Here is a 72089-nt window from a genome sequence, read left to right on the forward strand (position 1 = left end):
GCCGGAGAGATGTTCTGGATAGATATCTCAAGGTGGATGATTAGTAAGTAGATGCTGATGAATAAACGGTCTACTTGTCTTGGCATACTACCCATTTCTATTGAACCTCTAACTATCAAGTAGCATAATTAGCATTGCGGTGCGTTCAAAATTCTGTCAATTGCCCAACTGTGATTTGTTTACTTAAGCATAGTTGTGTATTGTCTTTTGGGATGGAGGCATCACTAGTGAACATCATGTGACTCCGGTCCATATCACCATCATTGTTTACACCTCCATCATTTATAGTTTAATTTACTTTTCCCTTGCAATCACTATTACCTTCCCGCTTGTGTTTTGATCCTTTGCAAACTACAAGGCCGGAGAGATTGACAACCTATCTGTAATCGTTGGGAGCAAAGTTATTTTTTGTGTGTGCAGGTCCATGTCTTCTGCTAACCAGGACAGGAGTCACCTACTTGTTGAGCCTAGGAGTCCTCCTGGTTCGATAAACCTCACAGTTCTCATGTGAGGGAAAACTTGTTGCTCACAACATCTCAACCTTCCACTTGGGGTAACCAACATGGTGCGAGAAGTATATACATCATCTCATCATCAAGCAAAGTTTTCTGGCACCGTTGCCGGGGACTCCAGTCTTCAAGATAGGGGAGTTGCACACTATCTTTTACCTTTGTTTTTAGTCTTGTTAGTTTCCTTTCTAGTTTTTTCTTTAGAGTCTTATACCAAAAACCACAAAAAAATTAGTTGCTTTGTTCTTGCTTGTTGCTATGAGTTCCACTAAGAACACCAAGTTGTGTGACTTCACTTGTTAGGCTTATGGAAAACTGCACTCTTAGTTCGCTGCTTGGGGAAGACCGCTTTACCACACCCGTGGCAGAGAAGTCTCCTCCACCTACTGAATGTATCCCATTCAAAATAACACTTGGGATAATTGAAATAATTAGGAATGGTTGTTATACAGGAGATGGAACAGTCAATCCTAGTATTCATTTGTTGAAACTTATAGAACTTTGTGAGCTGTTTAAGATTTCAGGTTTGACAAGAGATGGAGTCATGAGGAAATTATTTTCCTTGTCACTGAAAGGAAAATCATTGGAATGGTATAGGCTACTTGATAATTCTCACCTACGGGATTGGGAAGAGATTGAGTCTCTCTTTTACTCCAAGTTTTATCCTCTTCATGAAGTCCATGTGGATCATGGTAACAATGCTTTATGTGATACTTATATTGTTGAGTTTATTAATGATCCCACTTAAAATTATTATGAGAAGGGAACATATGCTTATAGATATTTCATTAATATCAAGTTCCCTCTCTTTATGTTGAAGGTTTTGAAGCTGTACTTGTTTTGCCTTCCTATGCTTATTGCTTTGTGCTTCAATGAATTATTCTATTGGAATATTCCTATGCATAGGAAGCATGTTAGACTTAAATGTGTTTGGTATTTTCTTCTTGATGCTCTCTTTTGTTCTACAACTCTTATTCCTACGAGAGCATCATTAAAATCTTAGGCCTATATTTATCGCTATAAAGAAAGAGCTCTAGCGAGACAACCCTTGTTATCTTTACGTTGAGTTTTTACTTTCAGTTTTAGTGGTCTTGATGCTTGTTACTACTGTAGCAACATCATTGTATCTTTATTTTCAAGCTTTGTGCCAGGTTTTAGCCTCCGATTGCAAGAAAGTTCAAAAGTTGTGACATGATGTCCAGAAACAAATTATGTCTGCTTGACGGAAAAATTCACCAACCATCAGCAGATCATCTTTTGATCTGAATATTTTGGAAGCATGCTATATATAATTATCTTTCTGTCATATGTTCTGAGGTTTTTGATTTGAGTTGCACAAGTGCCCTGAATAAATTATTTACTACCTGTTGTTCTGTTTTTCACACATTCTCCCATGTTTTGAGTTTTCATGGTTTTCCAAATCCTAAGCTTACTTTTTATTTGTAAAAACCTTTTCGCAATCATGAGAAACAGTATATTTTCACGAAAATCTTTATTTAGAGAAGGTAATTAATTATTTTATTAAGGGTACTAACCACTCTAATCAGCTTATGATGAGTTTCGTATGAAGGGAGTTTTCAAGTATGCGATGGGAGATGATGAAATAAGATATAGGAGTGTCAAGCGCTCAAGCTTGGGGATGCCCCCATGCACCCCAAGAAATATTCAAGGAGACTCAAGCGTCTAATCTTGGGGATGCCCCCGTGCATCCCCTTCTCTATCAACAATCATCAGTTTGTCCATCCCCATGCTATATTTTTTATCACTTCATATGTTATGTGATATGCTTGGATCGTCCCGCTCTTTACTTTGTAGTTTGTTTTAGTTTTGCTTGGTGTTCATAGCAAGTCGGAACCTATACTACTTTGTTTGGGAGACACACACGCTCCATTCCACTCTAGAACACAACATAGGTTTTCATGCTTATCTTTTTGGTGTGTTCTTCATCTTTCCATATCCACGGTCATGCTTAGCTCTTAGTTTTCATGCTTATATTTTAAGAGCTTTTATTTAGGTTGATTTTGGAACTCTCTTGAGTTATCATGCTTATCTTGTTTAGAGAGTTGGCTCGTTGCACTGAATTGTGTGTCTTGCATGAGTAGGTAATTGAGGTTGCTATTTAAGTATACTAGTAACTTGCAATAGTTTTGAGATATTGATTTGAGTAATGTTTGGACTATTGGTGCCAAGAGCTTGAGCCTATTATTGATAGGTGTCATATTATGGGAAATCCGTGTGTTCTTCAAAAACTAAAAATTAGTTGAGAACTCTAGCTACTAAATTGATCGCTAACCTCTGGAGGGGTTGGAATATATAGAGTACCCTCACGTTACCATGAGTTGAGGATGCGCAAGGATAACCAAACCCCCAAAAACTCCTCCTCGGGGTACTTCTCTCTTTGTGAATTTCCTAACTAGATAGAGAGTTACCGGTAATAAGTGTATGAGTTGTTCGGACTAATGTGAGTATTCCATTGTTGGCACTTCCACCATCCATATTTTGCTAGCCTCTTCAGTACCGTGCACTGCCCTTTCTCACACTGAGAGTTGGTGCAAATTCCGCCGGTGCATCCAAAACCATGACATGATACGCTCTGTCATACATAAGCCTCATTATATCTTTCCTCAAAACAGCCACCATACCTACCTATTAAGGCATTTCCATAGCCTTTCTGAGATACATTGCCATGCAACATCCACCATCTCATGACTTGATCTTCATGTCATACATGCTTTTGCTTGATTGTAGAGTCGCATAATAGTTGGGCCTTCCCCAATTATTGCTACATGACGCGCTAGTATCGTTGCATATCCTGCTACACTGGCAGAGGCATAGATTTGCATACATCATGATAGTTTTCACTTGTCTTTATGTTGAGTACTTCTTATAAAGTGTGATGATCTTCTTTTTATTCATGTAAAACATAGAGTGTTGCCCTTAAGTGAGGAAAAGATCCCAAAGAGGACAAAAAAAAGATCCCAAAGAGGACAAACGAGAGATAAAAAGAAAGAGCCAATAGTCCACAATAAAAGAGAAAAAGAAATAAAAAAGAAATAAAAAGAGACAAGGGGGCAACACTACTATTCCTTTTGAAGATCCACACTCGTATTCCATTGCTATATTGGTACTACATAGAGATTATCATTCATGCATAACTATGTGGGGACCCTTACACTATAGAACTTGGTTTGGATATTCCAATGATGAGCCTCCTCAAATGAGATCTAGGTCTTCATGACCAAACAAGTTGGATGCACCCCCACTAGTTCCATTGGAGAGCTTACCTTAGCTCATATGTGCATCCGTTACATGGCAATCCCTACTCCTCACATCATATCTATCATTTGGCTTTCTCTCGCCTATGGTTGTCCTCATTGACATGAGCGTTTCACACCTTTTTGTCTTCCTTCACCATCATTATTCTATTTGCCATCCCAACTGCCAACATATCTTGCTTACGCTCATCCATTGCAGGTGTGATCAAAATCAAAAGGGAGAGGATCATTTTGACTTGTGCCTGACTAGTGGTGTGGGGATGAGTCAAAATAAGATTCCGAAGGAGACCAAGTGTGAAATTTTAGTAGATTGAGTTCTCAATTAAAAATATATATTTTATAATCTCAACCATCTCCCACTTCTTGCACGCAAACACCATTTGGAGACATTCGAGTCACAGACAGCGAGAGCTCTTGCACCTTTATGTTCTTACTTTGCTAAACTCAATACTTGATATAGACTCTTGCTTGTTATTGTCTTGACTTGAATTGCATATCTCACTTGCTTCAGTTTGAAGTTCTTATATGTGTGTTAGCATGTCACCACAAAAATTATTGTGTTATCATTTATCTACTCGAGGACGAGCAGAAATTAAGCTTGGGGATGTTGACACGTCCCAAACGTATCTATAATTTTTGCTTGTTTCGTGATCTTTTGTGTGACATTGTTATATGTTTTGCTACACTTTTATATCATTTTACACATATTTGGACTACCCTACTAACTCAGTGCACCCAGTGTCAGTTTGTGTCTGTTAATGTCTATTTTGCAGGGGCTTTTACCCAATTTTCCAAAGCCTCGAAAAATTCCAGGAAAAATATATAAAAAATCAGCGAAACAGAAGCTTCCGGATCACCGAAGATGGGCAACAGGGGGGCCAGGGGCTGCCCAGGCGACCCGCTGGCGCGGCCAGGCCCTAGGCCATGCCAGGAGGCCACTTGGGTCGGCCCCACCTCCTCCGGTGCCCTCCTTTCGCCTATATTTAGAGTCCCGAGAGGAAAACCTTCCACATCTTCTAGAATGGCAAATTGATCCATCGTTCCGCCGCCGCAGCGCTTCCGAGATCGGGAGCGTCAGGAGACCTCTTCCCAGCACCCTGCCGGAGGGAGGATTGACCTCCGGGAGTTTCTCCACCGCCATGGATGCTTCTCGGACGTGCCGTGAGTAGTCCTCCTTGGACCATGGTCCATGACCAGTAGCTATGTGATGTCTTCTCTCCAATCTTGTGCTTCAATGGTTAGTCCTAGTGAGCTGCCCTACATGATCAAGGCATCTATGTAATTCTCTTGCTATTGCTATGCTTGGTTTGTTGGGATCCTTTGGATTATGATATTATGTTCAGATTGTTATGAGTTATATATTTGATTATCATTTTATATTATGTTCCTTAGTGATTCATGCATGTTCTCCGTTGCTATTTATTGCTTTGGCCGAGTAGTAGATTGTAACTCCAAGAGGGAGCGTTATGCATGATTGTGGGTTCATGACCCTCGATGTCTAGCTTGAGTGACAGAAACATGAGACTAGGGGATGTGTTATTGGCACCAGGGAGAAAACAACGGTGCTTGTGACCACGGTTCCGAGGATTGTTTACCTTACGCATAGTTCGCTAATGCAGTTGTCCGTTGCTTTGAGGTTACACTTTGGGTGGGGCTCAAAACTTAATACCGGAGAGATGTTCTGGATAGATATCTCTAGGTGGATTATTAGTAAGTAGATGCTGATGAATAAACGATCTACTTGTCTTGGCGTACTTCGCATTACTATTAAACCTCTAACTATCAAGTAGAATAATTTGCATTGCGGTGCGTTCAAAATTCTGTCAATTACCCAACTATGATTTGTTTACCCAAGCATAGTTGTTTATCATCTTTTGGGAGAGATACATCACTATTGAACATCATGTGACTCCGGTCCATATCACCGTGATTGTTGACACCTCCATCATTTACCGTTTTCATTTACTTTTCCGTTGCAATCACTATTACCTTCCCCCTTGTGTTTTGATCCTTTACAAACTATAAGGCGAGAGAGATTGACAATCTCTCTGTACTCATTGGGAGCAAAGTTATTTGTTGTGTGTGAAGGTCCACGTCTTCTGCTGACCAGGACAGGAGACACCTACTTGTTGAGCCTAGGAGTCCTCCTGGTTCGATAAACCTTACAGTTCCCATGTGAGGGAAAACATGCTGCTGACTACATTTCAACCTTCCACTTGGGGTAAGCAATGGGGTACGAAAAGTATATACATCATCTCGTCATCAAGGAACTAGTCGAATTGTATAAAATAAAAATTACATGTTGAAGCAAAAAACAGAAGTCATGCATGCTTAATTACGAAAAAACACTTGTCATCGTTGCGTACCATACAAACTTTGAAGGTCTCGTTAAGCTTCATGCTGAAGAACGTGTCGTCGGCAGGTGAGGCGTGTCGCACATACCTCGATAGTCAATGCAATATTCACACTCCCAATATTCATCATCAGACATTTCCTGTTGTAATGTGGTAATTTAACTAATAATCCATGGAACATGTTTGTAAATGCGTAAACAACAACCGTGACACTATATCAAAAGAATTGAACATCTATATATAAATAGAATTATGAATAATAAAAAGGAACTATATTTGGTCGGAATGTTGATTCATTCCCATTTCCGGCAATTCCAGGGCACTCCATATGTCCTAGTTTCTAGCACTAGCCATGCCGAAATTCACGAAAAATTTCGTCATGACCTTTGCTAAAAAGTGGACATATGGAGCGCCTGAAATTTGTCGGAACGGAAATGAATCAAAATTCCAGCAAAACATAGGCCACTCGGATATAGCAACAATGAACAAGTACAACATATGGGCTAAATTCTTCTCATGAAGATGCATAAATGTCCATACAAAAATATTCTGGTTTCTACTTTCAATATTCAAAGATTGCATATAAAATGAGTAAGATTGCATATATTCAAAGATTGCATATAATATTCTGGTTTCTACTTTCAATATTCAAAATTGCATATAAAAAAATTCTGGTTTCAATATTCAAAGATTGCATATAAATCATATCACTAGCATTTAAAATACACGTGATGGTTTTCCCTGAATATACAAAATACAAAGATTGCATATAAAATGAGTAAGAACTTGAAATTGAAATGTTTTATTATATTTTGTTGAATCCATGCCCTTTTTATTCACCCATAGTTGATTTACAAGTGACGAACATCATCATCATCAACACTAAAACCAAAACTTTCCCTAGACATATTAAAACCAAAACTTTCCCTAGACATACATATTGTAGATTTTGCTACAAATTTTCCCTAGAAATACACATTATAGGTTTTTTTTCTAAAACAAATTGATGACTCTGGTGGGGAGGGCTCCGATGGGGAGGGCTCCGCGGGAGGTGGGGAGGGCTCTGGGGGAGGTGGGGAGGCTCCCATGGCGGGGCAAGGGAGGGCTCTAGCGGCGGCGGGGGGAGGGCTCCGGGTGAGGTGGGGACGGCTCCAGTGGGGGTGGGAAGGGCTCCGGTGGGGGATGTCTCCGGGAGAGGTGGAGATGGCCCAAGTAGGGGCGACGGGGGAGGAGTGCGGCGGCGGCGGGGAGCGGGGGGGTCTTACTAGGGTGGGGAGGGCTCCGACGGCGGCGGCGGTGACAGGGTGAGGTGATCACGTGTGGGAGAGGGGGGAGAGGGAAGGAGTGGAGGGACAGGGGGAGTTAGCGGATTTTGGGTAGGGTTAACCGTAGGTAGCAGTAGTGATGGGTTAGCTCCAGCGCTACTGCTAAGTTAGCTGTAGCGCTGGAGCTAACCCAGCGCTAGGACTAAATGACCTAGGTTGCCGTATCATCATCTTCCATCATCGGGTTGCCGTATTGGTCTTTCACGTATGCTTCATCGTCATCGTGATTCTTCTTTTCACGTATGCTTCATCATCATCGTCATCTTCCCTCATCGGGTTGCCATATTGGTCGTAGTCTTCCTCGTTGGTGACTCCATGCATTTCGACGATGTTCCTTTTGCCTCTCCTCACAACAACACAGTTGGGATTGGTTGGGTCAGTTATGAAGAAGCATTGTGTCACGTGCTTAGCGTGTATCCATGGCTCAGTTTTGGTGATCACGTTAACATTGATGGTAGCGCTCTTTGCGTCGGGTATAGACATGGTAGTGAAATACTTGTTTTCTCTTACGACAGCCTTAGCCCACCTGACAAGGAACATCGTTGCATCGTTCTTTCCATCATAGTTAAGCTCCCAGATCTCTTCGACCCTTCCGTAGAATCTTTCAGTTGTGCTGTTGGAGTCGATCACACATTCAGTCGTCACCCGTGAGTTCTGTTAATCACTTTCCATGTCTTTGGCCTCCATGTAGAACGTGTACCCGTTGATATCGTATGCCTCATAGGACAAGAGTTTGGGCGCGGGGCCCTGTGCTAAGACGTGTATGAAAAACCTATCCGCACTGCCTTCTTCGGGGGGATTAGCACGAACCTAGTTTTTGAACCAACGCAAGAAAGTGGCGTTGTCCTCTATAGTAACTTCGTCGTCCGTCTTGCGCATCCCATGATCATGGTACTTCTTTGCGATGATTTCTTTCTGAAGTGTTACACAATCATCTACCAAATTTAGGTGTTGTAGCACTACTAAGTTTGCCCTGTCAAAGTCGGCCCATCGATCCGAGTAGTCCACGTGCAATTCCCTCTGGCCTTTGTTTTACCTTCTCCTCCGAGCCTCCCATGGTGCTTGTTGACGGGCAAACCAACAACAGGGTCTTCTTTGCCCATGTAATTCTCGCAAAAGGAGATGCACTCTTGGGTCAGATACCCCTAGACGATGCTCCCCTTGGACGAGCCATGTTACGAACGAATCCTTTGATTACCCCATTCATCGTCTCCAACGACATCATGCTGTGAAGGAATGTCGGCCCGAGGTCGATGATGTCGTCCACGATGCGGACACACAAATGCACTATGATGTCGAAGAATGCAGGAGGGAAGTACATCTCAAGCTCACATAGTATAACAACGATCTCTTCCTGTAGCCTTCGCAGCTGCTTCACATTGATGGACTTTTGAGAGATAACGTCGTAGAAGTTTCAGACACCAATAAGTGTCTCGAGGACGTGCTTGTCCATTATCCCTCTAATGGCAACCGGGAGTATCTACGTCATCATCACATGACAGTCATGAGACTTCATCCCGTTGAACCTTTTTTTATTGGTGTCTAGAAATTTGCTTATCTTCCTGCAGTAACCGGAACTAATTTTGATTCCCGTAAGGCACTTGACGAATTGATCGATCTCCTTCGCACTTAAGGTGAAGAAAGAAGGGGGGCAACAATTCTTCTCCTTCTTGTTGACTTTTCTTCCCCTTGGCCCCGTCGCCGTCTCCGTCAACTTTTTACGGGGCATGTGGATGTCCCCCTGGTCCTATCTGGCATGTTCATTAGTGTGCCAAGCAAGCTCTCGAGGACATTCTTCGTTATATGCATTTGATCAAGGCAATGAGGGGTGTCGTGATTGGGCCAGTACTCCATGTCCTAGAAAACAGACCTCGTTTTCCATACCTTGAGCAGCGGATCCGGTGACTTTTCCATCTTTCCCGGCGCGGGGCACTGTTGCTAGTTATTCAACAACTCGTTGATTTCGGCGATGCTCCTCTTACGTGGAGGTCCTCGATGCTCATCCAAACCATTGAATAGATCTCCATGTTTTCTCCATGGGTCATCCTTTTCGAGCCATCTACGATGCCCCATGTACACGATTTTCCCAGACCCGCCATCTTTCATCGACGTAAGCTATTGAGACGTTGTATAATCCATTCACCTCGTGCATCTGCTGTATCCATGGCACACCTGGCCTGAGGTGTACCGGTAACCGAGATAGTCGTGCACCGTCATCATCAGCGCAACTCCCATATAGAAATAATCTCTGGTGCTGGCGTCCCATGTCTTGACCGGCCATTTCCATAATGTGTCTAGCTCCTCTTTCAGAAGCCCCATATATAGGTTAATATTATTTCCCGGTTGTTTTGGCCCTGGAATCAACATGCTCATGTGTATGTACTTTGTCTTCATGCACTTCCATGGGGGGAGGTTGTATATCCATTCAAAGACGGGCCATATGCTTTGGTTGGTGCTTTGGTTTCCAAACGGATTCATGCCATCGGTACACACACCAAGCACGATGTTCCTTACATCTTCTCCAATATTCAGCGTTGAATGCTCTCCACTGGCTACCATCTGCGAGGTGTCTCAGCTTTGGATCATCTCTATCATCAGGCTTCTTCCTCTCCGCGTGCCTGCGCATGAGCTTTGCTTCCTTAGGATCTACGAAATACTGCTGCAGACAAGGAGTGATCGGAAAGTACCATACAACTTTCCGAGGAGTTTTCTTTCTTGCCTTCTTGTATCGAGAAGAATTGCACACTGGACACCTAGTTTTTTCCGCATGCTCACCCTGATAAATGATGTAATTGTTGGTGCATGCATGGTATCTAATGTGCGGCAGATCTAGAGGGAAAACGATTTTCTTGGCCTCATCGACACTAGTAGGACAGAGGATCCCTACGGGAAGAACTTCACTTTGTTGATACTTCAAATGCTCATCGAGGCTTTTGTTTGTCCATTTGTTCTTGGCGTTCGTCTTTAGAAGTTCGAGCGTGAAACTCAGGCGGGTAACCTCGGGATCGCAACCGCCATATAATGGAGTCTCTGAGTCTACTTCAAGTAGCGCTAGCTTGGCCTCCTCTCTATCATCAACTGTGTTGCTATTCGTAGTCTTGCGAAGGAGGTCTCGAACATGAGGGTCCTCCATGACTGAACTTAGTAGTGTCGAAGTCTGCAGCGTGTGCATCGACTCTTCTCCACCATGTCCGGACTCTTCTACTTCGCCGTGTCCAGAATCTTCTCCGACGCCATGTCCAGACTCTTCGCCGCCACCATCTTCGGACTCTTCAGAGCCGTCGTGTTGGGCGCCATCATCTTATTGTCAATCGATCATCTCTTCGTCTAGACCCATGTCGTTATTCCCTACCATGTGAACGCCCTCATCATCATCTTCACTTATCCACTAAGTACAACCATCCATGAAACCATTGATGAGCAAGTGGGCCTTCAAACTGCCACAATCAAAAGGGTCCAAAATTACTCCTTCTTTGCATCTTGTACACGAACAGCTAATCCCAGTCTGTTTATTTTCATACATGTCCATAATCGCGGATTGCAAGTATCGCTCCAGTTTCCTACGACTCACCTTCTTGACTGCAAGGTATAACAAGCAAAAGGATCATAAACAAAATGCATGCATATAAAAATATGGCTTCACCTTGCCTAAAAATAGGACATATCGAGTTTGCTTGTAATTTGCCGAAACAGAAATAAATCGACATTTCGGCAAAACATAAGCGCCTCACGGGTCATGTCAGTCACACTATAACCCTTCATATCGCAAACACACATATTCCCATTATTGAAATGCACAACTTTTCACTCACATATATATATCCCAATGGGGTGTGTGTGGGTGAAATGAGGGCAACAATGGTGGAGGAAAGGAGAAAGGAGGGGATAGGGCAAAGGGGGGAGGGGGACACGGGGTGTGTGTGGATGGAAGGGCAACAATGGTGGGGGAAAGGAGATAGGAGGGGATAGGGCAAATGGGGGAGGAAGGGGAGAGGGTGTGTGTGTGGGTGATAGGTAGAAGAAAGAGAGAAGAAGGGCAATAATGGTGGAGAAGTAACAATGGAGGAGGAAAGGAGAAAGGAGGGAAAATGGGGAGGAAGGGGGAGAGTGTGTGTGGGTGTAAATGAAGCTGCCCACGTGTAGCAATAGCGCTGGTTCCAAGGAAGCACTACTGCTACGAAAATTAGCAGTAGCGCTTTTTATAGTCCAACGCTACTGCTACAGGTACTGTCGGTGGCCTCGTTGGGCCCCGTTTAGCAGTAGCTCTTGTTCCTGTCCAGTGCTACTGCTATGGAAATTAGCAGTAACGCTGGCTCCATGGAAGCACTACTACTATAGATACGGCGGATGGTCTAGTTGGGCTCCGTTTAGTAGTAGCGCTGCAAGTACAGCTAGCGTTACTACTACGGTAGTTATCAGTAGCGCTTACTATTTCCAGTGCTCCTGCTAAGTAGCACCAGCGCATGGTATTTTCCAGCGCTACTACTAGGCTCCTACCTATAAGGTTTTCCCTACTAGTGTTCATCCCCTCGATAGTTGGCGCCCACCGTGGGGCTGCGCGTCTAGAAAATTTCGACGCAGTTGGAGTTTCGATCGTTTTTGTCATCATGCTGACACTCGACGACACGATACTTTTTGATTCCCTCAGCTTCACCACCGCCGATTCGGCATGGCTGCAGGACCCACCATTGGATGCCGATGTGTTTCCCTCATGTAGTTCATCACACCTTAGAACGTTGGCACATGGGGTCCTCATTCGATAGCAGTCGGTGTTGTACCTGTTGGCAAGCTCATGTCCTACTGCGGTTCGTCGCAAGCGCTCCGGGAGCTCAAGGATGCAGTATTGCACCAAGCATGCGGTGGCTCTACAGGCCACATCAAGGCAAGTGGTCATGCTGGGGAACGTCGCATGGGAAACAAAATTTTCCTACGCACACGAAGACCTATCATGATGATGATAATCTACGAGAGGGACATCGGAACCACATACCCATGTAGATCGCTAAGCGGCAGGCGCTAATAAACACGACTGATGTAGTGGAACGTCTTCGCGATCCAAATCGCCGCCGTCCCAGGATCCGTCCTGATCTAGCGCCGAACGAACGACACCTCCACGTTGAACACATGTACAACTCGATGACGATCTCCGCCTTGTTGATACAACAAGAGAGACGAAGAGGTAGCTGAATTCTCCGGTAGCACAACGGTGTGGCGGTGATGATGGTGGAGCTACTCCGGTAGCGCTTCACCGTGCCATACCGAACTAGCTATTGGGTGTCATGAAGTAGTGGAGGGAGAGAGGGTTACACAAAGGCTTGGGTGCAAAAACTCTCTCTAACCACCACTATATATTGGAGGAAAAAGAGGGAGGGTGGATTTCCTCGTACTCCAAGGAGGAGGAGCTGGCCGATCCAAGAGGGAGGAGTCCTCCTCCAATTTGGTTTGGTGGAGGACTCCTTCCCATCTTGTCCACCTCGTTCCTTTTTTTCTTTTTTCCTTCTTATTTTTGCTTTGACCGAAATAGGGTTATTGGGATGGCCTCACCTGCCCACTAAGGGCTCGTGCGCCGACCATGGGACTATTAGGTCCTCTCCCGGGTGGGTGGCCCCTCCCGATAAAACCTCGGAACCCATTCGTCACTCTCGGTACTTTACCCGTAATGCCCGATATCCTTCCGGAAGCCAAATGCAACAATCCCATATATAAATCTTCGTTTCCAGACCATTCCGGAGATACCCGTGACATCCTGGATCTCATCTCGGACTCCGAAGAACATTCAGTTACGAACATCAATAATTCAACTATATCGAAAACGTCACCAAAACCTTAAGTGTGAAGACCCAGCGGGTTCGAGAACTATGTAGAAATGACGGAGACACTCTCCGATCAATATCCAATAGCGGGACCTAGATGTCCATATTGGATCCTACATATTCTATGAATATCTTACCAGTTGAACCTCTACATCAAGGATTCACACAATCCCGTATATCATTCCCTTTGTCCTTCGGTATGTTACTTGCCCGAGATTCGATCATTGGTATCGACATACCTATTTCAATCTCGTTACCGGCAAGTCTCTTTACTCGTTCCGTAATACCAGATCTTGTGGCTAACTCTTTAGTCACATTGCTTGCAAGGCTTATTTGTGATGTTGTATTACCGAGTGGGCCCCGAGATATCTCCGTCACACCGAGTGAAAAATGCCAGTCTTGATCCATGCTAACTCAAAGGACACCTTCGGAGATACCTGTAGAGGACCTTTATAGTCACCCAGTAACATTGCGATGTTTGATACACACAAGGCATTCTTCCGGTGTCAGTGAGTTACATGATCTTATGGTCATAGGAATGTATACTTGACATGCGGAAAACAATAGCAACAAAATGACATGATCATATGCTACGTTTGTAGTTTGGGTCTTGTCCGAAACATCATTCTCCCAATGATGTGATCCCGTCAAGTGACAACACTTGTCTTTGGCTAGGAAACCTTAACCATCCTTGATCAACGAGCTAGTCAACTATAGGCTCACTAGGGATATTGTTTTGTCTATATATCGACACATGCATTTATGTTTCCATTCAATACAATTATAGCATGGATAACAAACAATTATCTTGGAACATGGTATATAATAATAACTATTTTATTATTGCCTGTAGGGCATATTTCCAATAGTCTCCCACTTCCACTAGAGTCAATAATCTAGCTTCACATCTCTATGTGATATACAGTGTAATGAATCTAACACCCATACAGTTCTTGTGTTGATCATGCTTTGCTCGTGGAAGAGGCTTACTCAGCGAATCTGCAACATTCTGATCTGTGTGCACTTTGCAAATATTTATGTCCTCCTCCTTGATATAATCGCGGATGGCATTGAAGCGTCGCTTTCTGTGTCTGGTCCTCTTGTGAAACCTTGGTTCCCTGGCTAGAGCAATGGCAACAGTGTTGTCACAGAACAAATTGATTAGGTCCAGTGCACTTGGCACTACTCCAATATCTGACATGAACTGCTTCATCCAGAAACCCTCGTTAGTCGCCTCTGAGGCAACTATGTACTCCGCTTGGCATGTAGAATCAGCTACGACGCTTTGCTTGGAACTGCACCAGCTTACCGCACCCCCGTTAAGAATAAATATGTATCCGGTTTGTGACTTAGAGTCATCTGGATCAGTGTCGAAGCTTGCATCAACGTAACCCTTTACGACGAGATCTTTGTCACCTCCGTAAACGAGAAACATTTCCTTAGTCCTTTTCAGGTATTTCAGAATATTCTTGACTGTCGCCCAGTGCCCCACTCCTGGATCACTCTGAAACTTGCCTGCCATACTTATGGCCTGCTGACATCCGGTCTTGTGCACAACATTGCATACATGATACACCATATGCCTGAAGCATAGGGGACGATACTCATCTTTTCTATACCTTCTGTAGTTACTGGACATTGAGTCTTACTCAACTTTATACCTTATAACACAGGAAAGAACCCCTTCTTGGATTGTTCCATTTTGAACTTCTTCAAAACTTTATCAAGGTATGTGCTTTGTGAAAGAGCTATCACGCGCCTTGACCTATCTCTATAGATCTTTATGCCCAATATGTAAGCAGGTTCTCCTAGGTCCTTCATTGAATTTTTTTTATTCAAGTAATCCTTTATGCTTTCCAAAAAATCTACATTGTTTCCAATCAATAATATGTCATCCACATATAATATTAGAAACATTATAGAGCTCCCACTCACTTTATTGTAAATACAAGCTTCTCCAAAAACTTGTATAAACCCATCCGCTTTGATCAACTCATCAAAGCGTTGATTCCAACTCTGAGATGCTTGGACCAGTTCACAAATGGATCGCTGGAGCTTGCACACTTTGTCAGCATTCTCTGGATCGACAAAACCTTCGTGTTGCATCATATACAACTCTTCCTTAAGAAACCCGTTAAGGAACGCTATTTTGGCATCCATCTGCCAGATTTCAAAAATTGAAAAATGCAGCTATTGCTAACATGATTCGGATAGACTTAAGCATCCCTACGGGCGAGAATATCTCATCGTAGTCAACACCTTGAACTTCTGAAAAACCTCTTGCCACAAGTAGAGATTTATAAACGCTCATATTACAGTCTGCTCCGTCTTCTTCTTAAAGATCCATTTGTTCTGAATAGCCTTTTGACCTTCAGGTAATAATTCCAAAGTCCATACTTTGTTTTCATAAATAGATCCTATCTCGGATTTCATGGCTGCTAATCATTTGCTGGAATCTGGGCCCACCATTGCTTCTCCATAATTCACATGCTCATTGTTGTCCAACAACATGATTTACAAGGCAGGATACCCATACCACTCAGGAGCAGTACGTGCTCTTGTGGACCTGCGAGTTCCGACAACAACTTGATCTGAAGTTTCATGATCACCATCATTAGCTTCCTCTTCAACTAGTCTTGCCTCGATAGAAATTTCTTTCTGCCCTGCGCGACCGTCTTGTTGAAGTAGAGGTTCCACAACCTCATCAAGTTCTATCTTCCTCCTACTCAATTCTTTTGAGAGAAACTCTTTCTCAAGAAAAGCTCCGTTCTTAGAGACAAACACTTTGCCCTCGGATTTGAGATAGAAGGTATGCCCAACTGTCTCTTTTGGGTAACCTATGAAGATGCACTTTTCCGCTTTGGGTTCCAGCTTTTCAGGCTTAAGTTTTTTGACATAAGCATCACACCCCCAGACTTCAAGAAACGATAGCTTTGGCTTCTTGCCATACCATAGCTCATAAGGTGTCATCTCAACAGATTTTGATTGTGCCCTATTTAAAGTGAATGCAGCTATCTCCAATCCATAGCCCCAAAATGATAATGGAAATTGGTAAGAGACATCATAGAACACACCATATCTAATAAAGTACGATTACGACATTCGGACACACCATTGCGCTGTGGTGTTCCAAGCGGTGTCAACTGTTAAACAATTCCACATTGTCTCAAGTGAGCACCAAACTCATAACTCAGATATTCTCCTCCTTGATCAGATCGTAGGAACTTGACCTTCTTGTTACGATGATTTTCAAGTTCACTCTGAAATTGCTTGAACTTTTCAAACGTTTCAGACTTGTGCTTCATCAACTAGATATAACCATACCTACTTAAATCATCAGTGAAGGTGAGAAAATAACGATATCCGGCGTGCGCCTCTATGCTTGTCGGTCCGCACACATGAGTATGTATGATCTCCAACAAGTCACGTGCATGCTCCATTGTTCCGGAGAACAGAGTCTTAGTCATATTTCCCATGAGACATGGTTCGCATGTGTCAAGTAATTCAAAATCAAGTGACTCCAAAAGTCCATCAACATGGAGTTTCTTCATGCGCTTTACACCAATATGACCTAAGCGGTAGTGCCACCAGAAAGTGGCGCTATTATTGTTAACTCTACATCTTTTGGTGTCAATGTTATGGACATGAGTGTCATCATAATCGAGATTAAATATGAACAAACCCCTCACATTGGGTGCATGACCATAAAAGATATTACTCGTATAAGTAGAACAATCATTATTCTCTGACTTAAATGAGTAACCATCTCGCAATAAACAAGATCCAAATATTATTTTCATGTTCAACGCAAGCACTAAATAACAATTATTTAATTTCATCACTAATCCCGATGGTAACTGAAGTGAGAGCGTGCCGATGGCGATCTCATCAACCGTGGAACCATTTCCCACACACATCGTCACTTCATCCTTCGCCAGCCTTCGTTTATTCCGCGGTTGGTGTTTCGAGTTGCAAATGTGAGCAACAGAACCGGTATCAAATACCCAGGCACTACTACGAGAGCTGGTGAGGTACACATTAATATCATGTATATCAAATATACCTTGTTTGGCGTTGGCCTCCTTCTTATTGTCAAGATACTTGGGGACGTTTCGCTTCCAGTGACCATTTCGCATGTAATAATAACACCCAGTTTTTGGCATAGGTCCAGCCTTGGGTTTCTTCATTGGAGGGGCAATAGACTTTCCACTCTTCTTGGAGTTACCCTTCTTGCCTTTGTCGTTTTTCTTGAAACTGGTGGACTTATTGACCATCAACACTTGATGCTCTTTCTGGATTTTGACTCTACGACTTTCAGCATCGCAAACAGCTCGACGAGTGACTTATTCATCCCTTGCATGTTATAGTTCAACACGAAGCTCTTACAGCTAGGTGGCAGCACTTGAAGAACTCTGTCAGTGATAGCCTCTTGCAGGAGTTCAATCCCCAGCTCAGCTAGACGGTGAGAGTACCGAGACATTCTGAGTATGTGTTCACTGATAGACCCATTCTCCTCCATTTTGCAAGCATATAACTTATCAGAGGTCTCAAACCTCTTGATCCAGGAACATCTCAGATGCTCCATGACATTCAAAACATCTTCGAAGTCCCAGTTCTAAGCCATACAAAATCGCACATTGAACCAATGAGTAGTCATCTTTCCGGGACTGCCAAGCATTCAAACCATAGCGGGTGGTGCATCACCTAGCGCAGCATCAAGAACATATTCCTTTTTTCTAGCCGTGAGGATAAGTCACAGACTATGATCCCAGTCAACAAAGTTGCTTCCATCATCTTTCAAGTTAGCTTTCTCTATGAACATATTAAAATTCAGGGTTGCTACTACGCGAGCCATTGATCTACAACATAAATTTTTGCAAAGATTACTTAGACTATGTTCAAGACAATTGAGTTTAGATAATCATATTACTAATAAACTCCCACTCAAATAGACATCTCTCTAGTGATTTGAGTGTCGAATGATCCAAATCCACTATCTCAAGTCGGATCATCATGTGAGTTGAGATAAGTTTTAATGGTGAACATCTCTATGTTGATCATATCAACTATATGATTCATGCTCAACCTTTTGGTCTCTTGTGTTTGGAGACCATGTATGTAGATGCTAGGCTCGTCAAGTTTAACCCGAGTGTTCTGTGTGTACAACTGTTTTGCACCCCTTGTATGTGAACGTTGAGTCTATCACACCCGATCATCACGTGGTGTCTCGAAATGACGAACTGTCGGAACGGTGCACAATTGGGGAGAACACAATTTTATCTTGAAATTTTAGTGAGGGATAACCTTATAATGCTACCGTCATCCTAAGAAAAGTAATATACATGAAAGGATTAACATCACATGCAAATCAAAAGTGACATGATATGTCCATCAACTTGTGCTTCTTGATCTCCATCACCAAAGTGCCGGCATAACCTCCATCGTCACCGGCGCCACACCATGATCTCCATCATTGTGCTGCCATCGAGGTTTTTTCGTGCTAACTATGTTGTTACTACTAATGCTACTTGTTAGAGCATATTTCTCCATATGTGGTTTTGGTAATTAATGACAATCCTTATGGACTAATGGTTGCCTTAAGTTATATTTGAAGGATTTGTCCAAAGACACTTCCTGAAGTCCATCTGTTGGTTTCAAGGAGTTTATATGATGACCAAGGTGGTATTCAATGTATTATCCAAAGATTGGTCATAAAGACACAAGGTTGATCAAGACTAAGTAGAGAGTAAATCAAGATGATCAACACACAAAGCGTACAAGACGTACCGAGAAGGATCAAGTGATCCCATGGTATGGCAAGCATTGTCCATAATGCTTTTGTGTACTAACCCATGTCTCCGTGTGAGTTCTATGTGGGGTTAGGTGTGTTTCCATGGGTTTGCGTCAAGAGGAAGACATCATTCAACCTATGAAGGATGACATCAAGTGGTGATCGTCATCAAGATTGCGGTGCGCAAGTTCAAGTGGAGCATCACAAAGATATCATGCTTGCAGGTTGCCGTCCATTTGGTGGCAATGGACTTGTGAAGAATGTACTTAAGAGTGGCTCACCCATAGTGAGTATGGGGGAGGAATCAAGAAAGGTGGTCCATCTTGAGGAATCCAAGATCATCATCATCTAGCTCAAGAGGACTAGGTGCAAGGTATTGGTTTGCCCTTGATAGATTTCTGTATTGTAGGATAGTTTGTTGTACTGTCAAGGGGGGCTCTCAAGTGAGTAGCTTGATCGTATCGTTCATTGAGAGCTCAAACGATGTCCATCCTTGCATCATATATTGGTTCTTCTTTTGTTTTTCTCCTTGTGTGTTTTAGAGCTTATGGTCATCTTCTTGACAAGCTCGAGTTCATCGAAAACGGAGTCCATAGGCATCTTCTATGTTGTTTTCGATGTTGGAAGTTTTTGCCGGTTCTTCATTCATAGAGGTCTCACATCTCCATATCATTGGCATTATCATAAATGCATGTTCTTAAGATTCGCTTGTTGTCGTGAATTCAAAAAGGTTGAGTTTGCTCGATTCGGAGTTCGTATGCGAAAGTTATGGCAGTTTGAGTATCCACCGGTTGTAACGCTCCTGGTGCGAGCGGTAGGACCGCTTCTGGAGCGGTAGTACCGCTCCTAGAGCAGTAGTAATATTTTACTACCGCTCCTGGGAAGTAGTACCGCTCCCTCGGACATTCTGGGAGCGGTAGTACCGCTCCTGGCAGCGGTAGTACCGCTCTGGTCAGGCTGTGAGTGGGGGTAACGGTTGGATTCTTTCCCCCACAATTTAAAGGAGGTATTCTTCCCTATTGGACCTGATCCATCCGTTGAGCTCATGTTCTTCCACCATTGTTGACCTTCTTGGAGCTTGCTAACTCTCAATCCCTCCAATGATTCTTGCTACTTGTTGAGGGAAAAGAGAGCGGAGATCTAGATCCACATCTCCACCAATCACTTTCTCCTCTATGTGAGGGGAACCCCTTGGATCTTGATCTTTGAGTTCTTTGTGAGCTCCTTGTTCTTCCTCTCATATTTCTCCATAGCTTTGGTTGTTGAGGAGGGATTTGAGTGTGATGGACTTGACCACTTCGTGTGTTCTTGCCATTGCATTAGTTGCATCGATTTGAGTTCTCCACGATGATACGTGGAAGTGAGAAGTTGAGAAGGTTATTACCCTTGGGTACTTGGTACGCCTAGAAGCTTGGTGGTGCCTCGGAGCTCAGTCATTGTGGGGTAAAGCTCCGGACAAGCGTCCGGGCCTCCAATTAAGTTGTGGAGATTGCTCTGAGCATTTGTGGTCACCTCGAAGCCATATGCCATTGTGGTGAATCTTCGTGGTGTTGTTGGGAGCCTCCAATTAATTTGTGGAGATTGCCCCAACCTTGCTTGTACGGGTTCGGCGGACTCCCTCAAGAGTCCCTAAGTGGAATCATGACATCTTTCATTGTGCGAGGGCGTGAGGATATTTCGGTGGCCTTAGTGGCTTCTTGGGGAGCATTGTGCCTCCACACCGCTCCAAATGGAGATTAGCAGCCGCAAGGGTGTGAACTTCGGGATACATCGTCGTCTCCACGTGCCTCGGGTATCTCTTATCTGAACACTTTACTTATGCACTTTACTTTGTGATAGCCATATTGTTTCTTGTCATATATCTTGCTATCACTTATTTGTTTATCTTGCTTAGCATAAGTTCTTGGTGCACATTGGTGAGCCTAGTTGTTTTAGGTATTGATCTTGACAAATTAAACGTTAGTTTTATTCCGCATTTGTTCAAGCCTAAACCCTAATTATTTTAAAGTGCCTATTCACCCCCTCTAGGTGACATCCACGTCCTTTCAATTGGTATTAGAGCTAGGTCTCTCTTTATTAGGTTTAACCACCTAGATAGTAAGGATGTTGACTAGGGGATTAGGATTCTCTCACACACTTAGTTTCGATGGCACAAATTTTGATGTTTGGGTAATTCGCATGCTTAACCACTTTAGGGTCATGGACCCAAATTTAGAGCGAATTGTAGATATGGGTTTTTCTCCTCCAAAGGATTCTCAAAATATATCTTTAGAGGATGAGAAAAACTCTTATCTCAATGCTGAAGCTTCTAATGTGCTTTTTGATGTTTCGAGCAACGTAGTTATATTTCAACTGATGCCATTCCGGGATGCTCATGAGCCATGGACGAAGCTTAAAGATAAATAAGGTGCGTCCAAGATTTGTGGGAATGATTGTTCTCCCTCCACCTCCAGTCGTGTGGTCTTCTCAACTTCATCTACTTCACCTACATATTGATTCCCACAAGGTAATGATATGATGACTAGTGGTGATCATTCCAATGATGATAGTGGGCTTATTGTTGATGATCCTTCATCAGTGTATTATTGCAATGCTTCATCTTCGACCGTTAAAACTTTCAGCACTCTAAATGTTTTACATGCTTGTGTTGATAGTCCTTGCATATCATGTAAAAAATTCTTGACAAAATCTATTGATGATATGCTTTCTATATCTTGTTGCCATGATAAAAATGTATCTATTTCCTTGAGTTGTGATGCTAAAAATGTAGAGGAAATCCATCACTCCATGGAACAAAATATGGCCTTGAATGATGCTTCAAGGGATCCTACATCATCATCTATTGTTTCTCACTTTTTCTTTATGGCTAAGGCTACAAAGGTATCTCCTACCTTGAATCCCAATATATCTCGTGATGATGATGATGATGATAATCAGGATGATGATAATGATGAAGAGAGTGATAATATTGAATCCTTCAAATTTAAGGTGAAATGATTTTTAAATATCTTTATAAGAACAAACTTGCTTTTTCCAACTTCATGGAAATCATGACTATTGCCACTAAGGGCAAGAAATACATTGAGGAGTTGGAAGCTTATCTCGAGGAGCATGAGGCCACCATAGTGACAATGGAAGGCCATGAGCGTGATTACATTGATGAGGTAGCGGAGCTACCACAACCTCTTGAAAATGAATAAACCAGCAAGGAATCTCTTGAGTAGACCTTTGCTCTAGAATTATCTAGATTAACGGAATCCCATGATAGAGCCCTCGAAGTGGCTAAAGATTTTAGAACTAAAAATGATAAGCTTAAAGTTGCTCGTGCTAAATTCCTTGAGGACTATGAGCACCTCGAAAATGGCTAAAGGGCTACTAAGAGTTCGCTCATCGAGCTCACCAAGTCTCATGCCCAACTTAAAGCTTCTTATGCTAAAGATCTTGCCAAGTTGCCTTCTACTCTTGTTGTTAATGATGATGCTTGTGCTACTAATGCTCTATCTTGTGAAGCATCCATATTAAAGGAGAATGTTGAGCTAAGGGCTCAACTTGAGTTGCTATCTAGCAATTATGGGAAACTTCAAGAAAGTCATTTAATGATCACAAGCTCTCATGAGAATCTTCTAGTATCCCGTAATGTGCTAAAATTAGCTCATGAGGCTATTACTACCCAGGTAACATCAAGTGAGCCTCATGTGGACATTAGCACTACTTCTAGTCAAAATATTATATTGCCATGTGCTAGTCCTCGTAATTCTTCTATTCATAATGTTTCTACATCTTGTGATTAATTACTTTCCTTGCCTTGTTTCCCTAATAATGATGCTTATACTTCCTCTAGTACTTGTGTTGATAGCAACCATGTAGAGGAAATCGAAGAGCTCAAGGCCCAAGTCACTTCCTTAAAGAAAGACTTGGAAATGAGTCATGAAGGGATGTACACACTCAACAATACCTTGTGTGGGAAAAAAAATCTCCAAATGACAAAGGTTGACTTGGATTCAATTCCAAGAAGAAGAAGAAGTCCGAAAGCTGAAAGAAGAAGGGCCAAGAACAAGTTAAGAATCCGGCCAAGATTGTTTGCTTCAAGTGCAAAATTCAAGGGCATCATGTTATGTATTTCCCATTAAAGAAGAAGCCCCAAAGTCACAAGCAACAAGGGAAGCAGCCACAGGTTCAAACCCATACTCAACCACAAGTTTAAAAAAGGCCTCTCCCCAAGAAGACTCAAACCAAGACTCCTCAAGTTGAGAAATCAATTGGGAAGAAAGTAATGGGTAGATGTTTCTACTTATTTCGTGAGAAGGGTCACTTCGCTTCTTCTTGCATGAGAGGTAATATATCCAACTCAATCATTATTGATGATATCTATTCTCTTGGGAAGGATACGGTTGGCAATGTGTTTGCCAAGTTTGTTGGTACTAAAACTGGTGTCAAGAAAAGAACCATTTGGGTAGCCAAGCCTATTGTGACTAACCTCTTAGGACCCAACATGGTTGGGGACCAACAAGCTCAAACTTGATTAATTGGTGATATTGGGGGACATTGAAGACTTGGATACATAATTAAGAGTTAAGGGGTCTTCATCATTGATATTATCTCAAGAAAAGTCATTTATATTATCGAGTTTCTATCTTATATCTAATGTGCCTCCTTACGGTAACTTGTACTTAAACTATTTACATTGTTAGTTACTTGCCCCTTTGCATGTTGGGGTTTTGTACCGTGCATGTGTTTGTATATGTTGTGCTTCCAACTTGCTTATCTTGAGTAATCAAGTATGTGTATATTGGTTTCCACATCATGTATATGTGAGTCTTGTGTTGAGCCTTTTTGCATCCTCTTTGTATCTATGTTGGCTCTTATGAGAGATTAATGGATTATCCCATTGTGGGGGAGTGATGTTCTTTGCGGACCTCACAATCCTGTAAAGGTGTATACATGAGGACTACCACTTAGTATTGATATTTGAAGATTATCTAGTCTCTATGTGGTATGACTTACTCATGAGAAATTCAAATTCTAAATGGTCCATTAATTATGTCTTGTTGGTTTTCATTTGCCACTTGTTAATAATGTTGGGCTATCACATTATGGGGGAGTAATATGCTATGTGGATATTACAAGCCTAGAAAATGTGTATGTTTGAGATATTTCCACTTAGTGTTGATATTGTAAATTCTCTTGTTCTTATGTTGCATGGTAGCTCTACAAGTGTCATTTGCTTGCCTTTTAGGAGTAAGGATGATGTTGGATATTTTTTCAATCTAACAATGGGAATTGTTTTCAAATACTTCTTGTCCTTTTACAATTGGTTTTCCCTTCATGTGGTAGAAATTGCTAATCATCTTTATATTAGGTTTTATGTATCGTTTGTTTTCCTTGCCTCTTGTCGGTTGGTTTGAACGTGTCTAGTGTTTCTATAGATTTAGAGAAAGTGATGACACCATCTTGTCCATTTGGTATTCAAATGCAAATTCTATATAATGCACAAATCTTGGGGGAGCTATCCTATTTTCTTTAGAACACTTTCTTTATGCGTTTATCAAAAAATCTTTTGGTCCCCATCAAGAGTGTGTTGATGGGAGGCAAGTCTTTCTCTTTATGATGCTTTTTGACATCATGAAAATTTGTTGAGGGTTTGATTTGTTTGGAACCTGATGGGGTTATAGTCCTAGGGTAGGGTCATAGGCCTGCCCTATAGGTCCTACCCAAGGACTACCCCTCCCAAAGGACAAGGGCCTTAGTCAGTTCTGACTGAATTAAGGAATCCCCATCATCCAGTCGGTAGCAGATCCTCGATGACAGCCAGTCGGAGAGTAACATTCAGAGTGTATCTAGCTGACCGACTGGATACCACTAGGTACACCGTGACTCCTGTGGGGGGAAACGGTCGTACGTTTCCATGTGCATTTATTAGCATTTAGGTCGTCCGTTACCTGTAACGTACACATTCAATCGCCACTACTCCGCCCGTGAATCAGAACCATTGTGGAGGGCAGCGCACTCTATATAAGCCACCCTCCCCCACTGGTAAAGGGGTTAGCAAATCATTGTATTCCATATTCTACTCGACAACAAGCTCCGAGAGCACTGAGACGTAGGGCTGTTACCTCCACCGCAGAGGGGCCTGAACTCATACAACCTCGCCGTAGCTAGGACTCTGCCCATCTCATTCGTACCCCACACATCTACTGTCAGGCTTATACCCACGAAAGTTGGCGCCCACCATGGGGCAGGCGTCTAAGCGACTTCCGGCGAGTTTGCGACTATTTCCTTTCTTCATGTCGACCGGTGGAGATTCGAGCATGGGTCACCTGATCTTCTTCGGCGGTCTCTCCTTCACCGTCGACGATTCGGCGTGGCTTCGGGAGGCACCTCTCGACGTCGAGGCGCTTCCCCATCGCGGGGCCACGTACTTCCGTGCCAGCGCCCGCGGCGTTCTTCTTCTCCAACAATCAGCTCCGTTGTCGACCTGCGCCTCCGTCATGCGCCACAACAAGCGGTCCCGCCGTCCGCATCTCCAACGTTGGGTGCAGCATGCCCGAGCGCGTCAGATCGCGTCTTCTCAAGTAGCAGTTCTGGAGTCTGTTGTGGTTGCCCCGCGTTCCCAGCGCTCGGACTCAGTTCCGACTGAGTTCCCTTCCGAGTACGCGGGTCACGGGCCTCCAGCAGAAGTACACATGGCCAACTCCCATGAAGATCCCCGTCAAGCTGGCCGGAGCAAGCGCGAGATCGGTGAAGCATCCGGTGCACGCCGTCCACCTCGCCGTTCTGCCAGTCGGCACACTCGGCGGAGCAACGTGGAGTTGTTCCGCACACCTCTCCTCAACTTGGCTGCGGCTGCCAAGATTGCCGATTCCCTCCAGCCGACTGATTCAGAGGCAGGAAGGGGAATCGAGCAGATCCGAGCCCTGTTGCACACGGCGCAGCAGCAAAATTCGGCAGTCTCCCAGTCGCACAACCGGATCTACAATAGTTCCGTCCATGCAAACACGCATCGGTCGGTTCACAGCCCTGGTTCCCATCAGCGCCACAGGGGAGACAACCGTTCCATGATCCATGAAGATCGCTGCCGCTCACGCACCCCTCCGCGGGGTGGGCCCTATGGGCCCCGGCATCATGATGATCGGCGCTCAGTCAGCGACACTTACGACCCAAGACATGACCCAAGAGGGCGAATCGCCCAACGAAGAGTCGACAGGGGTCGAGCCCACCGCGATGGTCGCGATATGGACCGTCCAAGCGGAAGCAGGACAATCGTTTCCAGTCCCGAGTGTTTTAGTCGAGCCATCCACTCGGCTGACGCCCGCCCAACTTTCGATTGGCAGCGGGAATCGGTAAATTTACGGGAGAATCCAAGCCTGAAACATGGCTAGACGACTACCGAGTGGCTGTCCAGATCGGAGGAGGGGACGACCACGTCGCCATGAAGCACCTCCCTCTGATGCTCGACGGCTCGGCGCGAGCGTGGCCGAACCAGTTGGCCCCCTCGAGCATTTACAGTTGGGCGGATCTGGCCCGAGTGTTCATTAGGACCTTCGAAGGGACGTGCAAACGCCCTGCAGGCCTGGTAGAGCTCCAGCACTGTGTCCAGAAGCCGAATGAGCCTCTGCGCGACTTCATCCAGCGTTGGACAACTCTCTACCACACGGTGGAGAACGTCACCTTGCATCAAGCAATCTGCGCCTTCAAGGCAGGTGTACGGTACAGAGAGTTGTACCTAAAGTTCGGTCGAATAGGCGACATTTCCATGAGCAAGATGATGGAGATAGCGGCTCGCTATGCAAATGGCGAGGAAGAGGACCGCATCCGGAGCGGCAAGCACAAGACAGTCGGCGATGTCGACGGAGGTAACACTCGGAAGCAGAAACAGAAAGTTCCACCCACACCGCAAGCAGAAGCTGCAGCCGTGACCAGTGCCAAGTTCAAGGGCAAAGGGAAGGCGCAGTTTACCCCCAAGAAGAAGCCATTCAACAATCCCATCCTGGACCAGCCTTGTCCGGTTCACACGATGATGGACGAAGAAGGCAACCCCATATACGCAAAGCATACCACTCGACAGTGTCGTCTCCTGATCCAGGGGTTCAGCGAGGGACAACCGAGTGAGAAGGATCCTGAACAAGATGAGGAGGATAAGGAGGATCCGTTCCCCCAAGTCCATGCAACCCTCATTATTTTTGCTGACATCGAAAGCAAGAGTCGACTGAAGCTGGTGAACAGGGAGGTCAACATGGCCGTTCTGACCAATCCCAAGTTCCTTAAATGGTCTTAGACTGCGATCACCTTTGACCAGTCGGATCATCCAGCGCATGTTCCCACCCCAGGAAGACAGGCTCTGGTCGTCGACCCGGTGGTGGAAGGATTCCGACTGCGCAAAGTCCTCATGGACGGCGGTAGCGGGCTGAACATCATGTACGCCGACACTCTCAAGGGAAAGGGCATTCCGATGTCCAGACTCAGCGAGAGCAGTATGCAGTTCCACGGAGTCGTCCCTGGGCGGAAGACCAAGTCACTCGGCCAGATCGCGTTGGACGTCGTTTTCGGCTCCGACAAGAACTTTCGCAAGGAGAAGCTCACATTTGAGGTGGTGGATTTCCAGAGCGTTTACCACACAATTCTGGGCCGCCCAGCATATGTGAGCTTCATGGCACGTCCATGCTATGTATACTTGAAGTTGAAGATGCGAGGCCCGAAAGGCGTGATCACCATCACGGGCAACCGTCAGCGAGCCGAAGAGTGTCTACAGCAGGGATCCAGAATCGCCGACCAGCAGATGGCTGTACTCGAGCTCGACGAGTACAAGAAGACAGTCGACCCTGCCGACCTGATGCGCTCAAAGAAACCAGCTTTTGAGTCCGCGTTCCAGTCGGCGGGGGAGACGAAGAAGGTCAGCATCCACCCGACGGACGACTCTGCCGCCCCGACGAACATCTCCACCACCCTCGATCCTAAATAGGAAGCCGAGCTAACCCAATTCCTCCGTGAGAACTGGGACATCTTCGCATGGAAACCCTCTGACATGCCAGGTGTGCCCAGGGAGTTGGCTCAGCACCGACTGCATGTGCACAAGAGGAAGGCAATCGGAGAAGAGGTGGCCAAGCCGTTGGCCGCCAACTTCATTCGCGAGGTTCACCACTCCGAGTGGTTCACCAATGTTGTCATGGTGCCCAAGAAGGACAAATCGCTCCGAATGTGCATCGACTTCAAGCATCTCAATAACGTCTACCCGAAAGACCATTTTCCGCTCCCCCGCATGGATCAAATTGTCGATTCGACTGCGGGATGCGAGCGTTTGTCATTTCTTGATGCCTACTCGGGCTATCATCAGATCCGTCTGTATGGTCCGATGAGTTAGAAACAGCCTTCATCACCCCATTCGGGTGCTTCTGCTACATCACTATGCCTTTCGGTCTGAAGAATGCAGGACCTACCTTTATGCGCATGATCCAAAAAGGTCTCCTCGACCAGATCAGTCGCAATGTGGAGGCATATATGGATGATATCGTAGTCAAGTCACGCAAAGGTTCCGACCTGCTGACTGAGTTGGCAGAAACATTCGCCAACCTTCGTAGGTACGATATCAAGCTCAACCCAGCCAAATGTTCATTCGGTGTTCCCAGTGGAAAGTTACTCGGTTTCTTCGTTTCCGAACGAGGGATCGACGTCAACCCTGAAACGATCGGGACCATCGTCCGAATGGAGAGGCCGGTCAGAATACACGATGTTCAACGGCTCACAGGTTGCCTAGCGGCTTTGAGCAGGTTCATCAGTCGACTCGGCGAAAAAGCACTTCCTCTGTACCGACTCATGAAGAAATCAGATACCTTCGAGTGGACAGACGAAGCCCAAGTCGCATTCGACGACCTCAAAGTCCTACTTTCCACCCAGCCGGTTCTTACTGCTCCTCTCAGTAAAGAGCCCCTTCTTCTATATATCGCGGCTACAAATCAAGTCGTCAGTACTATTCTTACAGTCGAGCGAGAAGAAGAAGGCAAAGCATACAAAGTTCAGCGGCCAGTGTACTACGTCTCCGAAGTCCTGACTCCTTCCAAGCAGAGATATCCCCATTATCAAAAACTTATCTATGGGATCTATATGACTGCGAAGAAGGTGGCTCATTATTTCCAAGACCACTCGGTATCTGTCGTTTCTGATGCTCCGTTGTCGGAAATTCTCCACAATCGAGACGCATCAGGCCGAGTGGCGAAGTGGGCAATGGAGATGTTGTACTGTGACATCAAGTTCGAGGCCAAGAAAGCTATTAAGTCTCAAGCCCTGGCTGACTTTACAGCAGAATGGGTAGAACAACAGCAACCGACCCACATCTACTCGGCTCATTGGACAATGTTCTTCGATGGGTCTAAGATGTTGAATGGCTCCGGCGCTGGTGTCGTGATCATATCACCAAAGGGCGACAAGCTCAAATACGTGCTGCAGATACAGTTTGATTCCTCCAACAACGAGGCAGAGTATGAAGCTCTCCTCTACGGATTGCGCATGGCCATCTCACTCGGCGTCCGTCGCTTGATGGTCTATGGCGATTCAGATTTGGTGGTCAATCAAGTGATGAAAGAGTGGGACGTCAGGAACCCCACCATGACCACGTACTGCAATGCAGTAAGGAAGCTGGAGAAGAAGTTTGAAGGTCTAGAGCTTCACCATGTTCCGAGACTGAAGAACCAAGCAGCTGATGAGTTGGCAAAACTCGGATCCACTCGGAGACCAGTCCCGAGTGATGTCTGCCTCGAACACCTCCACCTTCCCTCAGTCAAAGAAGATCCCTTCACAGAGGAACCGGTACAACCCAAGAGCACAACAGATCCGACTGAAGTCGATCTACCTGCTGTGGTTGATCTGGTCATGGAGATTCTGGCTGTCATTCCCAATTGGACTGTGGCGATCATTGCATATATCCTGAGGCAAGAACTTCCAGAAGACGAAGTCCAAGCCAGGCTAATAGTCCGCAGCTCGAAGGCATTCACTGTCATTGATGGTCATTTGTACAAGGAGAGTGTTTCAGGCGTTCTTCAACGTTGCATTTCCCCGGAGGAAGGACAGTTGATCCTAGAGGATATTCACTCGGGACCTACGGTCATCACGCTTCTTCGAGAGCAATCGTCGCCAAGGCGTTCAGGGCCGGTTTCTTTTGGCTGCAGGCAAACGAGATGGCTAAAGATATGGTCGACCAATGTGAAGGCTGTCAGTTCTACTCCAACAAGTCCCACAAGCCAACATCTGCATTGAAGACAATCCCACTTGTGTGGCCATTTGCAGTTTGGGGATTAGATACAGTCGGACCATTCAAGACGGGCCAAGGAGGCTACACACATCTGTTGGTGGCAGTCGACAAATTCACAAAATGGATAGAAGCCAAGCCCATCAAGAAACTCGACGCCTCAACAGCTGTCAAGTTCGTCACGGACGTCATTTCTAGATTCGGGGTACCTCACAGCATAATCACGGACAACGAACTTCGACTCGGACAGATTCAAAGGTTTCTGTGCGAGTCAGGGTATCCAAGTGGATTTTCTTCCGTAGCACATCCTCAATCCAACGGACAAGCTGAGCGGGCGAATGGGCTTATTCTTCAAGGTTTGAAGCCCCGACTCCTGCGAGAGGTGGGACACGCTGCTGGCGCATGGGTCACCGAGTTACCTTCAGTGCTTTGGGGCCTCCGCACCACTCCGAATAGATCAACAGGGCAATCACCGTTCTTCCTCGTTTATGGAGCAGAGGCGGTCCTTCCGAGTGACCTGCTTCATAATGCCCCACGAGTCGAGCTCTTCTCCGAAGCTGAAGCAGAACAAGCAAGGCAAGATGGAGTAGATCTTCTAGAGGAGGAACGCGAGATGGCATTAAATCGCTCAACAATTTACCAGCAAGATCTGCGACGCTTTCATGCGCATCACGTCAAGAGTCGCACATTCCAAGCAGGCGACTTAGTGCTCTGAGTGGATCAGCAAAGATCCCACAAGTTGGCTCCAGCCTGGGAAGGGCCTTTCATCATCTCCAAGGTGCTGAACAATGGAGCATATAGACTCTACAACATTCAGAGGGAGACAGACGAGCCGCGCGCATGGAACAGAGACCTCCTCAAGCGCTTCTATACGTGATCGTCGACTGAAGCAGTGTAACGAACAAGTATTGATGAAATAATATCCAGCAGATTTAGTTTTTTTTGCAGATTCAGAGTTTTTCCACAGCCGTAGGCTCCGGTCAGACAAAAAAAAACTTAGTTGCGATCCTGAATCGCCTAAGTTCCAACTTCCTCCGAGTGTGCTCTAAACGTCGCACTCGGAAACTTAGCTGCGATCCTGAATCGCCTAAGTACTAACTTCCTGTGAGTGTGCACCACAACGTCGCACTCGGGGACTTAGCTGCGATCCTGAGTCGCCTAAGTTCTAACTTACTCCGAGTGGGCACCAAAACGTCGCACTCGGAGACTTAGCTACGATCCTGAATCGCCTATGTGCTAACTTCCTCCGAGTGTGCACTAAATGTCACACTCGGGGACTTAGCTGTGATCAAGAATCACCTAAGTAATAACTTCCTCCGAGTGTGCACTACATGTTGCACTCGGGGACTTAGCTGTGATCAAGAATCACCTAAGTTCTACCTTTCTCCGAGTGTGCACTAAACGTCGCACTCGGGGACTTAGCTGTGATCAAGAATCACCTAAGTAATAACTTTCTCCGAGTGTGCACTAAACGTCGCACTCGGGGACTTAGCTGTGATCAAGAATCACCTAAGTAATAACTTTCTCCGAGTGTGCACTAAACGTCGCACTCGAGGACTTAGCTGTGATCAAGAATCACTAAGTAATAACTTCCTCCGAGTGTGCACTACACGTCGCACTCGGGGACTTAGCTGTGATCAAGAATCGCCTAAGTTATAACTTTATCCGAGTGTGCACTAAACGTCGCACTCGGGGACTTAGATATGATCAAGAATCACCTAAGTTCTAACCTCCTCCGAGTGTGCACTAAACGTCGCACTCGAGGACTTAGCTGTGATCAAGAATCACCTAAGTTCTAACTGACTCCGAGTGTGCTTTAAACGTCGCAGTCGGGGACTTAGCTGTGATCAAGAATCACCTAAGTACTAATCTTTTCCGAGTATGCACTAAACGTCGCCCTCCAAACAACATTCAAACACAAGAGTAAACGCTTTCATTCGGATTCCAGAATTCTCGAAAAATAGCTAACTCGGTGCGGATCAAGATTACCCGCACCGATTTAAGAATGTGACGGCCAACAGCAGTGGCCAAAGTACCTTACAGATAAACACTCGGCATACCAAGGATAAAGTTTTATTACGCGTCAGCTGGGTCGGCGCTAGGACTGGAGGGCTCCACGAAGGTGTCCAAGTCGATTCCGTCGGCGATGCGGGTAGCACTCTCAAGGAACGTCTCCATGAAGTCTTCGAATCGAAGCTTCTTCGTGTTGGCGACCTTCAGTGTCTTCAGCTTCTCTTCCCGCACCTCCTTGCAATGGATTCGGACCAAGGACAGGGCAACATCAGCACCGCAACGCGCTGCCGATTTCTTCCACGATTGCACTCGGTTCGGAATATCCTCCAATCGCGCCATCAGGCTCTCCATCTCCTGCCGCGACTCATCTTCTGGCCAAAGTTCCTTGTCAATTCGGCCGACGACCTCTCTCAGTCGACCGATGAAAGGACCCACTTTGCCTACGCGGATATGCGCCCGGAGAAGATCCCGATTGGCGTCCTCACCGAGTGGCACGTTCTCGCGCATGGACCGCTCCACATCCGCTGCTTCAGCTTCAGCATCAACACAAAAGTCTGCAACAAAAGGGCAAGCATACAATAAACGTCGAGTGTCACGCACAAAGTACAAGCACTCGGCAAAACATAAGACTTACCAGCCAGACGAGTCGTCATCTGCCCAGCCCAGTCGTTGACATACTTCTCCTGAGCTGGGCACTGTTTGTTCAGGACGGCCATCTGATTGTGCAGAGCAGTCCTCTGTTTCCTCATTCTTTCCACCTCCTCCATCAACACCTTTTCGCCTCCCGAGCCTCCTCCAAGGACTTCTCTCGTCCCTCCAGAGCATCCTTCATGCCGGCCATGGCGAGCATAGCAGCATCAAGTTCGCCAGCAAACTGGTTCCTCTCCGCTCTCAGGGCCTCATAGGCCGTCCCCATTTCACAAGTTTTCTGCCACCAAAGAAACAAGGGACAATCAGAAAGTTCAACAGTTAAAAGTCTAAGTTCTTCAGACCCCTGCCGACGCAAGCAGTCGACAGCGGTCTCGGGGACTACACCCAATGGGTTCACTGAGAGTGACCCCACTGGCATGCACCTCAAGCAGGCCTGCCCTATTGAGATGCATGTTATCACCTACGCCTCCGAGGCCAAAACTACCCGACCTGAGTACAACTTACTCTCGGAGACCCTTCCATAAGTGCACTCTGACTGCAACAGCTACTAGCACTCGGTAATCCTATATACAGACACAACCGAACTCAAGGCAAAATGTATAAAGACAACTGTCGGTGCAAGCACTCGACAGAAGTCTCGGGGACTACACCCACTGGGTTCACTCAGGGTGAACCCATTGCAAACAACAGCTGCTATTCAAGAACACCCAGTGGGTTACAAGAGAAAAGTAATTACTTACTAGACCACTTACTCGGATGTCGTCTCGCAGCTCCAAACTCCGCCGGTACAAGGCTGCAATGGAGTCGTAGGCTCTCTTGGCTTCTCCAACAATCAGTTCCGCCTGCACCATAGCCCCCTTGGCTGCCCCCACCTGCTCCTCCGGAAGACGCTGGATGCTGAATTTAGCATTCGACGAGCCTAGAATTGCCGGAAGCTCCTGAGGCATCCCAAGGTCCGCCCCAGTCGGCTCCTCCTGCACCAGCACTGGTTCAGTCTGCGGCGGCACCTCAGTCGGCAGGACGTCGGCGCGCGGGAGCAGCAGCAGGAGGAGTAGCCTCAAGAACGGGCTCCACAGCAGGGTCGGTTCTCCCCTGGTCGTCCTCGTCCAGGAAAATCGCCCCTGACAGGCCGAATGACTTGACATCTCAGAAAAAGAAAGAAACAAGCCCTATGATAGAATTTGAGACGCGATGGGATAAAACACTCGACGCTCCTACAACGCACCTGGCTGGGACGAAACGACGTTGTATGTGTCCATGGGATCGTCTCCTTGGCGCGTCGGAGAGGTGGCAGAGGTAGCGACCCTATCGAGTGAAATCCATTCGGCCAGTAAACAGAAGTTCACTCGGATAACAGAAATAACCGAAAGCTAGATACACTTACGTGGAGGTGACACGGATAGCATGTTGGAATTATACCCTAGAGGCAATGATAAATATAGTTATTATTATAATTCTTGTATCAAGATAATCGTTTATTATCCATGCTATAATTGTATTGAATGAAGACTCATTTACATGTGTGGATACATAGACAAAACACTGTCCCTAGCAAGCCTCTAGTTGGCTAGCCAGTTGATCAACGATAGTCAGTGTATTCTGATTATGAACAAGGTGTTGTTACTTGATAACTGGATCACGTCATTAGGAAAATCATGTGATGGACTAGACCCAAACTAATAGACGTAGCATGTTGATCGTGTCATTTTATTGCTACTGTTTTCTGCGTGTCAAGTATTTATTCCTATGACCATGAGATCATATAACTTACTAACACCGGAGGAATACTTTGTGTGTATCAAACGTCGCAACGTAACTGGGTGACTATACAGATGCTCTACAGGTATCTCCGAAGGTGTTCGTTAAGTTAGTATGGATCGAGACTGGGATTTGTCACTCCGTGTGACGGAGAGGTATCTCGGGGCCCACTCGGTAATACAACATCACCCACAAGCCTTGCAAGCAATCTGACTTAGTGTAAGTTGCGGGATCTTGTATTACGGAACGAGTAAAGAGACTTGCCGGTAAACGAGATTGAAATAAGTATACGGATACTTACGATCAAATCTCGGGCAAGTAACATACCGAAGGACAAAAGAATTGACATACGGGATTATATAAATCCTTGGCACTGAGGTTCAAACGATAAGATCTTCGTAGAATATGTAGGATCCAATATGGGCATCCAGGTCCCGCTATTGGATATTGACCGAGGAGTCTCTCGGGTCATGTCTACATAGTTCTCGAACCCGCAGGGTCTGGACACTTAAGGTTCGACGTTGTTTTATGCGTATTTGAGTTATATGGTTGGTTACCGAGTGTTGTTCGGAGTCCCGGATGAGATCACGGACGTCACGGGGGTTTCCGGAATGGTCCGAAAATGAAGAATGATATATAGGATGACCTCATTTGATTACCGGAAGGTTTTCGGAGTTACCGGGAATGTACCGGGAATGACGAATGGGTTCCGGGAGTTCACCGGGGGGCCCACCCACCCCGGGGAAGCTCATAGGTGTTTGGGGTGCCGCACCAGCCCTTAGTGGGCTGGTGGGACAGCCCAAGAGAGGCCTATGCGCATTGGGAAGAAAATCAAAGAGGAATGGAAAAAAAAGGAGGAGGTGGGAAAGGGAAGAAGGACTCCACCTTCCAAACCAAGTAGGACTCGGTTTGGGAGGGGAATCCTTCCCCCCTTGGCTCGGCCGACCCCTTGGGGGTTCTTGGACCCCAAGGCAAGGCTCCCCCTCCCTCTCCTATATATAGTGGGGTTTTAGGGCTGATTTGAGACAACTTTGCCACGATAGCCCGACCACATATCTCCATGGTTTTACCTCTAGATCGCGTTTCTGCGGAGCTCGGGCGGAGCCCTGCCGAGACGAGAACATCACCAACCTCCGGAGTGCTGTCACGCTGCCGGAGAACTCTTCTACCTCTCTGTCTATCTTGCTGGATCAAGAAGGCCGAGATCATCGTCGAGCTGTACGTGTGCTGAACGCGGAGGTGCCGTCCGTTCGGCACTAGATCGTGGGACTGATCGCGGGACGGTTCGCGGGGCGGATCGAGGCACGGGAGGACGTTCCACTACATCAACCACGTTCACTAACGCTTCTGCTGTACGGTCTACAAGGGTACATATATCACACATCCCCTCTCGTAGATGGACATCACCATGATAGGTCTTCGTGCGCGTAGGAATTTTTTTGTTTCCCATGCGACGTTCCCCAAAAGTGGCATCATGAGCTAGGTTCATGCGTAGATGTCTTCTCGAGTAGAACACAAAAGTTTTTGTGGGCGGTGATGTGCATTTTGCTGCCCTCCTTAGTCTTTTCTTGATTCCGCGGTATTGTTGGATCGAAGCGGCTCGGACCGACATTACTCGTACGCTTACGAGAGATTGGTTTCATCGCTACGAGTAACTCCGTTGCTCAAAGATGACTGGCGGGTGTCAGTTTCTCCAACTTTAGTTGAATTGGATTTGACCGAGGAGGTCCTTGGATGAGGTTAAATAGCAACTCATATATCTCCGTTGTGGTGTTTGCGTAAGTAAGATGCGATCCTACTAGATACCCATGGTCACCACGTAAAACATGCAACAACAAAATTAGAGGACGTCTAACTTGTTTTTGCAGGGTATGCTTGTGATGTGATATGGCCAACGATGTGATATGATATATTGGATGTATGAGATGATCATGTTGTAATAGAAAATATCGACTTACACGTCGATGGTACGGCAACCGGCAGGAGCCATAGGGTTGTCTTTATAACTAACGTTTGTGCTTGCAGATGCGTTTACTATTTTGCTAGGATGTAGCTTTAGTAGTAATAGCATGAGTAGCACGACAACCCCGATGGCGACACGTTGATGGAGATCATGGTGTGGCGCCGGTGACAAGAAGATCGTACCGGTGCTTTGGTAATGGAGATCAAGAAGCATGTGATGATGGCCATATCATGTCACTTATGAATTGCATGTGATGTTAATCCTTTTATGCACCTTATTTTGCTTAGAACGACGGTAGCATTATGAGGTGATCTCTCACTAAAATTTCAAGACGAAATTCTGTTCTCCCCGACTGTGCACCGTTGCTATAGTTCGTCGTTTCGAGACACCACGTGATGATCGGGTGTGATAGACTCAGCGTTCACATACAACGGGTGCAAAACAGTTGCGCACGCGGAACACTCGGGTTAAGCTTGACGAGCCTAGCATGTGCAGACATGGCCTCGGAACACATGAGACCGAAAGGTCGATCATGAATCATATAGATGATATGATTAGCATAGGGATGCTTACCATTGAAACTATACTCAACTCACGTGATGATCGGACTTGAGCTAGTGTAAGTGGATCATGAACCACTCAAATGACTAGAGAGATGTACTTTTGGAGTGGGAGTTTAGCGAATAATTTGATTAAGTTAAACTCTAATTATCTTGAACATAGTCTAAGTCCACTTTGAATATATTTTGTGTTGTAGATCATGGCTCACGCGACAATCATCCTGAACTTTAATACGTTCCTAGAGAAAGCTAAGTTGAAAGATGATGGAAGCAACTTTGTAGACTGGGCTCGTAATCTTAAGCTAATCTTACAAGCTGGGAAAAAGGATTATGTCCTTAATGCTGCGCTAGGAGATGAACCACCCGCTACGGCTGATCAGGATGTTAAGAACGCTTGGTTAGCACGTAAGGAGGACTTCTCAATAGTTCAATGTGCAGTCTTGTATGGCTTAGAACCGGGACTTCAACGTCGCTTTGAGCGTCATGGAGCATTTGAGATGTTCCAGGAGTTGAAGTTTATCTTTCAGAAGAACGCCCGGATCGAGAGGTATGAGACCTCCGATAAATTCTATGCTTGCAAGATGGAGGAGAACTCGTCTGTCAGTGAACATGTGCTCAAAATGTCTGGGTACTCAAACCGTCTAGCTGAGCTGCGGATTGAACTCCCGCAAGAAGCTATCACTGACAGAATCCTTCAATCACTGCCGCCAAGCTATAAAGGCTTTGTGTTGAACTACAACATGCAAGGGATGAACAAGTCTCCCAGCGAGTTGTTTGCGATGCTGAAAGTCGCAGAGTCTGAACTCCGTAAAGAGCATCAAGTGTTGATGGTGAATAAGACCACTAGTTTCAAGAGAAACGGCAAAGGCAAGAAGGGTAATTCGAAGAAGAGCGGCAAGCCTGTTGCCAATCCGACGAAGAAACCCAAAGCTGGACCTAAGCCTGAAACAGAGTGTTACTATTGCAAGGGTATGGGTCAGTGGAAGCACAATTGCCCCAAGTATCTGGCTGATAAGAAGGCGGCCAAAGAAAAATCAGGTATATTTGATATACATGTTATTGATGTGTACTTAACCGGCTCTCGTAGTAGTGCCTGGGTATTCGATACCGGTTCTGTTGCTCATATTTGCAACTCGAAACAGGAACTGCGGAATAGACGAAGGCTAGCGAAAGATGAAGTGACGATGCGCGTGGGAAATGGTTCGAAGGTTGATGCAATCGCCGTCGGCACAGTCTCACTTCAGTTACCGTCAGGATTAGTTATGAACTTAAATCATTGTTATTTGGTGCCTGCGTTGAGCATGAACATTATATCTGGATCTTGTTTATTGCGAGACGGTTACTCTTTTAAGTCAGAGAATAATGGTTGTTCTATTTCTATGAGTAACATCTTTTATGGTCATGCACCCAATGTGAGAGGATTGTTCATATTGAATCTTGATAGTGATACACACATACATAACATTGAGACCAAAATAGTTAGAGTTAACTATGATAGCGCCATATTTTTGTGGCACTGCCGCTTAGGTCATATTGGTGTAAAGCAGATGAAGAAACTCCATGTCGATGGACTTTTGGAGTTACTTGACTTTGATTCACTTGACACGTGCGAACCATGCCTCATGGGAAAGATGACTAAAACTCCGTTCTCCGGAACAATGGTGCGTGCAAGTGACTTGTTGGAAATCATACATACCGATGTGTGTGGTCCGATGAGCATATAGGCACGCGGCGGATATCATTATTTTCTCACCTTCACTGACGATTTGAGTAGATATGGTTATGTCTACTTAATGTAGCATAAGTCTGAAACATTTGAAAAGTTCAAGCAATTTCAGAGTGAAGTTGAAAACCATCGTAACAAGAAGATCAAGTTCCTACGATCTGATCCTGGGGGTGAATATCTGAGTTTCGAGTTTGGTGCTAACCTAAGACAATGTGGAATTGTTTCACAGTTGACACCGCCTGGAACACCACAGCGTAATGGTGTGTCCGAACGTCGTAATCGTACTTTATTGGGGATGGTGCGATCTATGATGTCTCTTACCGTTTTGCCATTATCATTTCGGGGTTATGCATTAGAAACAGCTGCATTCACTTTAAATAGGGCACCATCAAAATCCGTTGAGACGACACCATACGAACTGTGGTTTGGCAAAACGCCAAAGTTCTCGTTTCTTAATGTTTGGGGATGTGATGCTTATGTCAAAAAGCTTCAGCCTGAAAAGCTGGAACCCAAAGCGGAAAAGTGCATCTTCATAGGTTACCCAAACGAGACAGTTGGGTGCACCTTCTATCTCAAATCCGAGGGCAAAGTGTTTGTTGCTAAAAACGGAGCTTTTCTCGAGAAGGAGTTTCTCTCGAGAGAATTGAGTGGGAGGAAGATAGAACTTGACGAGGTTGTCGAACCTCTCATCCCTCTGGATGGTGGCGCAGGGAAAGGGGAAACCTCTGTCGTTGCGATGCCAGTTGAGGAGGAAGTTAATGATGATGATCATGAAACTCCGGTTCAAGTTTCTGTCGAACCACGCAGGTCGACGAGACCACGTGCTGCACCAGTGTGGTACGGCAATCCCGTCTTATCGATCATGTTGTTAGACAACAATGAACCTGCAAATTATGAAGAAGCAATGGTGGGCCCAGATTCCAACAAATGGCTAGAAGCCATGAAGTCCGAGATAGGATCCATGTATGAGAACAAAGTGTGGACTTTGGAAGTACTACCTGAGGGCCGCAAGGCTATTCAGAACAAATGGATCTTTAAGAGGAAGACGGACGCTGACGGCAATGTGACCGTTTATAAAGCTTGACTTGTGGCAAAGGGTTCTTCACAAGTTCAAGGAATTGACTACGATGAGACATTCTCACCCGTAGCGATGCTTAAGTCCGTCAGAATCATGTTAGCAATAGCTGCATTTTTTGATTATGAAATCTGGCAGATGGATGTCAAAACGGCGTTCCTTAACGGTTTCCTTAAGAAAGAGTTGTATATGATGCAACCCGAAGGTTTTGTCGATCCTAAGAATGCTAACAAGGTGTGCAAGCTCCAGCGATCCATTTATGGACTGGTGCAAGCATCTCGGAGTTGGAACAAACGCTTTGATGAGGTGATCAAAGCATTTGGGTTTATACAAGTGGTTGGAGAATCTTGTATTTACAAGAAAGTGAGTGGGAGCTCTGTGGCGTTTCTAATATTATATGGGGATGACATATTGCTGATTGGAAACATCGTAGAGTTTTTGGAGAGCATAAAGGATTACTTGAATAAAAGTTTGTCTATGAAGGACCTAGGAGAAGCTGCTTACATTCTAGGCATTAAGATCTACAGGGATAGATCAAAACGCCTGATAGGACTTTCACAAAGCACATACCTTGATAAAGTTTTGAAGAGGTTCAAAATAGAACAGTCCAAGAAAGGGTTCTTGCCAGTTTTACAAGGTACGAGATTGAGTAAGACTCAGTGCCCAGCAACTGATGAAGATTGAGAGCATATGCGCTCCGTCCACTATGCTTCAGCCATAGGTTCTATCATGTATGCAATGTTGTGCACTAGACCGGATGTTAGCCTGGCCATAAGTATGGCAGGTAGGTTCCAGAGTTATCCAAGAGTGGATCACTGGACGGCGGTCAAGAATATCCTGAAGTACCTGAAAAGGACTAAGGAGATGTTGCTCGCCGTAAAAGGTTACGTCGATGCAAGCTTTGACATAGATCCGGACGACTCTAAGTCGCAAACCGGATACGTATTTATTCTTAATGGGGGTGCGGTAAGCTGGTGCAGTTCCAAGCAGAGCGTCGTAGCAGATTCTACATGTGAAGCGGAGTACATTGCTGCCTCGGAGGCAGCTAAGGAGGGTGTCTGGATGAAACAATTCATGACGGATCTTGGAGTGGTGCCAAGCGCACTGAATCCAATAACCTTGTTCTGTGACAACACGGGTGCCATTGCCCTAGCAAAGGAACCACGGTTTCACAAGAAGTCCAGACACATCAAACGACACTTCAACCTCATCCGCGACTACGTCGAAGGGGAGGATGTAAATTTATGCAAAGTGCACACGGATCTGAATGTAGCAGACCCCCTGACTAAACCTCTTCCACGGGCAAAGCATGATCAACACCAGAACTGTATGGGTGTTAGATTTATTACAATGTAATTCGCATGATGATGTGAGGGCTAGATTATTGACTCTAGTGCAAGTGGGAGACTGTTGGAATTATGCCCTAGAGGCAATGATAAATATAGTTATTATTATAATTCCTGTATCAAGATAATCGTTTATTATCCATGCTATAATTGTATTGAATGAAGACTCATTTACATGTGTGGATACATAGACAAAACACTGTCCCTAGCAAGCCTCTAGTTGGCTAGCCAGTTGATCAACTATAGTCAGTGTCTTCTGATTATGAACAAGGTGTTGTTGCTTGATAACTGGATCACGTCATTAGGAGAATCACGTGATGGACTAGACCCAAACTAATAGACGTAGCGTGTTGATCGTGTCATTTTATTGCTACTGTTTTCTGCGTGTCAAGTATTTATTCCTATGACCATGAGATCATATAACTTACTAACACCGGGGGAATACTTTGTGTGTATCAAACGTCGCAACGTAACTGGGTGACTATAAATATGCTCTACAGGTATCTCCGAAGGTGTTCGTTAAGTTAGTATGCATCGAGACTGGGATTTGTCACTCCGTGTGACGGAGAGGTATCTCGGGGCCCACTCGGTAATACAACATCACACACAAGCCTTGCAAGCAATGTGACTTAGTGTAAGTTGCGGGATCTTGTATTACGGAACGAGTAAAGAGACTTGCCGGTAAACGAGATTGAAATAAGTATACGGATACTAACGATCAAATCTCGGGCAAGTAACATACCGAAGGACAAAAGGAATGACATACGGGATTATATGAATCCTTGGCACTGAGGTTCAAACGATAAGATCTTCGTAGAATATGTAGGATCCAATATGGGCATCCAGGTCCCGCTATTGGATATTGATCCGAGGAGTCTCTCGGGTCATGTCTACATAGTTCTCGAACCCGCAGGGTCTGCACACTTAAGGTTCGACGTTGTTTTATGCGTATTTGAGTTATATGGTTGGTTACCAAATGTTGTTCGGAGTCCCGGATGAGACCAAGGACGTCATGAGGGTTTCCGGAATGGTCCGGAAACGAAGATTGATATATAGGATGACCTCACTTGATTACCGGAAGGTTTTCGTAGTTACCTGGAATGACGAATGGGTTCCGGGAGTTCATCGGGGGGGCCCACCCACCCCGGGGAAGACGATAGGTATTTGGGGTGCCGTACCAGCCCTTAGTGGGCTGGTGGGACAGCCCAAGAGAGGCCTATGCGCATTGGGAAGAAAATCAAAGAGGAAAGGAAAAAAAAGGAGGAGGTGGGAAAGGGAAGAAGGACTCCACCTTCCAAACTAAGTAGGACTTGGTTTGGGAGGGGAATCCTTCCCCCCTTGGCTCGGCCGACCCCTTGGGGGTTCTTGGACCCCAAGGCAAGGCTCCCCCCTCCCTCTCCTATATATAGTGTGGTTTTAGGGCTGATTTGAGACAACTTTGCCACGGCAGCCCGACCACATATCTCCACGGTTTTACCTCTAGATCGCGTTTCTGCGGAGCTCGGGCGGAGCCCTGCTGAGACGAGATCATCACCAACCTCCGGAGCGCTGTCACGCTGCCGGAGAACTCTTCTACCTCTCCGTCTCTCTTGCTGGATCAAGAAGGCCGAGATCATCGTCGAGCTGTACGTGTGCTGAACGCGGAGGTGCCGTCCGTTCGGCACTAGATCGTGGGACTGATCGCGGGAAGGTTCGCAGGGCGGATCGAGGGACGTGAGGACGTTCCACTACATCAACCGCGTTCACTAACGCTTCTGTTGTACGGTCTACAAGGGTACGTAGATCACACATCCCCTCTCGTAGATGGACATCACCATGATAGGTCTTCGTGCGCGTAGGAAATTTTTTGTTTCCCGTGCGACGTTCCCCAACATAGCAACCCTCATTCGCGGCAGAGCCTTCCGAGGCTTAGGCCCACTCTGCTTGGGCGCCTTAGAAGACTGACCCGCAGGCTCAGCGGCGGCGTCCCTGGCCCTCTTGGTGCTTCGAACACTCGGGACCACCGGAGCAGTAGGTGGAGCACTCGACGACGCAGGAGGAGCCGAAGGGACGGCGGGCTTGTGTCGGCGCTTGGTCCGATGCTCTGGTCGTGGAGGTGGCGAGTCTTGCTCCTCGTCTTCTTCCTCTTCCTCGCTGCCCTCCTCCTCCGATTCCCCGCTGTCGGAGACGTACTCGGCGCTCTCCACGCTGCCCTCCTGGCTGCCTTCCTCCTCTTCCTCCTCCAAATTCCCATTCGAGACGGGGGAGAACCAGTTGGTCCACGCATGCATAAGTTCAGTCAGAAACATTATACATCACATGGAGATATAGACAAACGACTGGAATTAAGACAGTTCAATGCACTCGACAAGCGCCACTCACCTGATTCGGTGGAGGATGATCCGCGCTGTAAGGCTTCACTCGCCGAGCTCCTTTGGGGTTCTCGCAGGGACCCGTGATTTGGAGCACCCACGAGGTCACCCTCTCCTCAGTCACGCCCACCACGATTGTCCAAGTGGAGTCTTCGGGCCCCGTGTAATGCCACATGGCATGGTCGCGAGCCTGCAGAGGCTGGATTCGCCGACCAAGGAAGACTTCCAGCAGGTCTATACCAGTGACCCCCCTCCTGACGACATCCACGAGTGCCTCAACCAAGGGCTGGATGTCGTTCTTCTCGGCCTTCGAGAGTGCGAGCTGCTTAGGCGGGGCAGGCCGATCTAGACTAAAAGGAGGCAGCCCAGTCGACGCATTCGGGCAGGCGATATCCTGGCAGTAGAACCACGTCGACTGCCAGTTCGTGACTGACTCACTTAACTGGAGAGCAGGATAGCTGCTTCGACTCTTCTTCTGGAATCCTAAACCTCCGCAGAGCTGGAGGAGGTGCGTCTTATCATCCGACTGGCTAAGTCATTTGATAGTTTGGGATCGGGCAGAGAAGATGTGTTTGAACAAACCCCAATGGGGAGGGCAACCGATGAAACACTCGCACAAAACAATAAAGGCAGAAAGATGGGCGATGGCATTCGGAGGAAAGTGGTGGAGTTGGGCCCCGAAGTGGTTCATGATGCCCTTGAAGAAAGGATGTGGGGGCAAAGAAAAACCTCGGTGGACGTGGCTGAGCAGCAGGACGCGCTCCCCCTCCTGAGGCGCTGGCTCGACCTCGTCCTCCGCCGGCAACCTCCAGGACTTGTGCACAATCATACCGTGCTCCACCAGCTGCAGTAGATCCCCCTCCGTCACTGTGGAGGGGAGGAAGTCGCCCTGGATCCACCCCGCCAGCAGCGGCCGCTGCCGCTGCTGAGCAGGTGCCGCCGTCTTCCCCTTCTTCTTCCTCGCCTCCATCTTGCTGGTCTGGCCCTTGGTCATGGCGGCGGCTGCGAGCCGTCGAGAGGAAGGAGAAGGGAGGTGTATAGGAGCGCTGGAGGTGGCGAGAAGGGCGGAGCAGGAGAGAGCAAGGGATTCGGCGAGCGTAACAGAGAAGCCTCGCCGCCGAGATTTATATAGGGTTCCGACTGGGTCGCTGGCAGGTGGCCCCGAAACCTTATCCCCCCGACCCACCGCGGCGATATTAGTGGAGAGGTTGAAGGCGCAAGAATAGAGGCGTCAGGCGCTACTCGAGCGCGCTGGCGTCATCCCCAGGCTCAGCAGCGGCATCCCTAGCCCTCTTGGCGCTTCGAACACTCGGGACCACCGGGGCAGTGGGCGGAGCACTCGAAGACGCAGGAGGAGCCGAGGGGATGGCGGGCTCGTGTCGGCGCTTGGTCTGATGCTCTAGTTGCGGAGGCGGCGAGTCCTGCTCTTCGTCTTCTTCCTCCTCGCTAGTCTCCTCCTCCGATTCCCCGCTGTTGGACACGTACTCGACGCTCTCCACGCTGCCCTCCTGGCTGCCTTCCTCCTCCTCCTCGGCCGGATTCCCATTCGAGACGGGGGAGAACCAGTTGGTCCACGTCTGCATAAATTTCAGTCGGCAACATCAGACATCACGTAGAGATTCAAACAAACGACAGGAATTAAGACAGTTAAGTGCATTCGACAAGTGTTACTCACCTGATTCGGAGGAGGATGGTCTGCGCAGTAAGGCTTCACTCGCCGAGATCCTTTGGGATTCTCGCAGGGGCCTGTGATCTGCAGCACCCACGAGGTCACCTTCTCCTCAGTCACGCCCACCACGTTGGTCCGAGTGGAGTCTTCGGGCCCCGTGTAATGCCACATGGCATGGTCGTGAGCCTGCAGAGGCTGGATACGCCGACCGAGGAAGACCTCCAGCAAGTCTATGCCAGTGACCCCCCTCCTGACGACATCTACGAGTGCCTCAACCAAGGGCTGGATGTCGTTCTTCTCCGCCTTCGTGAGCGCGAGCTTCTTAGGCGGGGCGGGCCGATCTAAACTAAAGGGAGGCAGCCCAGTCGACGCATTCAGACAGGCGATATCCTGGCAGTAGAACCACGTCGAATGCCAGTTCCTGACCAACTCACTTAACTGGAGAGCAGGATAACTACTCCGACTCTTTTTCTGGAAACCTAAGCCCCCGCAGAGCTGGAGGAGATGTGTCTTATCATCCAACTGGCTGAGTCGTTTGATGGTTTGGGATCTAGTGGAAAAGATGTGCTTGAACAAACCCCAATGGGGAGGGCAGCTGATGAAACACTCGCACAGAACTATAAAGGTAGAGAGATGGGCAATGGCATTCGGGGGAAAGTGGTGAAGTTGTGCCCCGAAGTGATTCATGATGCCCTTGAAGAAAGGATGCGGGGGCAAAGAGAAACCTCGGTGGACGTGGCTGAGCAGCAAGACGCGCTCCCCCTCTCGAGGCGCCGGCTCGACCTCGTTCTCCGCCGGCAGCCTCCAGGACTTGTGCACGATCATCCTGTGCTCCACCAGCTGCAGCTGATCCCCCTCCGTCACTGTGGAGGGGAAGAAGTCGCCCTGAATCCACCCTGCCGGCAGCGGCCGCTGCCTCCGCTGAGCAGGCGCCGCCGTCTTCCCCTTCTTCTTCCTCGCCTCCATCTTGCTGGTTTGACCCTTGGGCATGCCGGCAACTGCGAGCCCTCCGGAGGAAGGAGAAGGAAGGAGTGTAGAAGCGCTGGAGGTGGCGAGAAGGACGGAGCAGGCAAGAGTGAGAGATTCGGCGAGCGTAACGAAGAAGCCTCGCCACCGAGATTTAAATAGTGTTCCGACTGGGTCACTGGCAGGTGGCCCCGAAACCTTATCCTCCCGACCCACCGCGGCGATATTAGTGGAGAGGTTGAAGGCGCAAGAATCGAGGCATCAGGCGCTACTCGAGCGCGCTGGCGTCATCCCCGCTGAGCGCGCGGAAACTGAAATTTAAGGATCCCGGAAAATCCACCGCTATCAGTTGACCGGTCGCGTCAGAAGATGCCGCAAAAGCACTCGGCTCCCGACAGTCTGTTTCGCGAGTACTTCCACTCGGATCGTCGATCAGAAAAGCCAAAATGGACCGAGGCAAGCAACGCCCAAGCCAAGTCCGTTCCAGTCGGATCCAACTTCAAACATCGCTTCGTCGTTCCAACCCCAATCCATTCGGGGACTAATGATGGGGTTATAGTCCTAGGGTAGGGTCATAGGCCTGCCCTATAGGTCCTACCCAAGGACTACCCCTCTCAAAGGACAAGGTCCTTAGTCAGTTCCGACTGAATTAAGGAATCCCCATCATCCAGTCGCTAGCAGATCCTCGATGACGTCCAGTCGGAGAGTAACATTCGGAGCATATCTAGCTGACCGACTGGATACCACTCGGTACACCGTGACTCCTGCGGGGGGAAACGGTCGTACGTTTCCAGGTGCATTTATTAGCATTTAGGTTGTCCGTTACCTGTAACGTACACATTCAATCGCCACTACTCCGCCCCTGAATCAGAACCGTTGTGGAGGGCAGCGCACTCTATATAAGCCACCCTCCCCCACTGGTAAAGGGGTTAGCAAATCATTGTATTCCATATTCCACTCGACAACAAGCTCCGAGAGCACTGAGACGTAGGGCTGTTACCTCCACCGCAGAGGGACCTGAACTCATACAACCTTGCCGTAGCTAGGACACTGCCCATCTCATTCGTACCCCACACATCTACTGTCAGGCTTATACCCACGACAGAACCTATCTCTCTTTTTGAAACTAGATACCTCGTGTTTTTTTTCTTTCAATTAGTATCTTGTTTCCTTTTGCATGGCTTGTGTCAAGGATATCATTCCTTGATGTATCTTTTAGTTGGTATCGTTCAAGTGACAATTTTTCGTTTGGTTTGATTTTCACTTGATACCTTGTCTTTTTGTGCCTTATCAACTATGTGTTCATTTTATTTTTTGAATGCCTTGAGCATGCATATTTAATATATATATATAGTTTCTTTTTGCATCATTTCTTTCCTTGACCCGATATATAGGGGAAACTCCACCTTGTCATAAATTGGCTAAAGTGTGCATGAAATTCAATTTCACATCAATATGCACGTATTTATGTGGAGTTTGTCCTATGTATTATTGGTTTTCTAACTCTTTGGTCCCAATGAGTTTGGGCACTTTTTTGTTTGTGTTGTTGTTCTAGAAACAATTGGAGATACATTAGATGCTCGGCTCACCTACAAGGAAAGTGTTGACACCACAGACTTATTGGAGTCAAGCTAGGATGATCGATGAACCATTATCTACTACATCAATCCAATGCTATCTTGGTAACAAGTATGTACTTTATGCATACATTTCTTGCATTTAACCTTTCGTAGGTTGCATCATGGCATGAATTTATTGATTCGGTCTTGTGGTACTTGTTTCCTTCCTCAAACATCCGAACGATGATGTCTTATTGCTAGCTGGGATGTATTTGATGTTCATAAGTTGGAAGTTCATATTGTACAATAAGAAAATATTAGGCCATGTGCTATGCTTTCAAGCAAAGATCTTTTTGGTATAATTATGACTTCCTCTTGTATATCTTTTTTGTTCCTTCTTGTAACCATTTCGTGTGTACATCCTTCTTTGTGGATATATATCATCTTATTGTGTTCTAATTAGAATCTTTTACACATGAGAGAAGTTACATATCTAGTTGATATCTGATGACCCACAAGTGTAGAGGATCTATTGTAGTCCTTTCGATAAGTAAGAGTGTCGAACCCAACAAGGAGCAGAAGGAACTCACAAGTGGTTTTCAACAAGGTATTCTTTGCAAGCACTGAAATAGTCGGTAACACATAGTTGTGTGATAAGATAATTCGTAGCGAGTAGCAAGTAACAATAGTAACAAAGGTGCAGCAAGATGGCCTAATCCCTTTTGTAGCAAGGGACAAGCCTGGACGAACTCTTATATGAGGTAAAGCGCTCCCGAGGACACATGGGAATTTCTGTCAAGCTAGTTTTCATCATGTTCATATGATTCGTGTTCTCTACTTTGATAGTTTGATATGTGGGTGGACCGGTGCTTGGGTGCTGCCCTTACTTGGACAAACATCCCACTTATGATTTACCCCTCTCGCAAGCATCCGCAACTACGAGATAAGAATTAATACAAAGTCTAACCATATCATTAAACTAGTGGATCCAAATCAGCCCCTTACGAAGCAACGCATAAACTAGGGTTTAAGCTTCTGTCACTCTAGCAACCCATCATATACTTATTACTTCCCAATGTCTTACTCTAGGCCCAAATGATGGTGAAGTGTTATGTAGTCGACGTTCACATAACACCACTAGAGGAAAGACAACATACAACGCATCAAAATATCGAACGAATAGCAAATTCACATGACTACTTATAGCAAGACTTATCCCATGTCCTCAGGAACAAAAGTAACTACCCACAAAGCATAATTATGTTCATGACCAGAGGGGTATTGATTAGCATTAAGGATCTGAACATATAATCTTCCACCGAGTAATCCAACTAGCATCAACTACAAAGAGTAATTAACACTACTAGCATCCTTACAAGTACCAATCGGAGTCGCGAGGCGGAGATTGGTTACAAGAGATGAGCTAGGGTTTGGAGATGAGATGGTGCTGATGAAGATGTTGATGGAGATGAGTCCCCTACGATGAGAGGAGTGTTTGTGATGACGATGGCGACGATTTCCCCCTCCGGGAGGGAAGTTTCCCCGGCAGGACGGCCCTGCCGGAGCTCAAGATTGGTTCTGCTCAAGTTCCGATTCGTGGCGGCGGCGATTCCTCCCGAAAGCCTCCTTGTGATTTTTTCTGGAACGAAAGCCTCCATATATCAAAAGATGAGGGTCGGAGGGGCAACAGGGGGCCCACAAGCCACCCAGGCCCGGCCAGGGGGTAGGCCGGGCCTGGCAGGCTTGTGGCCTCCTGGTAGCTCCCCTCCGGTACTTCTTCCGCCCAGTATATTTTATAAAATCCAAAATAATTGCTCGTTGATTTTCACGGCTTTTGGAGTTGCGCAGAATAGGTATCTCAAACTTGCTCCTTTTTCAGACCAGAATTCCAGCTGCCAGCATTCTCCCTCTTCTTGTAAACCTTATAAAATAAGAGAGAAAAGGCATAAGTATTGTAGCGTAAAGTGTAATAACAGCCCATAAAGCGATAAATATCACCATAAAAGCATGATGCAAAATGGACGTATCAACTCCCCCAAGCTTAGACCTCGCTTGACCTCAAGTGGAAGCCGAGATCAACAAATATGCGCACATGTTTAGAGATAGACGTGTCGGTAAAACAAAATACAGACATGCAGGCATCATGATCATAATTAGAACAACAATATCGTCATATAATCTCTGATGCTAAAGTGGCAATTCCTTCACAAAGTAAAGTATGGATCAAGAACCTTATTAAGAATTAACAACCGATAGCCTTTAATCATTGAAGGAATTGCAATTTATCATAACATCGGAAAGAGTCAAATAAGAGCTTGTAAAGAAAATTCACATACTCAATCATCCTTTCGTCTTCTACAATTGCTAAAACTCACGTGGTACTCATGAGATCAAAGTTTCAGTTGGACACAGAGAAAGATAGGGGTTTATAGTTTCACCTCCCAACTACTTACCTCGAGGGTAATGTCTACAGTAATAATTCATGAGTACTTAGTTCCAAGTTGACATATGAATATATATCTTTCCCTAGCACATGACGTTAGCCAAGATAAAGGCGAAATAAGGAATTGGTATCGATCACCATGACTCTTTTAAGGATAAAAGGTAATGGTACAAGATAGTACCTTCACAGAGGGAAGCAGAGGTTGTCATGCGCTTTTGAGGTTTGGATGTGTGATCTCTTAGTGTGGAGGAATGTCACTTTATATTGCCTCTTGTGATAAAGAACTTTATTATGCAGTCTATGGCTTTTATGTCTTCCTCATCACAGTTTCGTACAAAGGTTATTTTCCACACACTAATAGACCATATATATTTAGGGATCTTATTCAATCCATAGGTGGGTTTGGTGGACTCTCATGGCAAAACTGGATTGAAGGTTTATGGATGCACAAGTAGTATCTCTACTTAGTGCGGAAGTTTTGGCTGATATGAGGTGGAAGCAAGCGTCACATGCTAAGGGATCTCTAGTCATATAACATTGTTCGGAACCAAGCAAACATAATTCATTATGTTGTCTTCCTTGTCCAACATCCACTTCTAAGCATGTAATAGTTTAATGAGTGTTCACAATCATAGATGGTGCCCAAGATGATATATTTATATGTGAAACTCTCTTTCTTTATTACTTCCTATTAATTGCAACAATGACCAAGGTCTACGTTTGACCACCCGCAACAAGTTTCAATCAACATTCTTTTTATATGTGAAGTCATCACTTCCCATAAGATCATTACATGATCTTTCATGCTATTGTTCTTTTATTATTCTTTTCTTCACATCATGGCATGAGGCAAGGCCCTTAACTAAGACACTCTTTATTATATGACTCAGGAACTCGATTACATTGGGGGTGACACAAAGTAAAACTCAAGCCTAGATCATACAAAGAGCTTTATTCTACTAGAATAAGATAAAATCCAAAAGGATCGAACTAAGAAAAAAGTAAAGGAAAAAAGCTGTGATGGTGATACGATACCGGGGAAACTCCCCCAAGCTTGGCACAACCCAAGAGGAGTGCCCATACCTGTGCTTAATTGTCTTCCTTCGAAGGTGACGGTGGTGGAGTTGTTGCAGAGTTCTTGAACTTGTTTAATTTCCTCTTGAGCACAAAATTCTGCTCCTTCAGATAGTTAATTTCCTCTTCAAGCCTCAACACCCTTTATCATAATTCTTGCTTACTCTCTTGCAAAAGACGAGAAGGGATAATCAAAATATTAGGATTCTTCCTTGAGTCAGGGAGGCTTGACTTCTTGAACTCCACATGTGTGTTTCCAGATTGGGGTAGTTGAGCCTCCTCTTCATCGGAGCTTGTTCCTTCCTTCCCCTTGGGATCATAATCTTCTTCCTCATCAGTGGTCCAACCATAATGATCCAAGTCCCCATAGACCTTGGGGTTAGCAATGTAATCGGCCACATAGCTCTCTCCCTGTGAATCTTGAGAAGACATCCTTGCCCTAAATCTGCGGTAGAAACAGGCTCGAAACGATAATAGAGGGGATTTGCGTGATACGAGGGTCAGACCTTTCGGGAGAATATATAATGATCTTTTCCCGACCAAAAGGAGTACTCCGCAAGAAAACGGAGTCTGGGAGGCACACGAGGTGCCCACAAGCCACCCAGGCCCGGCCTGGCAGGCTTGTCGCCTCCTCGTGGGGTTTCCAGACTACTTTAAAAATTTCTATTTTTCTAAAAATTCCAAAATGGAGAAAAATTGCTATTGGAAAAGTTTTTGAGTCGGCTTACTTACTGAATCACATACCTCTTCGTTTTCGGAGTGTGAAACAGGCTGATAAATATCCCTTATGTACTCCTCCCGAGTTGTGGTATTAATAATGTTGCTTTCAACATTTATGGGAATACCTGAGATATAATGCTTGATTCTTTGCCCATTTACAACTCTCGGAAAATTACCTTCCGTGTTATTGATCTTTATGGCAGCGAAATGATATACTTCCTCAACAATGTAAGGACCTTCCCATTTAGAGAGAAGCTTGCCTGCAAAAAAACTTAAACGAGAATTGTATACCAAGACATAATCACCTACATTGAACTCACGCTTTTGTATCCTTTTATCATGCCACCTCTTAACTTTTTCTTTAAACAACTTGGCATTTTCATATGCCTCAGTTCTCCATTCATCAAGTGAGCTAATGTCAAATAACCTCTTCTCACCAGCAAGTTTGAAATCAAAGTTGAGCTCTTTGATTGCACAATAAGCCTTATGCTCTAGCTCAAGAGGTAAATTACATGCTTTACCGTAAATCATTTTGTACAAAGACATGCCCATGGGATTCTTATAAGCATTTCTATAAGCCCATAGTGCATCACCAAGCTTCTTAGACCAATTCTTTTTAGACCTATTAACAGTCTTTTGTAGAATTAGTTTAATCTCTCTATTGCTTAGCTCTACTTGACCACTGGACCGAGGATGATAGGGAGATGCAATTCTATGGTTGACATCATACTTAGCAAGTGTTTTACGGAAAACACCACGAATAAAATGTGAACCACCATCAGTCATTAGATATCCAGGGACTCCAAATCTAGGGAAAATAACTTCTTTAAGCATCCTAATAGAGGTGTTATGATCAACACTACTAGTTGGGATAGCTTCTACCCACTTAGTAACGTAATCAACAACAACTAGGATATGAGTATACCCGTTAGACTTTGGAAAAGGTCCCATATAATCAAAACCCCAAACATCAAATGGTTCAATGACAAGTGAATAATTCATAGGCATATCCTGACATTTACTGATATTACCTATTCTTTGACATTCATCACAAGACAAGACAAACTTACCGGCATCCTTAAAGAGGGTAGGCCAATAGAAACCGGATTGCAATAACTTGTGTGCAATTCTATCTCCCGCATGGTGTCCTCCGTAAGACTCGGAGTGACACTTCTGTAGGATCTGTCGTTGTTCATGCTCAGGTACACAATGTCTAATAACACCATCTACTCCTTCTTTATAAATGTGAGGATCATCCCAAAAGTAAAGTCTCAAATCAAAGAAGAATATCTTCTTTTGCTGGTATGTGAAACCAGGTGGTATATATTTGGCAACAATATAATTTGCACAATCAGCATACCACGGTGTACTATGTGAAGAATTGATGACATTCAGTTGCTCATCAGGAAAGCTATCATCAATAGGTTGTGGGTCATCAAGAACATTCTCCAACCTAGACAAGTTATCTACTACGGGGTTCTCAACATCCTTCCTATCAACAACATGCAAATCAAATTCTTGTAGAAAGAGAACCCATCTGATAAGTCTAGGTTTAGCATCTTTCTTTTCCATGAGAAACTTAATAGCAGCATGATCAGTGTGAATAGTAACCTTGGAATCAACAACGTTAGATCTGAACTTTTCACATGCAAGCACGACTACTAAAAATTCCTTTTCAGTAGTAGCATAGTTTCTTTGGGCACTGTCTAGAATTTTACTAGCATAATGAATAACATTCAATTTCTTATCAACTCTTTGACCTAGAACAACACCAACAACATAATCACTAGCATCACACATAATTTCAAAAGGTAAGTTCCAATCAGGTGGCTGAACAATAGGTGCAGTTACCAAAGCCTTCTTAAGTATTTCAAATACTTCCTCACAATCATCGTAAAAAACAAAAGGAATATCCTTTTGCAAGAGATTGGTAAGAGGCCTAGAAATCTTAGAGAAGTCTTTAATGAACCTTCTATAGAAACCAACATGACCAAGGAAACTTCTTATACCTTTAATGTCTGTAGGGCATGGCATTTTGTCGATCGCATCAACCTTAGCCTTATCGACTTCAATACCTCTTTTAGAAATTTTATGTCCTAAGACGATGCCTTGATTAACCATAAAGTGGCACTTCTCCCAATTCAAGACAAGGTTGGTATCTTTACATCTCTGCAAAACTCGATCAAGGTTGCTGAGGCAATCATCAAAAGACGACCCGTAAACAGAGAAGTCATCCATGAAAATCTCAACAATCTTTTCACCAAAGTTAGAGAATATAGCCATCATACATCTTTGACAGGGAGCAGGTGCATTACATAAGCCAAAAGGCATACGCCTGTAAGCAAAGGTACCGAAAGGAAAGGTAAAATTGGTTTTCTCCTAATCAGATTGCGCAACAGGTATTTGGGAGAAACCAAAATAACCATCTAGAAAGGAGAAGTGTGTGTGTTTAGACAATCTTTCTAGCATTTGGTCAATAAAAGGCAAAGGGTAATGATCTTTCCTAGTGGCTTTATTCAATTTCCTAAAATCAATTACCATCCTATAGCCAGTAATAATCCTCTATGGGATCAATTCATATTTGTCATTAGGGACAACGGTAATACCTCCCTTCTTAGGGATGCAATGCACCGGACTTACCCAATCACTATGAGAAACGGGATAGATAATACCTGCTTCCAGGAGCTTTAGTAGTTCTTTTCTTACTACCTCTTTCATCTTAGGATTTAATCTCCATTGATGATCTGCAACTGGTTTGGAATCAGGATCAATTTTAATTTTGTGCTGGCATAGAGCGGGACTAATGCCCTTAAGATCATCAAGAGTATATCCAATAGCAGCACGCTGCTTCCTCAGAGTTTTCAATAATTTATTTTCTTCATGCTCTGAAACGCTAGCACTAATAATAACAGGATATATCTCTTTTTCATGAAGATAGGCATACTTAAGAGTACCAGGTAACTGTTTAAGCTCAAACACAGGATCACCCTTTGGTGGGGGTGGATCTCCAAGCACCTCAACAGGCAAATTATTCTTAAGGATAGGATGTTGTTCACAGATAACTCTATCTATCTCGTTCTTTTCATCCATATGGATATCATTTTCATGCTCAAGCAAGATTGCTCTAAAGGATCAGTAGGAGGCATAGCAATAGAATCTAGGGCAATAATTTCATCCTTACTAGACAATTCTTTTTCATGAGGTTGTCTACCAAACTTGGAGAAATTGAATTGATGTGACACACCTTCAAAGCCAACAGTGACAGTTTCTTCTCATAGTCAATATGAGCATTGACAGTATTGAGGAAAGGTCTGCCAAATATGACGGGGAAAAGCTATCTTGTGTGGTAGCAAGAATGAGAAAATCATCAGGTTACTTAGTTCTACGACACAAGACTTCAACATCTCTAACAATTCCCAAAGGGCAGATAGTATCTCTATTTGCAAGCTGAATAGTAACATCAATAGGTTCCATCTCAACAGGTGCAATCTCGTCTTTGATTTCATCATATAAAGATTGAGGTATTGCACTAACACTAGCACCCATGTCACATCAACCATGATTACAATGATCTCCTATCTTAACAGAAACAACATGCATGCGTGTTGGGGAACGTCGCATGGGAAACAAAAAAATTCCTACGCGCACGAAGACCTATCATGGTGATGTCCATCTATGACAGGGGATGTGTGATCTATGTACCCTTGTAGACCGTACAGCAGAAGTGTTAGTGAACACGGTTGATGTAGTGGAATGCCCTCACGTCCCTCGATCCGCCCCGCGAACTATCCCGCGATCAGTCCCACGATCTAGTGCCGAACGGACGGCACCTCCGAGTTCAGCACACGTACAACTCGATGATGATCTCGGCCTTCTTGATCCAGCAAGAGAGACGGAGAGGTAGAAGATTTCTCCGGCAGCGTGACGGCGCTCCAGAGGTTGGTGATGATCTTGTCTCAGCAGGGCTCCGCCCGAGCTCCGCAGAAACGCGATCTAGAGGTAAAACCGTGGAGATATGTGGTCGGGCTGTCGTGGCAAAGTTGTATCAAATCAGCCCTAAAACCTCCGTATATATAGGGGGAAGAGGGGGAGCCTTGCCTTGGGGTCCAAGAACCCCTAAGGGCTTTGGCCGAGCCAAGGGGGGGAGATCTCCCCTTCCAAACCGAGTCCAACTAGGTTTGGAAGGAGGAGTCCTTCCCCCTTTTCCCACCTCCTCTTTTTTTTCTCTTTGATTTTTCTTCCTATGTGCATAGGGATCTTTTGCGCTATCCCACCAGCCCACTAAGGGGTGGTGCGCCACCCCCAATGCCTATGGGCTTCCCCGGGGTGGGTTGCCCCCCCCCCCCGGTGAACTCCCGGAACCCATTCGTCATTCCCGATACATTCCTGGTAACACCGAAAACCATCCGGTAATCAAATGAGGTCATCCTATATATCAATCTTCGTTTCCGGACCATTCTGGAAACCCTCGTGACGTCTGTGATCTCATCCGGGACTCCGAACAACATTCGGTAACCAACCATATAAGTCAAATACGCATAAAACAACGTCGAACCTTAAGTGTGCAAACCCTGCGGGTTCGAGAACTATGTAGACATGACCCGAGAGACTCCTCGGTCAATATCCAATAGCGGGAGCTGAATGCCCATATTGGATCCCACATATTCTACGAAGATCTTATCGTTTGAACCTTAGTGCCAAGTATTCATATAATCCCGTATGTCATTCCCTTGTCCTTCGGTATGTTACTTGCCCGAGATTCGATCGTCAGTATCCGTATACCTATTTCTATCTCGTTTACCAGCAAGTCTCTTTACTCGTTCTGTAATACAAGATCCCGCAACTTACACTAAGTCACATTGCTTGCAAGGCTTGTGTGTGATGTTGTATTACCGAGTGGGCCTCGAGATACCTCTCCGTCACACGGAGTGACAAATCCCAGTCTCGATCCATACTAACTCAACGAACACCTTCGGAGATACCTGTAGAGCATCTATATAGTAACCCAGTTACGTTGCGATGTTTGATACACATAAAGTATTCCTCCGGTGTTAGTGAGTTATATGATCTCATGGTCATAAGAACAAATACTTGACACGCAGAAAACAGTAGCAATAAAATGACACGATCAACATGCTACGTCTATTAGTTTGGGTCTAGTCCATCACGTGATTCTCCTAATGACGTGATCCAGTTATCAAGCAACAACACCTTGTTCATAATCAGAAGACACTGACTATCTTTGATCAACTGGCTAGCCAACTAGAGGCTTGCTAGGGACAGTGTTTTCTCTATGTATCCACACATGTATATAAGTCTTTATTCAATACAATTATAGCATGGATAATAAACGATTATCTTGATACAGGAATTATAATAATAACTATATTTATTATTTCCTCTAGGGCATAATTCCAACAGTCTCCCACTTGCACTAGAGTCAATAATCTAGCCCTCACATCATCATGCGAATTACATTGTAATAAATCTAACACCCATACAGTTCTGGTATTGATCATGCTTTGCCCGTGGAAGAGGTTTAGTCAGCGGGTCTGCTACATTCAGATTTGTGTGCACTTTGCATATATTTACGGCCTCCCCTTCGACGTAGTCGCGGATGAGGTTGAAGCGTCGTTTGATGTGTCTGGACTTCTTGTGAAACCGTGGTTCCTTTGCTAGGGCAGTGGCACCCGTGTTGTCACAGAACAAGGTTATTGGATTCAGTGCGCTTGGCACCACTCCAAGATCCGTTATGAACTGCTTCATCCAGACACCCTCCATAGCCTCCTCCGAGGCAGCCATGTACTCCGCTTCACATGTAGAATCTGCTACGACGCTCTGCTTGGAACTGCACCAGCTTACCGCACCCCCATTAAGAATAAATACGTATCCGGTTTGCGACTTAGAGTCGTCCGGATCTGTGTCAAAGCTTGCATCGACGTAACCTTTTACGGCGAGCTCTTCGTCACCTCCATACACGAGAAACATCTCCTTAGTCCTTTTCAGGTACTTCAGGATATTCTTGACCGCCGTCCAGTGATCCACTCCTAGATTACTCTGGAACCTACCTGCCATACTTATGGCCAGGCTAACGTCCGGTCTAGTGCACAACATTGCATACATGATAGAACCTATGGCTGAAGCCTAGGGGACGGAGCGCATATGCTCTCTATCCTCATCAGTTGCTGGGCACTGAGTCTTACTCAATCTCGTACCTTGTAAAACTGGCAAGAACCCTTTCTTCGACTGTTCCATTTTGAACCTCTTCAAAACTTTATCAAGGTATGTGCTTTGTGAAAGTCCTATCAGGCGTTTTGATCTATCCCTGTAGATCTTAATGCCTAGAATGTAAGCAGCTTCTCCTAGGTCCTGCATAGAGAAACTTTTATTCAAGTAATCCTTTATGCTCTCCAAAAACTCTACGTTGTTTCCAATCAGCAATATGTCATCCACATATAATATTAGAAACGCCACAGAGCTCCCACTCACTTTCTTGTAAATACAAGATTCTCCAACCACTTGTATAAACCCAAATGCTTTGATCACCTCATCAAAGCGTTTGTTCCAACTCCGAGATGCTTGCACCAGTCCATAAATGGATCGCTGGAGCTTGCACACCTTGTTAGCATTCTTAGGATCGACAAAACCTTGGGGTTGGATCATATACAACTCTTTCTTAAGGAAACCGTTAAGGAACGCCGTTTTGACATCCATCTGCCAGATTTCATAATCAAAAAATGCAGCTATTGCTAACATGATTCTGATGGACTTAAGCATCGCTACGGGTGAGAATGTCTCATCGTAGTCAATTCCTTGAACTTGTGAAAAACCCTTTGCCACAAGTCAAGCTTTATAAACGGTCACATTGCCGTCAGCGTCCGTCTTCCTCTTAAAGATCCATTTGTTCTGAATAGCCTTGCGGCCCTCAGGTAGTACTTCCAAAGTCCACACTTTGTTCTCATACATGGATCCTATCTTGGACTTCATGGCTTCTAGCCATTTGTTGGAATCTGGGCCCACCATTGCTTCTTCATAATTTGCAGGTTCATTGTTGTCTAACAACATGATCGATAAGACGGGATTGCCGTACCACACTAGAGCAGCACGTGGTCTCGTCGACCTGCGTGTTTCGACAGAAACTTGAACCGGAGTTTCATGATCATCATCATTAACTTCCTCCTCAACCGGCGTCGCAACGACAGAGGTTTCCCCTTGCCCTGCGCCACCATCCAGAGGGATGAGAGGTTCGACAACCTCGTCAAGTTCTATCTTCCTCCCACTCAATTCTCTCGAGAGAAACTCCTTCTCGAGAAAAGCTCCGTTTTTAGCAACAAACACTTTGCCCTCAGATTTGAGATAGAAGGTGTACCCAACTGTCTCTTTTGGGTAACCTATGAAGATGCACTTTTCCGCTTTGGGTTCCAGCTTTTCAGGCTGAAGCTTTTTGACATAAGCATGACATCCCCAAACTTTAAGAAACGACAACTTTGGTCTTTTGCCATACCACAGTTCGTATGGTGTCCTCTCAACGGATTTTGATGGTGCCCTATTTAAAGTGAATGCAGCTGTTTCTAATGCATAACCCCAAAATGATAATGGCAAATCCGTAAGAGACATCATAGATCGCACCATCTCTAATAAAGTACGATTACGACGTTCGGACACACCATTACGCTGTGGTGTTCTAGGCGGTGTCAACTGTGAAACAATTCCACATTGTCTTAAGTGAGCACCAAACTCGAAACTCGGATATTCACCCCCACGATCAGACCGTAGGAACTTGATCTTCTTGTTACGATGATTTTAAACTTCACTCTGAAATTGCTTGAACTTTTCAAATGTTTCAGACTTATGCTACATTAAGTAGACATAACCATATCTACTCAAATCGTCAGTGAAGGTGAGAAAATAACGATATCCGCCGCGTGCCTATATGCTCATCGGACCACACACATCGGTATGTATGATTTCCAACAAGTCACTTGCACGCACCATTGTTCCGGAGAACAGAGTTTTAGTCATCTTGCCCATGAGGCATGGTTCGCACGTGTCAAGTGAATCAAAGTCAAGTAACTCCAAAAGTCCATCGACATGGAGTTTCTTCATCTGCTTTACACCAATATGACCTAAGCGGCAGTGCCACAAAAATATGGCGCTATCATTGTTAACTCTAACTCTTTTGGTCTCAATGTTATGTATGTGTGTATCACTATCAAGATTCAATATGAACAATCCTCTCACATTGGGTGCATGACCATAAAAGATGTTACTCATAGAAATAGAACAACCATTATTCTCTGACTTAAAAGAGTAACCGTCTCGCAATAAACAAGATCCAGATATAATGTTCATGCTCAACGCAGGCACTAAATAACAATGATTTAAGTTCATAACTAATCCTGATGGTAACTGAAGTGAGACTGTGCCGATGGCGATTGCATCAACCTTGGAACCATTTCCTACGCGCATCGTCACTTCATCTTTCGCCAGCCTTCGTCTATTCCACAGATCCTGTTTCGAGTTGCAAATATGAGCAACAGAACCGGTATCGAATACCCAGGCACTACTACGAGAGCCGGTTAAGTACACATCAATAACATGTATATCAAATATACCTGATTTTTCTTTGGCCACCTTCTTATCAGCCAGATACTTGGGGCAATTGAGCTTCCAGTGACCCATACCCTTGCAATAGTAACACTCTATTTTAGGCTTAGGTCCAGCTCTGGGTTTCTTCGTCGGATTGGCAACAGGCTTGCCGCTCTTCTTTGAATTACCCTTCTTGCCTTTGCCGTTTCTCTTGAAACTAGTGGTCTTATTCACCATCAACACTTGATGCTCTTTACGGAGTTCAGACTCTGCGACTTTCAGCATCGCAAACAACTCGCCGGGAGACTTGTTCATCCCTTGCATGTTGTAGTTCAACACAAAGCCTTTATAGCTTGGCTAAAGTGATTGAAGGATTCTGTCAGTGATAGCTTCTTGCGGGAGTTCAATCCCCAGCTCAGCTAGACGGTTTGAGTACCCAGACATTTTGAGCACATGTTCACTGACAGACGAGTTCTCCTCCATCTTGCAAGCATAGAATTTATCGGAGGTCTCATACCTCTCGATCCGGGCGTTCTTCTGAAAGATAAACTTCAACTCCTGGAACATCTCAAATGCTCCATGACGCTCAAAGCAACGTTGAAGTCCCGGTTCTAAGCCATACAAGACTGCACATTGAACTACTGAGTAGTCCTCCTTACGTGCTAACCAAACGTTCTTAACATCCTGATCAGCCGTAGCGGGTGGTTCATCTCCTAGCGCAGCATTAAGGACATAATCCTTCTTCCCAGCTTGTAAGATTAGCTTAAGATTACGAGCCTAGTCTACAAAGTTGCTTCCATCATCTTTCAACTTAGCTTTCTCTAGGAACGTATTAAAATTCAGGGTGACTGTCGCGTGAGCCATGATCTACAACACAAATATATTCAAAGTGGACTTAGACTATGTTCAAGATAATTAGAGTTTAACTTAATCAAATTACTCGCTAAACTCCCACTCAAAAAGTACATCTCTCTAGTCATTTGAGTGGTTCATGATCCACTTACACTAGCTCAAGTCCGATCATCACGTGAGTTGAGTATAGTTTCAGTGGTAAGCATCTCCATGCTAATCATATCATCTATATGATTCATGATCGACCTTTCGGTCTCATGTGTTCCGAGGCCATGTCTGCACATGCTAGGCTCGTCAAGCTTAACCCGAGTGTTCCGCGTGCGCAACTGTTTTGCACCCGTTGTATGTGAACGTTGAGTCTATCACACCCGATCATCACGTGGTGTCTCGAAACGACGAACTGTAGCAACGGTGCACAGTCGGGGAGAACACAATTTCATCTTGAAATTTTAGTGAGAGATCACCTCATAATGCTACCGTCGTTCTAAGCAAAATAAGGTGCATAAAAGGATTAACATCACATGCAATTCATAAGTGACATGATATGGCCATCATCACGTGCTCCTTGATCTCCATCACCAAAGCACCGGCACGATCTTCTTGTCACCGGCGCCACACCATGATCTCCATCAACGTGTCGCCATCGGGGTTGTCGTGCTACTCATGCTATTACTACTAAAGCTACATCCTAGCAAAATAGTAAACGCATCTGCAAGCACAAACGTTAGTTATAAAGACAACCCTATGGCTCCTGCCGGTTACCGTACCATCGACGTGCAAGTCGATATTATCTATTACAACATGATCATCTCATACATCCAATATATCACATCACATCGTTGGCCATATCACATCACAAGCATACCCTGCAAAAACAAGTTAGACGTCCTCTAATTTTGTTGTTGCATGTTTTATGTGGTGACCATGGGTATCTAGTAGGATCGTATCTTACTTACGCAAACACCACAACGGAGATATATGAGTTGCTATTTAACCTCATCCAAGGACCTCCTCGGTCAAATCCGATTCAACTAAAGTTGGAGAAACTGACACACGCCAGTCATCTTTGAGCAACGGAGTTACTCGTAGCGATGAAACCCGTCTCTCGTAAGCGTACGAGTAATGTCGGTCCGAGCCGCTTCGATCCAACAATACCGTGGAATCAAGAAAAGACTAAGGAGGGCAGCAAAATGCACATCACCGCCCACAAAAACTTTTGTGTTCTACTCGAGAAGACATCTACGCATGAACCTAGCTCATGATGCAACTGTTGGGGAACGTCGCATGGGAAACAAAAATTTTCCTACGCGCAAGAAGACCTATCATGGTGATGTCCATCTACGAGAGGGGATGTGTGATCTACGTACCCTTGTAGACCATACAGCAGAAGCGTTAGTGAACACGGTTGATGTAGTGGAACGTCCTCACGTCCCTCGATCCGCCCCGCGAACTATCCCGCGATCAGTCCCACGATCTAGTGCCGAACGGACGGCACCTCCGCGTTCAGCACACGTACAACTCAATGATGATCTCGGCCTTCTTGATCCAGCAAGAGAGACGGAGAGGTAGAAGAGTTCTCCGGTAGCGTGAAGGCGCTCCGGAGGTTGGTGATGATCTTGTCTCAGCAGGGCTCCGCCCGAGCTCCACCGAAACGCGATCTAGAGGTAAAGCCGTGGAGATATGTGGTCGGGCTGCCATGGCAAAGTTGTATCAAATCAGCCCTAAAACCTCCGTATATATAGAGGGAAGAGGGGGAGCCTTGCCTTGGGGTCCAAGGACCCCTAAGGGCTTCGGCCGAGCCAAGGGGGGGAGATCTCCCCTTGCAAACCGAGTCCAACTAGGTTTGGAAGGAGGAGTCGTTCCCCCTTTTCCCACCTCCTCTTTTTTTTCTCTTTGATTTTTCTTCCTATGCGCATAGGGCTCTTTTGGGCTGTCCCACCGGCCCACTAAGGGCTGGTGCGGCACCCCCAATGCCTATGGGCTTCCCCGGGGTGGGTTCCCCCCCCCGGTGAACTCCCGGAACCCATTCGTCATTCCCGGTACATTCCCGGTAACTCCGAAAACCTTCCGGTAATCAAATGAGGTCATCCTATATATCAATCTTCGCTTCGGGACCATTCCGGAAACCCTCGTGACGTCCGTGATCTCATCCGGGACTCCGAACAACATTCGGTAACCAACCATATAACTCAAATACACATAAAACAACGTCAAACCTTAAGTGTGCAGACCCTGCGGGTTTGAGAACTATGTAGACATGACCCGAGAGACTCCTCGGTCAATATCCAATAGCGGGACCTGGATGCCCATATTGGATCCCACATATTCTACGAAGATCTTATCGTTTGAACCTCAGTGCCGAGGATTCATATAATCCCGTATGTCATTCCCTTGTCCTTCGGTATGTTACTTGCCCGAGATTCGATCGTCACTATCCGTATACCTATTTCAATCTCGTTTACCGGCAAGTCTCTTTGCTCATTCCGTAATACAAGATCCCGCAACTTACACTAAGTCACATTGCTTGCAAGGCTTGTGTGTGATGTTGTATTACCGAGTGGGCCCCGAGATACCTCTCCGTCACACGGAGTGACAAATCCCAGTCTCGATCCAGACTAACTCAACGAACACCTTCGGAGATACCTGTAGAGCATCTTTATAGTCACCCAGTTACGTTGCGACGTTTGATACACACAAAGTATTCCTCCGGTGTTAGTGAGTTATATGATCTCATGGTCATAGGAACAAATACTTGACACACAGAAAACAGTAGCAATAAAATGACACGATCAATATGCTACGTCTATTAGTTTGGGTCTAGTCCATCACGTGATTCTCCTAATGACGTGATCCAGTTATCAAGCAACAACACCTTGTTCATAATCAGAAGACATTGACTATCTTTGATCAACTGGCTAGCCAACTAGAGGCTTGCTAGGGACAGTGTTTTTCTATGTATCCACACATGTATATAAGTCTTTATTCAGTACAATTATAGCATGGATAATAAACGATTATCTTGATACATGAATTATAATAATAACTATATTTATTATTGCCTCTAGGGCATAATTCCAACAATGCCAACAACATGCCTATGTTTGTCTCTAGCATGAGGTTTAGCAATTCTAGCAACATCTTCAGAGAAGTGAATATCGTGCCCATCAACATTGTCGGACAGGAGATCTTTGATAATAGCAATGCTAGGTTCAACTCTAATTTTCTCAGGGGGTGTAGGTGTTCTAATGTAGCCCCTACGTATCACAGTTGAAGCTTTAGAATTATCCTTGATTCTAACAGGGAAAGGTGGTTTCTCAATGTAAGCACTAGGAACAATATGATCATTATAAGCAACGACTTTCTCTTCAACTGGACTGGGTTTAACTACATTGACTTCTATGGAAGGATGATATTTAAACCACTTCTCTTTAGGGAGTTAATATGAGCAGCAAATGATTCACATAATGAAGCTACTATCTCACTGTCAAGTCCATGTTTAGCGCTAAAATCACAAAAAGTATTTGTTTCAACGAAGGATTTAACGCAATCGAACTTAAGATTCATACCTGACTCCTTACCTTCATCAAACTCCCAATCTTCAGAGTTGCTTTTAATTATTTCCAATAAATTCCATTTGAAGTCAATATCTCTCTTCATAAAAGAACCGGTATAAGAAATGTCAAGCATGGTGCGATTATCATGAGAAAGCCGAGCATAGAAGTTCTAAATAATAATTTCTCTCGAGAGGTCATAGTTGGGGCATGAATATAACATTGACTTAATCCTCCCCCAAGCTTGAGCGATACATTCTCTGTCACGAGGCCAAAAATGATAAATATAATTCCGATCACGATGTACTAGATGCATAGGATAAAACTTTTGATGAAATTCCAATTTCAATCAGTTGTAGTTCCATGATCCAGTATCATCACATATCCTATACCATGTTAATGCTTTATCCCTCAAAGATAAGGGAATGACCTTCTTCTTGACCTCATCCACGGGCAAACCATCAAGCTTAAATAAACCACAAACTTCATCTACATAGATTAGATGCAAGTCGGGATGTGATGTTCCATCTCCTGTAAAAGGATTAGCCAACAGTTTCTCTAGCATACCCGAAGGAATTTCATAACAAATATTTTCAGTAGGTGCAGTAAGTTGAGGAGAAACTCCTTGTGCTTCCATTCTAGGTGAAGATACCCCGAACAATCTCCTCAAAGGATTAGTTTCCATACTGACGAGTGACAATAAATTTCAGCACACTATATAGATGTTTCCTTACCAAATTCCACTTACCAAAGGCGCTTCACTCCCCGAAAACGGCGTCAGTAAAGAGTCTTGATGACCCACAAGTGTAGGGGATCTATCATAGTCCTTTCGATAAATAAGAGTGTCGAACCCAATGAGGAGCGGAAGGAACTGACAAGTGGTTTTCAGCAAGGTATTCTCTGCAAGCACTGAAATTGTCGGTAACAGATAGTTGTGTGATAAGATAATTCATAGCGAGTAGCAAGTAACAATAGTAACAAAGGTGCAGTAAGGTGGCCCAATCCCTTTTGTAGCAAGGGACAAGCCTGGACAAACTCTTATATGACGTAAAGCTCTCCCGAGGACACATGAGAATTTATGTCAAGCTAGTTTTCATCATGTTCATATGATTCGCGTTCGCTACTTTGATAGTTTGATATGTGGGTGGACCAGTGCTTGGGTGCTTCCCTTACTTGGAAAAACATCCCACTTATGATTAACCCCTCTCGCAAGCATCCGCAACTACGAAAGAAGAATTAAGACAAAGTCTAACCATAGCATTAAACTAGTGGATCCAAATCAGCCCCTTACGAAGCAACGCATAAACTAGGGTTTAAGCTTCTGTCACTCTAGAAACCCATCATCTACTTATTACTGCCCAATGCCTTCCTCTAGGCCCAAATAATGGTGAAGTGTTATGTAGTCGATGTTCAAGTAACACCACTAGAGGAAAGACAACATACAACGCATCAAAATATCGAACGGATACCAAATTCACATGACTACTTATAGCAAGACTTATCCCATGTCCTCGGGAACAAAAGTGGCTACTCACAAAGCATTATTACGTTCATGACCAGAGAGGTATTGAATAGCATTAATGATGTGAACATATAATCTTCCACCGAGTAATCCATCTAGCATCAACTACAAAGAGTAATTAACACTACTAGCAACCTTACAAGTACCAATCGGAGTCGCGAGACGGAGATTGGTTACAAGAGATGAACTAGGGTTTGGAGATGAGATGGTGCTGATGAAGATGTTGATGGAGATGAGTCCCCTCCAATGAGAGGAGTGTTGGTGATGACGATGGCGACGATTTCCCCCTCCGGGAGGGAAGTTTCCGTGGAAGGACGGCCTTGCCGGAGCTCTAGATTGGTTCTGCTCAAGTTCCACCTCGTGGCGGCGGCGATTCCTCCCGAAAGCCTCCTAGTGATTTTTTCTGGAACAAAACCCTCCATATAGCAAAAGATGAGCGCCGGAGGTGCAACAGGGGGCCCACAAGACATCCAGGCCCGGCAGGGGTGTAGGCCTGGCCTCACGAGCTTGTGGCCTCCTGGTGACTCCCCTCCGGTACTTCTTGCACCCAGTATTTTTTATGAAAGACAAAATAATTCCTCGTTGATTTTTACAGCTTTTGGAGTTGCGCAGAATATGTGTCTCAAACTTGCTCCTTTTCAAACCAGAATTCCAGCTGCCGACATTCTCCCTCTTCATGTAAACCCTATAAAATAAGAGAGAAAAGGCATAAGTATTGTACCGTAAAGTGTAATAACAACCCATAAAGCGATAAATATCAACAAAAAAGCATGATGCAAAATGGACGTATCAATATCCTCTTTTGTTTCACGTCCACCGTTGCATTTCTTTTTTTAGTTTTTGGTGGCATCGTGAAAGGATTTGTCTTGAGTGCATATCTTTTATCCTTGCATCTTGATGCACACTTTGGTGGTGAAGATTATTTTTCCTCATGCTTGTCTTGATGAGGGTTTAGACATTTTGGTTGCTATCCCTTCTCTTGACAAGGTTATTATTTCCTTTCTTCACCATGGGTTGTCACAAGTGTGGTTCTCAATTTGTTTATTAGTAAGCTAGTGAACCCATTTGCTAGTAGTGTGTGTGTGGGAAGGATATGTCATGCACTTTGTTTCTCATTACTTAAAGACTATGTTGATGAGTAATGCTCATCCTTATCTTAGTCTTCTCTAGTGCCTTGCCATGACTCACACACATCAATTTGGTTGAATCTATTATTATATTGCCTCTTTTACATGTTGCTCAACCATATGGTTTGTGCAAGTGATATGCTAATTGTCTCATCTATTTCCTTGCACTTGTTGTGCGATTTTATTAATTTTGGGGGTGCAACGACCCTATTTTGTGCACTTGTAACAAATACAAAAAATTCTTATTAGTGCTCAAATCATGGGGAGCTTCTCTAGTTTTGATAAAGCACTCCTTTGCCCTTATCATAATATTTTTTTTCATGTGGTTCGTAGGACCATATGATTTCTTGATCCTATTGGTATCTTTTGATTGCTTTCTTCTCTCTTTTGCATCTCTTTCTGACATACGATCCTTCTTGCAATCTTTCGGTCCTCGATAAAGTTCGTTTTCCTCCAACGTTTATCATTGTATTTGTGTATTTGTTTGCACTATTGTTGAGAAGAACACACTCTTTGGAGGACCACCCTATATATTGGGTTTCTAAAAATTTTGTCCATTTTGGCAATCGATGCCAATGGGGGAGAAGTTTAGAGAGTTTAGTTTAGTGATGATTAGAGTGTTTTGCTTTTATTGCTTAAGCATTTACATCTTGTACGCATACATTGCTTTGTATGTGTGTACTTGGTTATGCTTATTTCCTTATATAAACTCTCTTGTACTGATTGTCATTAATTACCAAAATGGGGGATATTGTTAGAGCATATTTCTAAATATGTTGTTTTGGTAATTTATGATTATCCCTATGGACTAATGGTTGCCCTAAGTTATATTCGAAGGATTTGTCCATAGGCACTTCTTGAAGTCCTTGTGTTGGTTTCAAGGAGTTTATATGATGACCAAGGTGGTATTCAAAGTATTATCCAAAGATTGGTCATAAATACACAAGGTTGATCAAGACTAAGTAGAGAGTAAATCAAGATGATCAACACACAAAGCATACAAGATGTACCGAGAAGGATCAAGTGATCCCATGGTATGTAAGCATTGTCCATAACGCTTTTGTGTACTAACCCATGTCTTCGTGGGATTTATATGTGGGGTTAGGTGTGTTTCCATGGGTTTGCGTCAAGAGGGAGATCTCATTCAACCTATGAAGGATGACATCAAGTGGTGATCGTCATCAAGATTGCGGTGTGCAAGTTCAAGTGGAGCATCACAAAGATATCATGCTTGAAGCTTGCCGTCCATTGTGGTGGCAATGGACTTGTGAAGAATGTGTTGAAGAGTGGCTCACCTATAGTGAGTATGGGCGAGCACTCAATAAAGGTGGTCCATCTTGAGGAAGCCAAGATCATCATCATCTAGCTCAAGAGGACTAGGTGCAAGGTATAGGTTTGCCCTTGATAGGCTTTTCTATTGTAGGATAGTTTGCGGCACTATCAAGGGGTCTCTCAATTGAGTAGCTTGATCGTATCATTCGTTGAGATCTCAAACCATTTGCATCCTTGCATCATATCTTAGTTCTTGTTTGGTGTTTCTCCTTGTGAGTTTTAGAGCTTATGGTCATCTTCCTGACAAGCTTGAGTTCATAGAAAACGGAGTCCATATGCATCTTCTATGTTGTTTTCAATGTTGGAAGTTTTTGTCGGTTCTTCATTCATAGAGGTCTCACATATCTATATCATTGGCATTCTCATAACTGCATGTTCTTTAGATGCTCTTGTCGTCGTGAATTCAACAAGCTTGAGTTTGCTCGATTCGGAGTTCTTATGCGAAAGTTATGGTAGTTTGAGTATCCAGCGGTAGTACTGCTCCTGGTGCTAGTGGTAGTACTGCTCCTGGAATGGTAGTACAACCCCTAGAGTGGTACTAATATTTTACTACCGCTCCCGGGCAGTAGTACCGCTCCCACGGACGCTCTGGTAGCGGTAGTACCACTCCAGTCGGGATGTGAGTGGGGGTAACGGTTGGATTCTTTCCCCCGCTATTTAAAGGAGGTCTTCTTCCCCATTGGACCTGATCCATCCGTTGAGATTATGTTTTCCCCCATTGTTGACCTTCTTAGAGCTTGCTAATTCTCAATCCCTGCAATGATTGTTGCTAGTTCTTGAGGGAAAAGAGAGAGGAGATCTAGATCAACATCTCCACCAATCACTTTCTCCTCTATGTGAGGGGAACCCCTTGGATCTTGATCTTGGAGGTCATTGTGAGCTCCTTGTTCTTCCTCTCATATTTCTGCATAGCTTTTTTTGTTGTGGAGGGATTTGAGTGTGAGGGACTTGACCACTTCGTGTGTTCTTGCCATTGCATTAGTTGCATCGGTTTGAGTTCTCCATGGAGATACGTGGAAGTGAGAAGTTGACAAGCTTATTACCCTTGGGTACTTGGTACCCCTAGAAGCTTGGTGGTGCCTCGGAGCTCAATCAGTGTGGTGTAAAGCTCCGGGAAAGCGTCGGGGTCTCCAATTAAGTTGTGTAGATTACTCCGAGCATTTGTGGTCACCATGAAGCCATATGTCGTTGTGGTGAAGCTTCACGGCGTTGTTGGGAGCGTCCAATTAAGTTATGGAGATTGCCCTAACCTTGTTTGTACGGGTTCGGTGACCACCCTAATGGGTCCCTTAGTGGAATCACGGCACCTTGCATTGTGCGAGGGCATGACGAGATTAGGGTGGCCTCTTGAGGAGCATTGTGCCTCCAACCGGTCCAAATGGAGATTAGCAGCCGCAAGGGTGTGAACGTCGGGATACATCATCGTCTCCACATGCCTCGGTTATCTCTTACTCGAACCCTTTACTTATGCACTTTACTTTGTGATAGCCATATTGTTTCTTGTCATATATCTTGCTATCACTTAGTTGTTTATCTTGCTTAGCATAACTTGTTGGTGCACATAGGTGAGCCTAGTTGTTTTATATATTATGCTTGACAAATTAAACGTTCGTTTTATTCCGCATTTGTTGAAGCCTAAACTGTAACTATTTTAAGGAGCCTATTCACCCCCCTCTAGGCGACATCCACGTCCTTTCACTACTGCCTAGCGATAGAGCAAGAGCTTCTGCATGCGCAAAATAAATTTAAAGACAACCCTAAGGCTCCTGGTGGTTGCCGTAGCATTGACGTGCAAGTCGATATTTAACTATTACAACATGATCATGTCATACATCCAATATATCATTTCATGTTATTGGCCATATCACATCACCAGCATACCCTACAAAAACAAGTTAGACGTCTTCTCATTTGTTGTTGCATGTTTTACGTGGCTGCTATCGGTATCTAGTATGATCGCATCTTACTTGCGCAAAGCCACAACGGTGATATGCAAATTCCAATTTAACCTTCTCCAAGGACCGCCTCGGTCAAATCCGATTCAACTAAAGTTGAAGAAACAGGTACCCGCAAGTCATCTTTATGCAACAAGGTGCATGTTTGTCGATGAGGCGGTCTCTCGTAAGAATACGAGTAAAATTGGTCCGGGCTGCTTCAATCCAATAATGTCGCTGAATCATGAAGACACTAAGGAGGGCAGAAAATTGAACATCAACGCCCACGAACTCATTTGTGTTCTACTCGAGATATCTTCTACGCATGAACCTAGTTCATGATGCCAGTGTAGGGGAACGTCGCATGGGAAACAAATTTTCCTACGCACAGGAAGACCTTTCATGGTGATGATCATCTACGAGAGGGAGATCAGATCCACATACCCTTGTAGATTGCTAAGCAGGAAGCGTTAAGAAACGCGGTTGATGTCGTGGAACGTCTTCGCGATCCAAATCGCCGCCGTCCCACTATCCGTACCGATCTAGCGTCAAACGGACGACACCTCCACGTTCAGCACACATACAGCTCGATGACGATCTCTGCCTTCTTGATCCAGCATGAGAGACGAAGAGGTATCTGAATTCTCTGGCAGCACGACGGCGTGGCGGTGATGATGGTTGACCTACTCCGACAGGGCTTCGACGTGCCGTACCGAACTAGCTATGGAGGGAGAGCGGGTTGCACAAAGGCTTGGGGTGCAAAAACCCTCTCAAACCTCCACTATATATAGGAGGAACAAGAGAGAGGGTGGCTTGCCTCCTAGTCCAAGGAGGAGGAGTCGGCAGAGCCAAGAGGGAGGAGTCCTACTCCAATTCCGTTTGGTGGAGGACTCCTTCCCATCTTGTCCAGCTCCTTTCTTTTTTTCCTGTTTCCTTATTATTTTTGCTTTGGCCAAAATAGGCTTATTGGGTTGGCCTCACCATCCCACTAAGGGCAGGTGC

This window comes from Hordeum vulgare, chromosome 6H (genome assembly GCF_904849725.1).
Source record: "Hordeum vulgare subsp. vulgare chromosome 6H, MorexV3_pseudomolecules_assembly, whole genome shotgun sequence".
Taxonomy (NCBI): domain Eukaryota; kingdom Viridiplantae; phylum Streptophyta; class Magnoliopsida; order Poales; family Poaceae; genus Hordeum; species Hordeum vulgare.